This window comes from Seriola dumerili, unplaced genomic scaffold (genome assembly GCF_002260705.1).
Source record: "Seriola dumerili isolate Sdu_G_001 unplaced genomic scaffold, Sdu_1.0 BDQW01000068.1, whole genome shotgun sequence".
NCBI lineage: Eukaryota > Metazoa > Chordata > Actinopteri > Carangiformes > Carangidae > Seriola > Seriola dumerili.
Genome location: NW_019174323.1, coordinates 4,361,363 through 4,433,451, shown reverse-complemented (window position 1 = coordinate 4,433,451; position 72,089 = coordinate 4,361,363). Strand labels below are relative to the sequence as shown.

The window sequence follows — 72,089 nt, the reverse complement described above, 5'->3', positions numbered from 1 at the left end:
CACACGTCTTATTTTCCTTATCTGTCTTCTGAGCCGAAGCCACCGCACCTCCCCAGCCACGCTGCAGTCAGATGCCTGGCTGCCCCGAGTCGCTCCTGCCATTTCTCTCACTAATTTAAGGCTACTGTATGGATTCCCTCAATGTCCCCGGGCAGATTTCCCTCCTCTCACTCTCCCCAATCAATCAATCACGCTTAATTGCTCAATTACTCTAGTGAGAAGCTAAGGAAGGAGAGAAGGAGAGGACATTTTGTCAGCTTGGATTGCTTAGTCTCCTTTGGTAAACAGACACAGGCTGGAATGATAAAGTGTGTCCTCCTAGAGGACGTCAGGGGATGAGATTTCCTAATTAATCCAAACATTAGGCAAGCAGGGGCTTTCCACATGCATCAGCCTCACTCACTGTCACACAGACCTGCTGTGCAAACCACTCACACACAGAGCGCTGCACACTATAGGAGTAGTGCATTTTTAAAGTTATGATGACATCAAAGCAGTAGAAAGACACCTGAATGCAACATGTATTTAGTTACTGTGATTTTAGCGTTTACGTCTCTCAATGCATGAGGCTGGAGCCAAGAGGCAATTAGCTTAGCTTAGGATAAAGGCTGGCTCTCTCCAAAGTTCAGAGATACTCTTTACATCTGACTAAGTGACATGTTGTGTCTTGTTTCATGTAATTTGTATATAAAAAGAAACATAAAAACAACAAATTGGAGTCTTGTTGTGACCGTGGGGACGAGTGGAGACAGCAGGAAGTCACCTCACCTGGAGAAGAAATAGTTGCAGCAACTTGCTCTGTGTAAAATGAAAATCTGGGTGTGTACAGATCAGAAATAATAATAATAAAAAAATGAATTGCTGACCTCTGAGAATGCTGCAACATTTACAGGTTTTAAACAGGATGGTTTTATGATAGAATGACAAACCAAAAGCCCAAAAAGTTGTAATGAATTAGAACGCCCCTTATCCTAGAATTCGATTTTCTCCCAATTAAAAATAGAACCAGGAAAGGACCCCATACCCCATTAAAGAAACATCACTGTGTCCATCTTGTCCTCTCTTTCTCTCTTGAAGTGCTCACTGTTCTCACAGATGTTAGGAGCAGAGCAGAATCTTCTCTCGTTTCCTGGTTGGAACTGATACAAACTGTCTTCAAGGAGACAAATATTTTGAAACTGAATCTTGGTAGTGCTGCGCTTGAAGTTTCATGTTTATTCACTCAAACTGTCATCAAATACAAATGTTGTCGCGGAGGAGACTTGAATGGAGGAACAGCTGCAGAAGCTAAGCAGCTGGGCCTCTGCCTGAGCGCAGACGTTATTGAGGGCGTTAGCCCGGCGTGTCAGGGCTGAGTCCTCCCGCAGTTTGATGACCCTGTTAGCTCTTGTGCACGGCTGCCCTCGCTCCGCCGAGCTGGCACAGGCACTGCTGGTCTAATGAGACACTGGCACTTGGCTTTATTAATGGCCACATCCCCTCGCTCATAAAAGTGGCACTTCCAAGATAAGCATCACCCGTGGCAGCGAGGTCGTTCAACTCATCAGTGAGAACTGTGTGTGGAGCTGTGTGTGTGTGTGTGTGTGTGTGTGGCTGCGTCAGACTGTTTGTCTTTCTCTTCTGTTAAGTGTTATGATGTTCAGTATTGTAATCCATTACGCACTTCTCCGCTTTGCTTATTTAATCCCTAATTTGCATACAACACGTGCTCATTTGTCATATTTCCATTAAAATAAGAAAGCATGAGCTTTTCCCTATAGAACTACCACGACGAGTAAATCTAAGGGAATGCAAATGTCCTTGTCAGTTGCTCTCATCTAGATAGACCCATATTAATCCGCTGGGAGATATGATTTATCTCCCGTCTGTCCTTCACTCAGCAGTAAGACACATGGACTGAGGGTAGGAGTTTAGCTGCCTTTTTCCTCGAACGCCCTTCTCTCTCAGTCCCTCAGTTCAGCGTTTGTTCTCCTGGGTGAAACAAAACAAGGCAAAGGAGGAGCGGACTGGAGAGGAGAGATGATAGAGGAGAGGCTGTATGAGGCATGAAATGTCAAGTGAGAATAGAGCGGATGGGGAAAATGAGCATTGATTAGGTCATCGGGGTGGGAGGGTCAGGAAAACATTTTGGTAGACCCGGAAACCTGTGTCTATTCAAAACATGACACAGGAAAAAAAAAACACACACACACATAATTAACTGGACGACAGGCAGAGTGCAATTCTTGTCCGTTCAGGGACAAATGAAGCAGGGACAGCGTCCAGGAGTCTTCCTGCTCTCTGCGATTGCAGCGCTTGCTAATTGATTTCCAGCCAGGCACGTCAAGAAAACATTACGCAACAGGATTAGGGCCAACGAGAGGCCCGGGGTCCTTGCGGTTTTAGCTGGGGAAACCTCCAATTAAATCTTGGTGGCTGTAATTTTCTTTTCTATTTATTTTTAGTACAGGTAAGACATTGGCTACCCCCAAAAAAACAAAAAAACAACTCCTCTTCCTCACTGAAGCTCGTGACTACTAATTTTGCAAGAGGAAGACCAAGTTGTGTTTGTTCCTTACACTTAAGCAACTTAACGTGTCAGATGTTGGGATGGAGGGAGAAAAAGGGGCAAGAAAAGGAGGAAGAGAGGGGGAAAAGTGAAACTGAGAAGAGGATGAGCTATGAGACGTCTTTAGTCTGGCTGCTATTATCATCATCTGTTCAGTGGTCATTACCGCCTTGGGAGTCTGCTGTCTGGACCAAACCACTGATGGAGGGCGCCAATGAAGCAGCTGCAGCCAGAGCTCACCCCACCTCTGCAAGCTGTCACTTATCAACAGGAGGAGGAGGAGAAGGAAGAGGAGCAGCAGAGAGAGGAAGAATGTGAGGAAAAGAGGAGGGGAAGGTGTAAAAGAGAGCGGCATCCAGAAAAACAGGCTCACTAGATCTTAACCACTCACACCTACATAAGCTGTCGGCAGTAACGTAAGACGGAGGACAAAGAAGAGGAAGGTAAAGTTGAAGAGTCGGCACAGAGCAGCAGGGAAGGAGAGAATATAAGATAGGAGGTGAGAAAGAGAAGGAGGAACTGTGAGGGAGAAAATTACATTAGAGGATGAACTGAACTCATCACACCTACGCAAGCTTTTAGTAATCAGCAAGAGGAAGAGCTAAATGGTTGGAGTGGAGGAGGAGAAGACTAAATGGAAGGAGGAGAAAAGAGGCTGAGGAGGGGGGGGGGCCCTCCTGGGTGTTTTCATGTTTAGCTTTGAGATCACTATGACTCTCTCCTCGCTCGCTGATAACACCGTGAGTGCAAGATGAAAGAAAGCGAGAGCTTCGACGCACTCTTGTGAAATCCAAATCAAAACACTGCGATTAATATCTTCCAGTATTTGTGACATTAAATTTCCCCGTCTGAGCAGCAGGAAGTGAAAATGGTTCACTTGCCTTCATGGGAATAATGGCAATGTCATAATGCTTTCAGGTTGGACTGTAGGGAGGCGAGGACTAAGAGGAAGTAATTAAGGTGAAAAGGAAAGAGATTTACATGAAATTTCAAGTCAAGGCAAGCACTGAAAGAACAACACTTTGACAATAGAGTCTAAACTGTTAAGCAGAGGGTGAAAAGCCTGTATGTACTGCGAAGGGAAGAGCAGATATCACAGATTTCTAAATCTTCTGGTATCAATTCTTCTTGCTTGGAGGAGTCGTGGCAGAAAACAAGCATGATTTCATTATTCCCTCTGTTTTCTCTTCTCTTATTGGTAAATTTATGGAACGGGCAGAGACAGTGGTTCAAAGAGCAGCGCCTGGAACTCCGCAGGCGCCGCAGCGACTCAACAAGTTCAGCGACTTTTATGTATCTCCAAGACACACAGTTCTGAGTTGTTTCCTCTCCACAAGCTGAAGGAAAATCTAAGAAAAATAGCTCGGATGCTACAATAAAATAGAGTGCTGATGTTGGCAGTCTTCCCTTATGGGGTACTCCGTCTCTCTTTTTCTCCCTCTCTGTCTGCTGCTCCCCTCTCTCCACCAATCTTGTTCAGTGCCTAATATGTTCTCTGTCTTCCAGATTGGGTTTCACTGTAAGAGGATCACTTCGCCTGTTGTTCTTCTGGTCCAGCTGCTCAGTCAGAGGTGAGTAATGCTATTCATTTCCTCACCTTTGTGGCATCTCTTAGGACCGTTCCCCTGTGGTGCTGCATATTTACGTATTACACTTATATTGCTTAATTTTGATTTAAAGATACCCTATGGAATTTTCTTATACATTCTGTGTTATGTTGTTTGTTTTTAAATGCATTGTGGGTATCCTGGAAGCCTAATAATTAGTTGAATGCATTTCTAAGTCTTCTCTTCCTGAACCTTTTGGTTTTGTGTCACATTACCACCAGCAACTGAAAATCAGCGCATAATTACTGCGGCCACTAGAGGTCGCCTAAGAATAAAATGTAACTTTGGGGTGTAATAAGCTCCTAGCACATACGACCTATGGGATCAATGATTTCATGGTAATATTTAGGAAGTCAAAGCACTTGCTAAAGGTTACAGAAATATTGTGGTGTTGTTCAAATATTGAAAAAGTCAAGCGACTTAAAGCAAGGCCCAGATGTGCTTACTTTAATAAAATTTAACCGAAACTGTGATTTTTCCCCAACCTTATCTAACCAATCTTAATCTTTTTTGCTTTTGTGCTTTCTACGCCCAACATCCGCAATAACCATATCCCTGTGCCTTCAATCAAAAACTAGCATTTCCCTCAGTGAAAAAAAATAATCTAAACTGAAGAAACATATTGGGCAAAACAAATTTGTGGTATATGAACTTCATTTCTCAGAGACAGAGTTGCACATGTGCATCTTCTTCCTCTTTTATACCTTGCATTCACTGCACATTTGCATCAGTATAGTCAGTAGGAATAAGCAGGAATGTGCATCAGTGTGTTAACAGAATATAAGATACAAATAAAACCAGGGATTCACCCCCCAAACATTGCTCCCTGGCACAACTTGTGGTCAAAATCTCCACAGGGTATCTCTAATCATAAGTTTTCAAAGAAGCTCAACTATCAAATGTGGCAAATTCTGGTAAATTAACTGCAACCTTCATAAACAAGATGATAACAGACGAGAATTAGAATGGAACTCAGTAGAGTACACCAAGGTCACACAGTCCTACACACATCTTTTGTTCTCAAGTGTAGCTGTATTTATTTATTGTTTTTAATCCCTATGCAACACAGCTGTATGCTTTTATTACCTGTTGCATGAAATGATGACATCAGCATTATATAATTCATACAGCTCTACAGCTGTATGAATTGTGTCATTGCTATGTCGCAACTGCTATTGTTATTGTGTAATTTCATTAGTTGCATGTTGAATGGAATACTAATGTAAGCATTCCCAAATGCTGCTGGTGCCACATAATGTTACTTACATACTATTTATATTATATAAAATGTATTAATAATACATAAAAGTACAACTGTGTGTAGCTTTTACTTCCACCAGATTTGAATTATTACCTGGATCTGCACCAAATTGTACAAACTCATAGATGTCAACACCATAAATAAGTCGGACTTTTTACATGAAGATCCAAATATTATTTCCTAAAACTGCCAAAAATACCCTACCTCTCAGTGTTAAAGGGGTTATTTATAAGTTGCTGATTAGGTTATTGTCACTTGACAAGAGCTTCAGCCATTGCTGTCCTTATAATACAAGCAGTTATAATATGCCCTCTGCACCCAACGTCTTCAGGGCAGATTGGAGGCTACACTGAGTCACATGGGAAAGTGACAGGACCCGCTTATAAGAGCCGGGGCTAGCTGGTTAGCGTGCTAACTTCAGCAAAAGAAAAGATATGATAGAGACAAGAGTTAACATTGGTGTTGCTTTCCACCGCTTGGGACAGCTCTTGGTAAATAAAGGAATGAAGTTTGTTGCTATTCTTCTAGACTGGTAAGTGAACAGCTGTTAATGCTAACGCTGGCTATGTAGTGAAAGCTAGACTTGCAAATAGCTCCTTTAAGGAAAGTGATTTATAAAAATCCCAGGATCCGACGCTTTAACTGTATCCGCACCAAAATGTAATGGGCTGTTCCCTGGCCCATGCCCCATCCTTCCACCAAGTTTGATGCAAATCATCCCGATGACAACCAGTAGCAATCACACTGCCTCATGAGGAAAACTAACCAGCCGCAATCACAAAAAACACTGTACTTCTCAGTGTGACAAACTGCTCATACGTATATTCTCCAGTCTTCCTCCTGTTGCCGGGCAGAGTGTCAGGGACAGAATAACACAGTACTTGATGGGAAAACCTTGAAATAACAAAACCATTCTGACACATTCAGCTGAACTGTTGTGCACTCCAGCAGCCTGGAGTTGCTTTAAAACACCACCAGTGACAATTCCAAGTCGATTTCCTGTGAGTAATGCATGATTGCATGGGGTTGTGTGGAACATCCACCATTTTATTTTCACTTTCACCGTAGATTTTATTTTTTCCCCTGGTAAATTAAAACATTGTGAGGCAGTGATGCAAGGTGTTGCTGTTTCTCAGTCAACAGCTGACAAAGCATTCAGGCTGAAATGTACTTTGTACTTTGTGTGCTGGGCTATACTGCATGTCTTTACAAACGGCAAAGAATATTTTCTGTATGAATCATCACAGAGGTCGACGTTCATGCCGAGATGAGTTGTTAGTGACAGAAAAGCATTGACTTTCTAAACTTTTTGTGAGTCATCATAGTTTCCAGTGCGGAAACCACTTATCTGGTACTACAAGCTGTTCTAAACAAACGCTAAAAATACAGTTTGATCCGAGTTTAGCGTCCATATGGTTTTCCTCCTGCACTTCCTCCTATTTCTCACCATATCAGTGCATCCCTGTCTATCTCCTCTCACTAGATGGCATCAGCTGGTGTGTTGCATAAAGCCGATGGACATGAACACAATGTTGGTACAACGCCGCGGTCCTCAGGCACAACAGCGTGGCATTGAGCCTAATAGAGACATCACAGAGGCCTATTAGCACAGATGGTTGTCATATGTATGCAAATAAGGAGCAAAGTGAATCATGTAGCACCATCAGCACCACCTGTCTGCCTCACACAGCTACACCAGAATCTCCCTTCAACATCCACACACACACACACACACACACACACGTAGAGACCACCTTCCCTCCAAATCCCTTCAGAGGGACAAGTCTGTTCTTTCCATTCTACAGCTGTATATTAATTAGAGTGAAGACATTAATCATCATTTTGTTCTTTTTCAAGAGCTGACATGAGAAGGAGGGACTGGCAGAGCAGGATGATAGACAGATACAAGCACAATGGTGAGGAAAAGGGCAGATCAGTTGTTTTTTGTCTTTGTTGAGGATGTGCTGAGGGTGCTGAGGGTGTGCTTAGTGGGGTGAGGTGTTAAGTGAGGGTTTTTGTGGTCAAGGAGCATCACACCCGAGGGAGTTGGCATATTGCCCGTTTCATCTGTGTGTACGTGTATTATACCTTCCCATTGGTTTGCATGTGTGAGGCAACAACTGAAGGAGTCCCTAAATGTCGCTAAAGGCACTCATGCTCCCTTTCTGCCAACACTGTCTATATGATACATGACAATTAAGGCAAAAGAGTCCCATAAAGACATGATAACTGAAACAAGATTCATCATTTGGTGAATATATGTGGCTGTTGTTGGAATTAAACATCTAAACCGGCGATGGTAAAGAATCCGAGCCACGTTAGCAGCTTTCTGAGGTGCCACTTTGAGCTAAATGCTAATACCAGCATGCAAACATCCTCATAACAACAATGCTAACATAATGTTTAGCAGGTAATGTTTCCCCCGATCAGCATCTTAGTTCAGTGTGTCAGCATTTGCATTAGCATAAAACTTAGCTAATTGGAACTAAACACAAAGCACAGCCGAAGCTGGTGGGAATAATGTTATTTTTGTAGGTATCTGCTAAGAAATTAAAGAATTTGGACAAAGTGAAATTTGTGAAATGCCTTGATAAAGAGTTCAGCTGAGTAAGTAAAATCCTTTTCTTCTTTCCCTTCTGTCTGTGGAGGATTAGTAATGACTGGCAATAATCCCTCGGGACCACTGTTTTGATAACAGCATTTTACTGCTCTCCTGACCAAATGCCAACGCGGCATTGCCAGCTGATGTCTTAGCATAACATTTAGACTGTGGTTTCCCATATTCCACTTTAGTAAGTAGTATTTCAGTTGACATTTTGCAGCATTTCTTTTTTTTATTTTGGAACAGCCTGTGTTATTCATTTTTCTATTCTTTGTGATGCTGTTGTACAAGTGACTGTGCTGTGAGACTTTGAACAGAGAGAAGTCCTAGTGGAGAACAATTACAGGCAGCTTCAGTATTTTCTGCTTTCTGTAGTTTCAAAAAAAGACTCCCAGTTGCCGTCCACCATGACAGTTTAAAATTGATATCACAGGAATATATCTTATGAGAATAAGTTGTAGAAAGATCAAAAGACAGCTCCTTCCTTGAAACTAACCTTGGCTGTGTCAGCATTTTGACAAGAAACTATCTGGACAAAAATAGAAAGAAGTATATCAAAAAAGAACTATATCTTATTCCCTTTGCTATGTGTATCTTTGGATCTTAGACTCAGTTAAAAAAAGAAAAGACAGAAGCAATGTCCAGTGTTGCTTATCACTGTGATTTAAGGCATAAGTAAACTTTGTAATCCCATGGGTTTAGTAGCTTCACACTCACGTTAATCCCATGTTATACTAACAAAGAACTTGTTCTCCTAAACCTCCACAGGCACAAACTAAGCGAGGATTAAAGCAGAAAAAGAGGGGGATTTAAATGCTGCTAATACAGGGCTTAGAATTTTTTAAGTTGTGTACTCAGTACTAAACCCCCCCCCCCTCCCTCCAATTTAGGTTCTAAGTGTAATATCCAGTAAATACCTAATGGCACAGTCAATTGCAAACCATCTTTGTTGATGTTCTGCTACTGAAATGCCCTTCATCATCCATCGTTCAGTTCGCCCTCTTCTCACACGTGCCCAAAACATCTCCCGTGGGTCCTCTTCACTTCCTTTTATAAAACACACTTCAACACTGAATTCCCTTTGCACAGAATCATTGAGCACATGGCCCTGAGGAGATTAGGTTAGCCAGATTAGTATCTACTTTTAAATCTCTCCTTAAAACACACTTTTTTTTTTGGAATTGCTTATTTCTAAGCCCATTTCTGCTCTCTTTCTCTCTCGCTCGCTCTCTGAACACACACATATTAAAACATTGAGTGGGGGAGTGGTGAAGAAAGTGTGCGTCTGTGAGTGGTTTTGAAATGTAGTGACAGGGGTATGTGTGTGATGAGCCCTGGGAAGTCCCTTTATGTCCCTTTCTTCACCACATCAAGCCCCTCACAGACCCCATACAATAAGTTCTTTTTATTTCTTTACAGCCTCTGTGGACCCACTTCCCTGCCATTAAACCCTGCTTCCCCCAGAGATTTAATTCCACACAGTCATCAGAAGCAGATTTTAATGCCACCGATGGCTCAAACCACTTAGTTACTACACATAACAATGAGGGAGAAGCACCACCCATCAATAAGTCACCACCTCTATATGCTACATGGAGAACTCCCATCACCACCACTTTGCAGGTACAGCTGGAGAGGGCATCAAGTTGCCATATGTTTTTATTATAACCCAATTGCACAGTGCTTTGACTTATTTATTGCTGTTCATTCTCTCTTTCTCACATGTCATTCTGGTTTTGAGGTTTGTTACTAAAAAGTCACTAAATCATAATTGTACTTTGGATTGGCTGACCATGTCTGCCCATGCATTAATGTTTTTTATGAAGTCAATCTGGGCCAACTTGTGTCCTGTATCTTTGCTCACGTATATGAGTTCATTTTGCAATCATTGCTTCTGATCACAAGGCGTGTATTTACTGTCTGTCCCTGTTGCTCAGACAGAGACAGACTTCATATTTTCTGCTCCAGCCACCACCTTTAGGCTACTTTGCAAAAGGCAGTAAATCAAACAAACTGATAACTCTGGCCAATCTGAAGACTGTTGTAACTTCTGTGATAAAGGACTCCATCTGTAAATTGGCTTTTTTCTTTTTAGTAGTTTTTGTCTGTCTCACTGATTTTGTGTAATTTTGTTTGCAACTTTTTACCTTGTCATCTTGGCCAGGTCAAGTCTCTGTTGCAACAGAGGTCTCTGGTCTCAAAGGAACTTAAATAAAGGTTGTACCTGTACAAAAAAAAATAAAATAAAATTTTTAGTTAGGGTCTACAGCCGTGCTAGAGGCTCTGTAAGTCTGCAGGATCTAGCCCCATGCTAACATGCATGACAATGTTAACATGCTTAGCATGCAATGTTTACCATATTTCTCATCTTAGTTTAGCATGTTAGGATGCTAACACTTGCTAATAAGCACTAAACACAAAGTACAACTGAAGCTGATGAGAATGTCATTACTTTTTCGGGTATTTTGGTCATAAATCAAAGTACTGGACAAATTCCAAAATTTTCCTCAGGGGACCATAAATGTCTGCAGAAGATTTCATGGCAAACCTTCTTATAGTTGTTGAGGTGTTTCAGTCTGGATCAAAACGGTTGGACAAGCGACCGACCAATATTGTCATCCATAAAGTTACATCAGTGTGGCTACAAATCAAATTCTTCCTCCATTGATAAATTGTATGCACAGTACTTGAGATTATGTATAAATGCTCATCAATCAAAGGGTATGGGTCCATGTTTGATTTATGCACGTGAGCAAACTTACTTTTTCCTCTACAGGCTAATCTCCTTTGGTTGTGATGACACATTCCAGTGCTTACATGGCCTCAATAAGCTGATCTTTGCATTTATTTTATCCAATTTCAGAAATGTCAAGCTCCTATCTGACAAAAGCCTTCCAGTAGATTGGTAAGTTATTCATCAAAGGCAGCAGGAAAGGGAACTCTGTCGATAAAAAGCAGCTCAATACAATATTAACAACAGCAACAGTTATCCCAATCCTTAACAATGATGCAACCTTCAGAAATCTGCGCAAATCAAAAGTTTCTGGTCATCTCCTGAAAAGTGATCGTTGTTGCTCACGTCTCTGCAGCTGCAACGGAGCTTAAAACTTTTAAAAGTCAACTCTTCATTGTTAATGGTAACACTCTCACTCTCACAGGTGGGATTCCTCTCCACCTACAGTTTACTTAGTGGAAATATTCTGGAAGCCACAGCTGCAAAAACATATCAAGCACATGATAAATTGAGTGTGTTACGGGTGTTTGACAGCACTGGATTTGCAAAGCACACAAAATATCCTTTGAATGGGTTATCATAAGTATTCAACAGAGTAGATTTTAGTCCCTGACAGTTTTGGGATCAGCGCGCCCTTTGACGAACATTCGTCATTTAATTCATGGCATAAAAAAAGTGACCTTATTTTGACTTCACGTTCATATCAGCCTCCTTCACAGGAGACAAAGCGGCACATTGTTGAGATACCTGTGTAATCTTGAGAGTCTCTGGCGCCTCTTGCCTTTTGACCCCGGTTGTATTATCCACTCCACTCCTTCTCTGTCTTATCCAAAGTGTGTCCTGAGGAGGACTGTCAGCCCGGGCTAATGCTAAAGGCGCTGCAGCGAACCGAGAAGCATGACATAATGACCATGTAAAACTGACCTTGGCAGGGGATTCCTTTCTTAACACGCAACACCTACACTATGTAGCGAGACACATCATTTAGTATTTGAGGTAATTTTCAGCAGGAGTACCAAAACCGTGATGCATGACAGACCATATGTGCTCATTCTATTTTGCTAATTGCCATTTTGTAATTTTTCCTCCTGCTGTTCGGCCCAAACAAAGCAAAAACATAGATACAGCACAAAATCCTGCCTGTGGACTTTTTCAAGGCTGCGTCCTGTATTTGTCAAAGAGCTGTGGCAGTTGTTTGGCACTGGGAGTTGAGCTGGAGTCCTATTAGCCTCATACCTCTCTCTGTAACGCCTCCAACTTTACAGCAGGAGTTCCACAGAGTTAATAAAGGAGCTGGGAGCCTTCATGTAAAGCAGCTCTGTGGATGAACGACGTCTCACCGCAGTATAATGGTGCCTTTGTGAGGCAGCGGCAGTAATATGGAACTTCATCGGCCTGACGTGTCCGCCGGGGCCAAATTAACTTTGTCATCCAGTCTTTGTAAGGAGCTCACTACATTTATCACTTAGCAGCATCAAGCATATGCGCCAAAGATACTGTTTGCATATGTGTGTTTCAGTACGAGTATATTAATGGGTTTGATTGTGTGTGCGTGTGTGAAAGAGAGCTACTGATGCAGTGAGCAGAATCACGTTCGTTTACTCAACTCATCTAAAACCACACTGAGAATTCCCCTGATGGGTTTCCCTGTCTGCTGAGCTTTCCAATCAGATCTCAGTGCAAACAGTTTACAAATGGATTCAGCAAGTGTCTCACTTTGCCAGAAGATTTTCAACTGTGAGTCAGAAGATCAGTTAATCAGTAGAAAGACAGTCTGGTTTTCTAGCTACTTCCTTGTAACTGTTCTGTTTTAAATCCCTTTTAACGAAAGGTAAATAGTTCTAGAATTGTAATTCGTGGATTCACTTTTTCATTCACATCATCTCCCTTTCAATTCACTGCTTGTCACAGCAGCCGCAGCCAGTTATTGATAAGTCATTAACACACATTTCTCCAGTAAAGTTGACAGCCTGTCGTAACCTGTTGTCTTTGTAATGAAAAATGACAATTGCGCACATCCCCTTTGATTGATTAGCGCATGCAATTACTGTCTGGGCCATAGAGCTGCATAAAAAACAGCTCTGCCTCGGCTCCCGTCCGCAGCTACTCGGTGTGACATTTTAATCTACCGGCAGATTAATGGGACACTGGTAGAGTGGAGAATATTCCACTATTGATTCTTTTCTGATGAATCAAATGCCTCTGTTTTAGTGACAGCTTTACCATATATCTAGCCAGGTCTGCCAGTTTTTTTTTGTGTGTGTGTGTGAGTTTTTTGAGTGAGTGTGCATCCCTGTGCATGTGCGTGTCGGCATTCCTCAAAAAAGATAGGACACCCACAGCGGCGTCACTGCTCTGTAAACAGGCTCATCAGACGTCTCCTGCTCCCTGCCTTATTTCCATTAAAACGGGCTGGGTCCTGGTCACAGATTTGTTTGTGGCTCAAGAGAGTCCTAAATTTTGTCGGAGGTGCCCACTGAGAAAAAGAAAGAAAAAAAGAAAAGAAAAAAAGAAAAAGAATAAAGAAGTGTTCCCTGGCCCTGCTGATTTACTACTCGACTTTAATTGGGTTGTAAAATCAAATCCAGAGTTGTTTCAGGAATGCCAAAATGTGATTCCTTGGCTTGTTTACAGGAGGAGCCCAGCAGTCAAGGACACAGACAGATAGTGAGTGAGAGAAAGTAAGATAGTAAGGGGGGAGGCAAAGTGATAGTGGGGGAGCGAGGAAGATAAAGGGCTTGTTAAAAGAGAGCGAGCAGGCAGAAGAATGGAGACAGATGGAGAAGAAGGGATAGGAAGGGAGGAAGTTGAACTAAGTTTGGCCCATCATTTATAGGCCTGGCCTGCGCTGCTTCACTCTGATTAAAACCGCCTGTGATTTATTTCAGCCAATATGCCTTACCATGAAACAACCAACGGCTCTGATGTGTGAGACAGAGAAAGGGGAGGCCCACACAGAAACCAGCCTGGCAGCGTGCAGCCACTGTACAAACTCAGCTGCAGGATACATACACATGTAGCAAAACAGACGCGCAGCCGGCTATACATGGGCCAATGTTGAAGTTGGAATTAACAGCCTAGAGAAGAGGGTTTACAACCCAAACGTTGTGGGCCTTTAACACATCCACAAACACAAACAGTGCATATTTTCCTCGCGCGTAGTGAAAATAAATGACGATGGTGAGGCAGAGTTTTCCAGCGGCACTCAACCAAGCCCTGTTAGCGGCTGGACGGGGCGGTGGAAGCCGAAAGGATTTGAGGATTTTATCGGCGACGAGGGGCTAATTTGCACATGATTAAGAAAACACACAGTGTAAAGTCTCTCAGCGACACGAGAGATTCAGAGGGGAGTGCAGGCATTGGAGAGGTTGACACTGAAAATGAATAGGAGAAAGAGAAAGAGGGGGTGGGGGGGGGTGAGAGGGGGGCGGACATGGAGACAAACAAACCTGCACTAAAAGACTTAAACTGAAGTACCTTAAAGCAGCTATTACTTACATTCATTACGGGTGATTAGCGTGATGGAGACAGTCACATAGGCCCCACAGTTCTTTGGAATTTGTGTCTGATTTCTGTTAACATGGAGAAACAGATTAAGGCAAATATTTATCTCCCTCTAATCCTAGAATCATTAAAATGTCATTAGACAAGAATAAAATATTGAAAATCAATGGGTAAGCCATTGTTCATCTGGACTGGTAGTTGCAGTATAAGCACGGAGACATTTTTATTTTCTAATGCTCTCGCTGAACTCCTGAACCCTCATTATCCATTTCCACTCAGTCCAAAATATCATCCCTCACCATGATCATTTACATATGCATCAGACTGGTATTATTTCTATTGTGATTATGAGACCCCTGCCTCACATCCGTTCCAAAGAGCACTTAGGGGTAATTAGGTGTAAAGCTTTGCAGGGGAAAAAAATGCCTTATATGGGGTGATATAAGGCAGTATTACACATGATTGCATATTAGTGTGGTTTTCTCTCCGCCCTTCCCCATCACTTTCTGTATCCGTCTCCATTTCTCTGTCGCGTCTCACCCTTCCTCAGTCGTTGAGAAAGAACAATGCATTTCACTGCGTATGCTGATTCAACCTGCCTCCAGTGACCCTCCAATCAGCGAGCAAGACAAAGAAAGAAAGAAAAAGTGGAGTAGCAACAGTCAGAAAAAGGAAAATGGTTCCTACAAGTTTGAAGACCAAACATTTTTCCCTGCGTGCTGAGAAAGACTTAAAATCTACTTAATGCCCATCTCTGCTGTCTCTTAATCACCCTTTGCAGCTAGATAGAGAGTAAAATTGCCTAATCTACTGTACACCACTAATCTTTCTACCATTCAGCACTCTAGGAGAATAGCACTACACAAGCCAAATAAAGCCATAAAGGACAACAACCTCCCATTGCTGCAAAAGTAAAAGTAGGCCAGCCACAAGGGGTAATGTCTCTACAGTTATAGCAAGAGAGAAAAAAACAAACACCAGAGGCAAGCTGAGCTGACACTGAGGCTCGGTGATGTGCTACAAAATAGTTTACATTAGAAACATGGTGTTTCATTTAGCCAGATAAGCTCGGTTCAGAGGTCTTTGCGTGGGGCTCAGCCTCCCTTTGCTGTCAGTACAAAGCCAAGCTCAGAGGAGGAGGAGAGGAGGGGAGGAGGGGAGGAGGGGAGGGGGAAAAAAAATGGCAAGACAGCCTCTAATTAGCTATGCAAATCCCATGCACTGTCGGATTGAGTTTTGAAATGAAATTGGTCCTTTGAATCTTCTCAGCTTTTTTTTTTTTTTTTTTAATCTCTGCCAATGTGACCAGTTAAGCAGGGGTGGCTTGAAATGGTGAGCAGAGAGGATGGAGAGGTTTCTTATTAGAATCAGTACTTCCAAGTCTGACTATAAGACCCTAGTGAGCAGTTATCCATACACTTGCTGCAGACACACACACACACACACAGACCCCCACGCACTAACCCACCGCCCCTTTACACAACATGCACCTAAACACTGGGCTGTCAGGGAATGGAGGTTTCATCAGTTTTCTGTCCATTACAGCTCAGTGTTCCCACGGGGCTCCTAACTAGAGGCCTGAAACTGTTGCTGCTTGCTTCTGCAGAAAAACACAAAGACATGGAGGTGTGCGTGGCACTGATCTGTACGATCTGCTGAAAAAAGACCTAAGCATATTGGACTGTATATTTAGCATTTGATAGTCCAGATTCTTTGTGTGTGCTATTGCTAATAAGATTTTAAAAATGCTCGACTGCTCACATCGCCAAAAAATTGCTAAACCTCAAACCCTCAAAATGATTTTCGAGCTGACCGAGGAGTAATTTCAGTTATTCTGCAACACAATGCGTAACCCCACTATGCAGGCTATACCTAACAACTTAATTTCACAGTCAAAACTGTTCTCTTTTGCCAAGAAATCATTAACCTCAAACAGCATGGTTGAAATCCTAGCAGTGGCTGTGGTGAGTTTTTAGTGTCCTCAAGGGCCAGGGGTTAGAATTAAACCATGTAACAAGCCAAAATGTGGCTGTACATTAATAAAAACTGGCCACCTCAATTTTCCCCCCTTACGACTAATCCTTAATACTTTAGGGTGCTGTCTGAGAAACAAGCCTCACATTGTAATAAAAAAAAGCTTAAATCCCAGTGGTTTTGAAAGAGCACGTTGTTGCCCTCTCATAAAAGCTTGAATGTAATTGAACCAGTGCGTGTCCTAACCCCAATAGATCAAGGGTTAGCAAAGCAGGTACTCATTTGGCATGTCAGGGATTAATTGGCTCAGTACACTGGTCTGGAAGGGAATATGTGTCTGGATCAAAGTTGTGTCCTAATACGTGACTTGTAATTAGGTTCTCGAGAGGAAAAGAGAGGAGAGGAGAGGAGAGAAGAAGCATTTCGGCTTGACATTGATGAGTTAGAGCTGTGCATGACACAAGGCAGCCCCAGTGGAAAGCCTTCAGGTTTGTTTAGGGAGAACTGACATCTCTAGAAGTTGCCATATTGCAGCATTTGGAGACGTTCCATCTGTCTGCATCGCTGCACACTCATACAAGTAATAAAGATTGATTTAAGTGTAATATAAACTGTTATAAGGCGAGGGCACAATGTAAACATATGCTAAAATGAAAATATATCCACAGTGTACACAGCGTATCTCAATCATAACACACAAATGTGCACTAAAACATGTCCTTTGCCCTTGAAGATGTTAATCCCCCGCCATGCTGGTTTTACCATGTTAGAGGAAACATGGTAAAAGGAAACAAAGAGCCTCTACTTCAGTTAAATATAAATATTAAACCCTGTAAAGGCTGGCAGTTTGTGCCCCTTTTATCATGATTTGGTTTGACACTTTCCATTAATCACATCAGGGTTTATTACATTAAATCAACCAAACTGGGCAGGAGAATGTTATATGTGTTAGTTAATTTTTGTAGTTTTGGCCATTATTTATATTGGTAATAATGAGACCACATTCACCAAAGGCACTGGAGAGAAGTCAGATGGGACTAAGGGGATAAGACACATGCAAGTCTACTTTCACTCAAATGCTATCATGCTAACATTTTTATAGCGACAATGCTAACATGCTGATGTTTACCAAGTATAAGGTTTATCATGTTCAATATCTTAGTTTAGCATGTAAGCATTTGCTAATTAGCATCAAACACAAAGTACAGCAGAAGCTAAAGGGGTTCTAATTAGCTTTTGGGGTATTTGGTCATAAACCTTAATATACAAATTGAAATTTTAACCTGATGATGGCGTTAGAGGAAAAGACAGGGATCACCAAAGTCAGTAGAATTCATCCTCTGGGGACCATGAAGGGTTTCACTAAATTTCATAGCAATCCATCCAATAGTTGTTGAGATATTTCAGTCTAGACCAAAGTGGTGAACAGACTGAAAGAACGACACAGAACCACATCACTAGTGTGTCCAAAAAAGACTAATTTAAGCTTTGGGCAGCTTTGGAGCTGAGAGGCCATTTAGCCGAACAAAACAACCCCACAACCACTCTATGTGTGGCAGAATATCGTGTCTCTGTTGCTACAGTGCTTGAAGAACTGAGTTGTAAAAACGAGTTATAATCAAAGTTAAAAGCACAGAGTGCTGCAATTTCAAACTGGAAAATGTAGTCAGAATGGCTTCATATGTCAGAATAATACGTGCTTCACCATCTCCAACAGCAGTGTAGTAAACAAAACAAATATCAGCCCTCACAGGAGAATACGGCATTGAGTAATTAGATGTTCTAGTGCATCACCAGTGCAGTTATTTTTACAATCAGAGGTGATACACGACCATCTTAAAATAAAAGCCTTACCCTTCTTTTGCCCTGCTCAGTAAGTATATGGCTGCCCACAATTTCAAAGGCAAGATGGTAAATCAGCTATAAAGACTGTGACAGCTGAGGATGTTGTGTGTGTGTGTGTGTGTGTGTGTGTGTGTTTCTCTGTGTATGTACGCTCATGTGCAAAGGTTCATATTTGCTTGTGAGTGTTTGTGCATGTGTCTATCCAGGGCCTGGGCTGGGTGTGGTGTCTGTGGACTGCAGACGAGACAGGGATTCATCCTGTCTGACTGCGGCTTATCACTGGACTGGCTGTCACCTAACGAGATATCAGCAACCCTGCATTTGAAAGGTGGAGGACAAAAAAAAAAAAACATGCATGTGTGCATACACAGCAGAATGACTGTTGACTAACCAATGATTTGTCTAGACGAGCTTGAAGTTTTTCCATAACAATTTTTTAGTTATAACTGTCTCACACTGTTTCCTTGTTGATTAGTAGTTGCACTGAGTAAAAACACACAGGCATATTATCATTGTTTCTGCACATCACAGGTTGCTTTAGATCTAACACAGTGTATTGTCACTACTTGGTGCTGGATGCATCAAGAAGCAGCTGAGACCCATCATGTTGACATTACTCTGAGCTCACTCTGACTTCAGTCGTTTCAAAGGGAGGAAGCAAGACTACAAACGTTTGGAGCCCAATGAGCCATGTCCTCACACTAATCTTTCTAATGCCAAGAATGCCCAAACCACAGTGACAATGAGCGACAGTCCACATTCAGAGGATCATCCCCATTAGCCCTCACTCTGCCCGTATCCATCTCCACATTCCTTTGTAGGCGCTGTGTCAGGGGGGCTATGCTAAATGTGATACATTAGGTGCCAGCGGGTAAACAGAGGCTACCAAAAATGTTATTAGTGCCCTCTACAACGGGATCCAACGGGGATGGGAGTACAGTCTACAGCATGTGTGTTGCAGTCTTTGGATTACTACATGACGTTGAGGGGCATTCTTTCCAAAGACGAGAGGACTAAAAGAGGGATACCGCCAACTGCAGCGAGATCCCAGTTGATACAAAAGGCCCAACAGAGTGAAGGCACCTAATCGGTGATGCTTAAAGAACGGAAAAATGCACGAGTCTGTGTGTGTGTGTTTGTGAAGCTGATGTTTTTCCAGTCCATCTGGAGCCGTCACGGTCGTGTCTGTTGACCTCGGTCCGTGAAGTGGGTGGCTGTCCGCGACTGTGACGCAATGACAGCAGACATTACCTTTGATTGACAAGGTGGAGTGGAGGCCGTGGCATGAAATAACAACGTCCCAGACTTTGGATCACACTATCTGGGTCTTTATGAGATGAATACATAAATAGTTCAGTAATTTGTTGTATATTACGCAGAAGAGTCAAACAGTTGTGAATAGGAGACTAATGTCAGTTTTGCTGTGACATAATCAGTTTATGCAAAATGCAGAAATTATTTTAGCCCCACCGTTGTTGTTATTAGCGAACGCTGCTGACAAATCAGACAGCCTTTTCTCCTGCTAAAATCCCTGTGCCCACCCATCGCCGCCATTAATCATGGCTAACAAACACTAAGTCGTCCCAAACGCACCAGGCATGCGAGACGCCTATGAAAAGCCTCATCCAAACAGACTCTGACATAAACTCCAGGATTTCCCAGGTGTTTGGGAGGCATGACATCACATTGCCTTCGTTTGAACACAATGAGGACTTTGAGAGGTGCCGGTGAGAACAGTCAGCAAAACAAGCTCCGAGCCATACATCAACAAAAAGGCCCCTTCTAAATAATATGGAAAGTGGAGATGAGAGCCAAAGCAGTTTGCAAGCAGCTGAATCCAGTTAACGCCTGGAAAAAATTATAGAAACATTTTGACGGGGAGGGAGGGGGGCAGAGGGGAAACACCAATGTCTGACAATTTGGAGGGGTGTGTGTGTGTGATGACAGCTGAGGGGGGGTATACATATTCAAAGAAACAATATTCTTTCTCACAGCGAGACTCTGTGTAGACATGGACTCCTAGCTTGTCTATTTTTTTTATTTCTTATTCCAGGACTCTGGAAACAACTGGGTGTTTGTGTGCAAGCCGTAAGCTGTCAGTTTTACCTTATTAAAATGTCATTGACTCTTAAACTGCATATTTATGCGGTGTTAACCAGCGCCTGATGGCAGAGCTTGCATATAGTTTTCGTTCTGGCTGGCAGGCTGAGTCAGACAGCCTGTGTCACCCAGAGATAAGCTTTATTACACAATGTATGCACAGGGTCTGTTTGATTGATGCTTCTCCATTATTATTATGTTCTGGCTAGGTAATGTATTCCAGGCTTGCATAAAAGACCAGTTCTAAATTAGTTGTGTCAAATTGTGGCGGCAGAGGTGTTGGCCCTATCTCTCCTATCTGTACATCGAAATGAGGTTGCGCTGACATTGTGGTTGGGAGGGAGCGGAGGGGAGGGGGCAGAGGGGATGTTCAGTGCAGTTGCAGCAGCAGGACAGTCGACAGAACCTGGATTTCTTTCCTAGTAAATGAAAGCTTTTACAGTCTATGTGAGGCAGACTTTCACTCCGCACAGTTCTGGGGTATCAATTAAAAAAGTGCAGGTTGGGTTCCTCCTGAGTGCAAGCTGATGTGATAATGCTAATTTATTTAACTCTTTGTTTCTAGGTGCCTCGAGCATCTCAACCATACACATAATTACTATTTTCAAAGCGATGGCACTGATTCCCCTCATGCATCTGCATTCCCCATCCTCATTACATATGAAGGGGAGATGACGGAACCTTGGCCAGACTTTCATTTTATCACTCTCTGTCATCCTACGAGCGGTAAAAGTGATATGATAGGTTGTGTTACGACACCATGTTTTATTCTCATTTCCCCTGGTTTGGCAGCCCATCAGGTGGGGGGTGAGGGGGGATCTCTTCTTTTCGGTCAGACGCACAACTTTGCGGTGAGGTGTGTGAATGGAATGCAACATTTTGACCATTTTGACAATTGAGAGAAAATTGAGAAAGTATGGCACCTACACACATACGCACTGGTGCTGCATCTTTAGCCTCGGTGGGTGGAGACAGCAATAGGTTTGGGGTATAGAGGGGAACACTCCTGGGAAACATCCACATACCTAACCGTTAGCCCAGATGTGGCTCTGTACAGATTGTCAGAGCAGTCACATCTGTCTCGGCTCTGCGATCAGTGCGCGTGGGTGTCTCCGTGTGTATAAATATGTCTGTGTGTGTCAGTTTCCCAGCATATGTGACTGTGTACATGAGTCTGTCTGTGTGTACACTATTTGTCTGCATACTCTCTGGTGCTGACGGATCTCAGTTAATGTTCTGCAGCACAGGGACTCTCATCCCTTAATAGCTTTAGCAGTTTCACCCAGCGAAGAGTCCACCTGACTTTCAGCAAGGCCCAGGGTGGTTACAAGTCTAACAGTTGAGCAACGTTTATGGCTTTGATGGCTTCACTTACTCTGCAGTGATTAACTTTAAGTGGCTTTGTAGTAAAGATAGACATTTAAGACCCAGTCTCACAGTTGAAGGCTGAGCTAGCTCAACCCAAAACAGAGAAAAAGGGTTCAAATACGGACTGAATATACGGCTCTGATTGATCAATGCATCTGAAGTTTGCATTGGCCACAGACAACCTCCACCATTACCTTAGCATTAGCAACTTAAATATGACAGCATCTGCCCATTCACCCCTCACTGAAATGGAATAAGTTGTTTTCAAAACCTGTTTACTGTGATGGATGACACATCTCTTCATTTAGCTCCACTTACGCATCAAAACCAGAACTAGTGACATCCGTACTTTTCAGCCAGTGACAAGCTACGTCAAGACTGAGAAAAATAACCCAGGTAATGTCACCAGGGTTATCTCAGCGTGGGTGTGAAAGCTGCAAATTAAGAATGGATAACCTTAAAACCTGAAAAATGTAGGTGATTACCAAGCAGGAAGGGATGAACAAAAAGATGTCACTGAGTTGCATCCTGGGAAAAGTTCTATTGCTTTTGGAGCCATACTAAAAAAGGCACATCCTTCCTCATAAAACACTCGCAAAGCGGATTTTTCTTAACAATTTGAAACCTGCATTATTTACATTCACGTTTGCTAGCAAGCAGTCTTCTTCTCCCCTCCCTTTGTTCGCACATTGCTGCGTTTTCAGGCGTGTTACCACCACCTGTATGTCAGTGGAACATGTGCATATGTGCATTCTCATATGGAACCATGCATGGGACAAACTAAATGGGGACCTACTAACAGGACAGCTGCTCCAAAAACCTCCCAGGTTACCTTTAAGACAGTCAAACAATACAGCAACTTCAGAGACTGTGATCAGTTCTCCGCCAAAGGACACTGCCAAAGGTGATGTAAGATTTCCCTAAGGGCTTCAAATCATCCTCTTCAACCTTTGCTTACAACGTTTAATGTGCAAGGGTGAAAATGAAATGTGGGAGATGATATTTTAACGTAGTTGTCAAGCAACAGATAAGATCCTTTAGTTTTACATACTGTACAGTGGCCAGATTGAACATCATCCATTTCAGGCTCCAGCAGTGTCCCTGTGCATTAATTCAACTGAATGACTGATTGTCTTCAGTAGCTCTATTTGAAGATTTTTGGGGTCTGTGATTATATGTGCAACTACAGTATGCAAATGTGTAATTTCTAGGGAATTTTGAAAACTACAAGTCAACATGTATTGAAAAGACAATGCTGCGTTAAGTAGCTTCCTGAGTCTCTTGTTCTAACATGCAACTGAAGTCTGAGGAAGCTAATTCATACAACACTTAAAATACTACATCTAACCGTTACCTCAAACCTGTTTTTAGGTCAATAAGTAGTTGTGATGCATGGGGAAATTACGTCTGCTTTAAAAGGGAGCAGTGAAAGAGTTTTCATATCCAGCATAACTGAAGGTCTGATCTGTTAGAAGTACTGTGAGCAGCAACGCTTTAATAGTATTCTGACAGACACACAATTGCTATGTTTTTCAAGGCAAAACAATCATTTTGAAGCAGTGCCGGCACAGAGGTTAGAAAAAGACACACAGTGGCAGCCACATGCAAACACAACCTTGTCGCTGCTTTTTGATTATGTGCCGCAGCTAACAAGGTATCATTCACGCTTCAGCTGTTATTATTGAGTCATCCGGGGCTAGAAATTTAATTACACTTCTGAGGCGTCGGCAAAAAAAACAAAACAAAAAGAAGTCAACAAATGGCCGAGGGCTCGGATTATTTCAAGAGGCACCACCAGGCCAGACACTGACATTAACAAATAGTCTTCATTAGATATTTTCCGTCTGACCAGGCGAGATCTTCCCTGATGTAAATATTGCCAGTGTGGGATGAGAGGTTAGCTCCTCACCTACGAATGAAGGATGAAAAAAAACGGTCTTATCTGCACCGAGAGACGGCAAGTTTATTGTCCAATTGACAAAGAAAAATCACCTCAGAATATCATTTCCTTCTCATCTGCCCTGTTCAGTAATGCAATTTAAAATGAGAGTTTGTGGTTATATGAAATATAACTACAAACTTTAGACACTTACCTCCCTAAACTTATTAATTTAATCTGATATAATGTAACAAAGTGATCCAACAGTTGCCTTTGAGTTATTATTTTAATCATTACCATGAAACTTTCTAATAGTTTTTAGACCCAGGGAATCACTTTGTTGCCTGTTGCTTCCAGTTATCAGCACTGCACTACAAATTGCTTGGTGTATTAGTCTGCCTCATGCCCCTCAGAGTGTCTGGTGGCGACATCAGATGAAACACAATCCCTTTAGACGTCATCCCAAACATACTCACAGACACGTTCTCGCTGCCAGTCATCCCAGTTCTCATGACCTCTTTGATGGGGGAGGACAGGACTATGTTTTTTCTTTTCAGAGTTTGCGGTTTCCAAACCTGCGTGCACCTGAGAACAAAAAAAAAAAAAAAAAACGTCTTAAATCTGGCAGCCATAAAAGGTTTGAATTAATATCACAGCACACCTCATAGATGGACTGGGAAGAGATGGAATGTCTGAGGGGTAAAATGTAAGGAGATCAATCTTTTTTCCAGTCACTTCAACCATCCATTTGTCATAAGCAATGGAGCCCTCTCCAGAGGTAAGGCAATATCCGCCATATCTAGCACCGCAGTCTTATATATCGCTGCATCTCTGCTCATATACCCTTTAGGGAGGTCATTAATGGGAAGGAGGGTGGGCTAGGATCTCCAAAAACAGTCTCTCTCCATACATCATGCTGCACACCGTCAGGTTTCCTGACTCTGACGGCAGCTACACCCGTCATCCTCGGCTTTGCTTTGACTGAGAATTATTCTAACTATGCACAATAATCACACAAACTGAGGGTCTTGTTTGTCTTGGAGAACGTTCCGGCTCTCACATGTCCATCACTGCAGAAGTCAGGGTTGACTTGCACCTCGCTGTACGCTGAAGACCGCACAGAGCCAGGCTCATTTACAGACGGAGGCTTGAGGTGTCATGTCTGGGGTTTATATCACTTTCAAGGGAAATAGGTGAGAGGGAACGAAAGCAGGCACAATGTGGTATTTCTGGTGCTTGATGTGTACTAACTGTGCAATGTCACACTCTGAAAAGTTGCTTTAAATGAGTCTGATTGCTATGATATCATCAAAGAAGTGATTTAGGTCCCAGTTGTGGTTGTGCAACATGCCTTAAAACCACAACATCACATATTCAGTGCTAAAGTTAATATAATTTCCATATGGTCCGTGATACTCTAGTTTGTCAGCGATGTGACATGAAACACGGTCATATGCCAAAATAAAGATTGTTGCCTCTGTGAATGTACTGTACGACATCAGGCCGTGACTATTCAGCAGAACACAAGCAGCGCAGAAACGTCATTCTATTATTGCAGCCAGGCAGAAAAACACCTGATTCAACAAATGATTGCTTTAATCGATTCTGCTTGGTCTCCATCATCGCATTACGACAGCAAACAGCGTGAAGATATCCTGGCCAGATTGCAGGCCCTAACCCTCAATCCCACACAATTTCAGGCTCAGTTAGCAACATAATTAATTCAAACTCACAGTTAGAAGATGTGTGTTTTGTGATTATGCTGCCCTGTGGTGGCTAAAAAAAAAAAAAAAGAAAAACCCACAGCCTAGCTGTCTTCTTTGGATGTATGAGCAGATACTTATCTGCAGGAAATGGCAGATCAGACTTCCACATATTGCTTTTTAATGAACACAGCACGTCGCTGTCCAATGGGGCTCTAATGGGCTCACATGTGACGTATCATCTGCGCTGGTCATTTTGGATGCCAATATCAATCCCATATCACCCAACACCATCTCCACATTTTTGGCCTTGTACCAGGCACGAAGCAGGGTCAAAAGGTCAATGTGCATTTGTTCCTGGACTTTTGTCTCTTTGTGTAATGATGCTATCATCTCTTCCCACAGCCTAGTTATATATAGAGAACACTGGGGGCCAAGTGTCTGAAAAAGACAAAAAGCAATTTACTTTAAAACTTACAAAAAAAAAACATGGAGTTTGGTGATGGTGTGAAGTAGTGTGGGATCATGGGAGTTGTTGTCTTCACCACCATTTAAAACTGGATAAAAAGTCAATTTTGAGGCTTCTGGCAGACAACCACAACGCTGACGCATGCGCAAAAGGCATATGACACCATGGACAGGTGACCAAATGAAACGGACCGTTAAAGGGGCAATTTGTATGTTTTCTCTGCCACAGAACGTGCTTTTTTGCCGGGAGCGGGTGGTGATGATTGTAACTTGATAAGAGCTTTGGGCATTGTTGCATTTACAACAAGAAGTTATAATACGCCCTCTGAGCAGCGCTGTTAATGCTAACGCTATCTATGTAGCAATAACAAAACAGTTCTTAAGGTTTCAGAATTGCTTGTAATATTTGAGAAAATGTAAGTCCACAACTCAACAAAATATATAACACAGTTCTTATCACTTTTAGACATTTTAATGCAGAATAGTTACATATTATATCTTTAAAGCATATTTACTGAATCAGTTTCTTTCCTTCATTAACACAATTTACTACCATTGTTAGACCATTTTTTATATTTGTATTTTTGTCCATGCTCTTTTCACTGGTTTAAAGTGGACATTGCTCAGTTGGAAAAATATTGTCAGATTTATCTATATTTGATTTAAAATCTGATGACACTTGTTGGGATCGGTTGCTTGGCTGTGAGGCCACACCCACACCCACACCCACACAGCCCTGATGAAGCAAATTTGTTGTTATTTTTCTCTGAACTTCAACTTATTTAGTCATGAATATTTAATGTTACAGAGAAATACTTAAGATTTGAAAGCAAGTGTCCAGGGGCTTTAAGTAAATATTTATTTCATGTTAAAATAATCCAGATTTTTAGCTCTCTCGTAAAATATCCCATGTGGAGCATTAAAAGGTTGAATTTCATACCTTGGCTTCACTCAGAGTCACCATAACAGTATTTTCCTGTAGTGCCGACTGCATTAGGAAATTAATCTGGACAATTGTTGTTCTGTTTGCGATACATCATAGCCAGCCATATACGCCATTAACCTTTTTGTGCCCGCACCATCTTGTGCGTAAACCTGATTACTAGCCTACAGTGATGGACATGCAGCCACACAACCTTCCAACATGAACAGTGCCTTCCTCCCCACCCCTCCTGCCTGGCTCATAATCAGCTGCATCCTGCTGCCTCTTGGAGGAAGGAATGTGACACAAAGTGTAACACACCACACACAAGCCTCTGTGTAAATCATTTCAGAGACAACGACACATGCTTTGGCATCACACATGCAAAAGACGATTGTTTAATCTTCAGTGAATTCATGTGCTTTCATGTACCATCCATAAATTAATTCTGCTTCTATCTTTCCTTTGAAAATATTGTTACATGTATATAATCAGATTTTTGATAAATCTTCTGTAGATTTGTATTTGTAGCTATTAAAACAAATTGAATCACAACACAATCCCATTTAAAAAAAAAAGCCAGAAAACCTCTTATCATGCCCTGTGCCCTCCTTCTCAAACAAAACTCTGATGATAAAGCATTGATGAATGGAGTATAATCGCTTGTGTGCTTCATTCAAACTGGTTGCATGTAGACATTTTGAGACTATTTAGAGAAACAGCCCACTTCAGATGAGCATTAATCTGATTAAGAGCACAATTTATTTGGGTTTCCGTGCTCAATAGAAACCCTTCCTGTTGAGCGCACGGCCTGCCAATGAAGCTGAAGAACCCAACCTCGATGAATGGCCAACAGCTGTGTATATAGAACGAGTACATTTCCTCTCGCAGTGAAAAAAAACACCCTGTTTCAGTAAAACACTGAGTCACCGCTCACACACCATATACATATGTGCAAGTACAGTGTTCAAGAAGGAGATTTTACCTTTTCTATCTAATTGTAGCATTGTATGAAAATATATTTTTAATTAAATAGGTTCAAAGCCATCTGGGTGGTACTGAAGTATATTTTTGGGTTTCTCATATTCTTACTAACGTACCTAATTTAGCTTTTAAGTGGGCAGTGCCATTTCAATTTTACTCAAAATGAGATGGCTTTAAGAGACGAACCTCTGGAGCCAAGGAGCTCAGCTTGTGTGGAAATTTGTGACGCTGATCACAGTTCAAGCATGGAACATGCCATAAATTATAAACATACAATTTCCATGTGTAAATCTTTTTTTTTTTTACTAGCTGCATCTGTTTCTAACCATGTTTGCCCCATGGAGAATTGTACGTATTTGACAACATTTTAATATATATGTTCAGTAAAGTTTTTAGCAACTTATTAAATTTATACACCATTAAAAAAGGCTGGTTGTCCAAAGTTGAAGATGAATATTGTCCTGAAAATAAAAAAAAGGCAGGATTTTATCGCCATAGATTTCAGGTTGAGAAACGTAAAGCCATAATATTGGCAGTAAAGATGTCTCCTCCAAACTGACAGCTCCCAAACCTCAGTTCATAAACCTGTCTAGAGATTATGTGCATGGCTGAGACACACAGTCTAACTACTTGGCCAGCTCAGCAGTGGAAACAGTTTCTGCTTGACTATATTCTCACTGTTGATGGTGCATTTGAGAGAGCTAATGCACAAGCCTAGGTATGGTTCATACATTCCTATGAAAAAAACAATCAGACTCAGATAATTCAGACATTCTTTATTTGGCTTCGCCTTGGCACACGCTTTCTTTCCCATGGCATGCCCTGAGAATTTATTCAATATGCAAAGTAAATGCAACATTATATTCAAACGATAATAAACAGTTTATGTTTGTTCTCCCTTTAAACTTAAAACCTCGACTCTGTATTCCAAGATTCCAAAACGGCTGCGTCAGTGTAACCATAGTGCTGCAATTTGGATAAATGGTGAAGATGAAAGCCGAATTACGTTTTTACATGCCTTCTAGACTGCTTGCACATTTTTCTAAAAGCACCAATGTCTGGGTGTGTAATTACACACTAAATGCTGTTTTTTTTTTTTTTTTTTTTTTTTAAAGGAAGTATGTGTCGCTGCACAAACATTAAGCCTGACTGAAAATGGGTACATTGTACAAGGCACACCCCAGATTTAGAGTCCCTGCTCAGACGCCACTGAGCACAACAGTGCTATTAAACTAATCAATGGTCTTTATCAGCGGTGTCCAATTTTTCTGGCTGAAACTATGTCCCCTTAAAATGAAGCAATGTCTGACCCCTTGACTTAGATTTAATATATCTATGAGTTGTGAGCTGTTGAGCCAAAGTGATTTTTCTTTCTCACTTTACTTCATTTAAATCATTCTGAGTGGCCTTAAAGGGTCAAATTAGGAGTGGAAAGTAACTTAATACTGTTACTCAAGTAGGCTCACTTTTGAGCTACTTATACTTCACTCAGGCGTTTTTATTTTATGCTTTTTATACATCTAATCCACTACATTTCAGAGGTCAATGGACTCAGTGTAAACAATTTAAATTACTTTTACAGATCAAAGTTTGCCATTCAAAGCAGGTGATCTTTTTATGAAATATGATACAAGATTAAAGTACCCAACTGCATATAAAGTAGGCCAACTACAAGATTAAAATGCTTCTTACACATTAATGCATCAAGGTTAATAATCTGATAATATAATACGGGGCAATTTTCTGCATTATGAGTACTTTTAACAATTATGCTCTTTTTATATTTTGCTGATAATATCAAACTTGTGTAATTTTAGTTAAGCATCGTGTAAGTAAAGGATCTGCGTACTACCTCCACCACTGCTTACATAACAAGTTCAATGCAGGGCTTTTTCTTGTAACTGTGTGTTTTTATACTGTGACATTACAACTTTTACTACAGTAAATGATCCAAGTATGTCTTCCACCTCTCTGTAAAAATATCCACTACTTCACATCAAACGTAAACCTAGAGAAGTGGAAGAAATGTTTTTTGCATTCTCTTGCTTCACGTTAATCATGTCTGACCACTCAGATTTTTCTTGTGACCTCTTTTTATGAGGTCCAGCCGACAGGTTGGGAACCACTATGCTGTTATGCTGCCCCTCTCATAACTGTGTAAAAAAATAATAAATAAATAAATAAATAAAGTGTGCTAACAGTAATTCTGGAAAATTTCAACATTTATTTTGTCATGAAAAGAAAGAGAACATGACTTTTTATTTATTAGTATGATAAGAAGGAGTGTGAAGCCATTTGACCTCTGTGAGGGAATGGTGGGTGTCATCACAGTTGTTTGAGGGGGTTGAGCATCTCTCCAGTGTCAGGGAGACAGAGAAAAGACACGGGGTGTGATTTGTTAAATGCGGGACACCCCCTTGTATTGTCTCGACAACACGGGGGGACATCTGGCACTGGCAATACAGCCCAGTGTTAAGGTCTCCATCCTCTTTCTCGAGCAGTGAGCTGTGCAGCATTGAAGCACTGCCTGCATATTCTCATGCTAATACCCAAAAAGGCAGGAGCAGATGTGAAACATTTGGTTCTGTTCTTGTTCACTTGTAAAGAAATAATGTGCCCCGTTATCATTATTTCACTTTTTTTGTCCCTCTATGTGTCATAAAAAAGGAGTTCATGGCGGAGGCCATCTTCTTTGGTGGCCTGACTTTAGCTGCATATGGCCGCTCTCAGTGGCAGAAAATGGTCTCGCGAGGGTTGTGAAGATCTGAGGAATGATTCTGGCGTCTCTAAACATGCTGCGACAGTGGAAAATTTTGGGGATGGTGCACTAAACAAACATATCTCTAAAATTACCCCTGCAAGCATGACGGCAGCTTCTATTTGTCTGTGTAGTGTGTGTGTGTGTGAGTTCTAGCCTTTAGGAGCATACTTTTGTATAATAATGTTTGTTGTTGTGAATTTCAGTGTGTTTGTTTGTGCTTGTAATGAATATGTTCATTCCTGTGTACAGGTCTTGGTTGAAAATCTCAAGGAAAATATGCTACTGTTTAAATAAAGGATTAAATAAACAAATAAAATGCATAGAAATTTGTGTTTGTCTGTATTTTTGCAAATTTGCAATTGTATCTGTCATGTTTCTTTCTACATTATTTAATTACAACCTTATTGTGTACATGAAGATTCCCTCTAATTTGGCTGAGATGGGCTGTGTCAGCGTCCCCGCCTACCTGGAAAATCATTGGCTCCTGTCTGCTTCTCTCTTCATCTCATTGGCCAGAAAGGTGCCTGTCAAGCAACCTGACATGCGAGACAAGTTTACAACTCTATACACGTGCGGTTGGTACATCAGGGCTAGTGGTGGCATCCTACACAGAGCAAGGGAAGAAAAGACTTCATTACCTGAGTGCATATCACTGTTGAACACTGTTGACAAGCACCCGTACGCATATTACTCTGGCAGTTTTCAGTTTGGGGCTTAGCTCTTTCTCACCTGTATGCAGCAGGTATCATTTGGCTTTTTTTTCTTGGTGGAGACTGAGGTGTTTTCCACAGCATATTGTGGATGAAGATTCACTCTTTGGTTTCTTCATGGCAAGAGGACTCAACAATGTGTGCCTAGCATGGCTGTGGCTCCTGCACCGACCACCCAGGGACCGGTATGGCTTTTAGCCGCATCAGTAAACTGGACCCCCCATCCCGAGGCATCTTTAGGAAAGCGGCGGTCATGCTTTGCTCCCTCCTCACCTCTCTGTTCCTCCTGCACTGCCTCGCCGACCGCAGCAGCACCACCTCGCCCTCACCGGTCAAAGCCGCCTCCGGCCGGGCTGCTGGGCTTTTCGAGGACTTGAGGTCGTTGCGGACCAAGAGACTGGTGTACGAATGGACCGCCGGCTCTGAGCTGATGGGCTACGGGGCCGTCCGGCGCTCCTCGCTGGTCCTCGCGGATGAGCGCGCGAGCCAGGTTTTGGAGCTGCCCGAGGAGTCTTACATCTTGCCGCCTCCGGATTTAGTTGCTTCCAGGAAAGTATCGCCGAGGTTCGCAGGTAAACTCAGTCCGCTCGGGGAGGGGAGCAAGAAGCTGCCCCAGGCTCTCATCATCGGGGTGAAGAAAGGAGGGACCCGGGCTCTGCTGGAGTTTCTCCGGGTTCATCCAGATATCAGAGCAGTGGGAGCGGAGCCGCACTTCTTCGACCGCAACTATGAGAACGGACTGGAGTGGTACAGGTGAACAGTTAATATTACATTGATAATGTTAACTTAGAGTTAACCAACATCATTTTTTTGCATTAATTCAAATTCATATTATCAAACTGACATTACTGTAGAAATTGGTATTAAATATACATTAATTAATGTCCTTCTTAAAATCTAGGCTGAACTTCAGTTTATTGTTATTAGTCATTAAATTGCCACGATGATAGATTGTGTTTTTCCAACTTTTTACTTTGCCAGCTACTACATCACTGATAAAGACTGGTCTGCATAAGCCAGGAATCTTTATTTAACATCTCAACTTTTATAGAAGTAGCCTAATTGCTGCTGGAAGAAGCACCGTGGACAGCCTGTTGATTTATTACGCTACATTAGGCCTGCTTTCATTAGATGTTATCAGGCTGCTCATTTTGATGCACATTTCAGGGTTGACTGCCTTTAAGTTGCTGTGGTCAGAGCCATGGTGGAATCTCGATTTACAACTTGATTAGTCTGAAAAATAAGACAAGGATGAATCAGAGTATTTAATATTTTAAACAAGTTGCAATTTGCATTTTCTCTATGGAAGAATTAATGCCTCATATAACTGTATCTGCTTGTGAAACTTCAGACAAGTTTCAGTTCAGTTTTTTCTAAACATTTTAATGTAACTTTATCTCAAGTATAGGACTTTGCTGAAAAAACTAATGTCTAAACATAAGTCTTCACTTCCTACATAACTTTTTCAAAAGTTTTTTGTAAGATTTAATGCATTTTATTTAACTCACATGTTTTATCTAACTAAGACCGTAATCACATTTGCTGTTATAATTTAATAATTTAATTATTAACAGAGTTTGTGTATTTTTAACCTGCTGCAAATCTGCACTTTTTTTCTGGCAAGTTTCAGAAAAATATACGGGAGCTTAACTTAATGCTTAGATAGAGATTGAGAAATTACAAAGTACAAAGAGAAGAAAGTACAAAACACTTCATAAACAGGAATTTAAATGGTAATATTTTACTGCAGATAAATTAAAACAATATAGATTTCCAACAGTGTTTATGGCATTAAGAATAAATTGTACTGACATTGTAATTTAGTACATCAAATCTTTTATTGCTTCAAAAGGTGTGTTTTTTAATTAACTTTTAGGGGGGAAATAAGTTTGCAGCCTTGTAAACTGTTTATTCTCAAGAGGCAGTTCAGTCTGAATTTGCTTTTATAGAATCAGTTTCTGTTTTGCTAACAAAAGTGAAACTTCAGACAAACTCTGTTCCCACATAAACACACATTTACTCTCCTTCAAATTCCCAGTGTCCTCATGGAGGAGTGCGCTGCATTTTCCTCGCTCAAGTCGAATTTGTGATTGATTTCATCTGTCACCGCGAGTGTGTGAGTGAGTGTTGTGTGTTCACATTTCCACAGGCCTGTGGGGAATAATGGCTCTCCCTTTCAGTGGTTCTCTGTCTAATGGGGCATTGCCGACATTGCAGCTCTGTTATTAAGAAGGATTAGGGCCATAATGAAAGGTTACCTGAGTGTCTCAGGAGGTATAATTCACCTTTTGATTGAGTTAACACTACACACAGCACCCACCAAAAGCCTGGAGACAAAACTTTTACTCTCGCTCACCGACAACTCCCTTCATACCCTTCTGACTCACCCCCTCTCTTCCCCCAAGCACCCTGGCTTTCGCCCATCTCCCACTCACACACCTCCCTCTTTGTGTCTCTCTGAGAGTGAACATTCTCTTTTCGCCATCACTCTTTCACACCCTTCTGTTTACCTATTCATCCATTGTGGGGTTTTATATCCATGAGGGTCCCATCTATCCCGAGGAATTGCCAAGATTCTCTGGAATTTGGACCGTGCCTCCAAGGACAGACCTCAGTGCCGGTTCCCCTTAATGCTGTCCATTTAAAACAGAAGGACCTTTGAATTGAAAAGAGGAATAAATAACTGTTAAAGCAGCGCGGCCCACTCTGCAGGAGTTCATCTTGTCAGTTCTCCTCGACAACGTCTGAGAGTCTTCCTGTTGATAGCTTTTGTGTTTTCGTGGAAGCTGTTGATTGAGTCACGTTCATTTGAAGTTGTTGGCTCGAGGTCATGTAGAGGTGTTGTTGTGCACTTCAAAAGTGCTTGTGAAAACCAGGAAATCAGTCTGATTGCGTTGCTAAACGTGAGCAGCCCTTCGTCAAAATTGGAGCCACAGCTACAGTACTGATAGTTTCAAACTCATCTGACACATGACAGTTTAAAAGCTGATGTGTGGAGGTTGAGGAACAAACTCCAAAATACTAAGAAGCAGCTCCACACATGTCCCGTACATGTTGAATACTCTATAATTCTGGCCCATAAAATTAAATAAAAAAAAAAAAATAAAAAAAAAAGAGATCTGTTGGTGTTTGTACAAAACAAAGCCAGATTTTCTGTGACTAATCACTGTGTCCAATTTGCTTGAATTATGCAATTCCTTTCATTAGCATTAGTGAATACTTCAAACACAGAAGCTTCCGTCTCAGGAGACCCTTTGTTCATTGTCGAGGCTGATATGTGTCCTCAGCATGAATCACTCGTCTCTGTCCCTATGGGAATGTGTGGAACATATTTTAGCACCTCTAAGCTCTTAATGTGACGTGGCAACATCTCCGGCCTCCTTTTCCAGCCTTTCCCAGAATTATACTTGTCTGGCTTGTTATGGGAATTTCCATCAACTGCCCTAAAAAGTCAGTCGCACACCCGAAGCTATGATGCAAAAATCTGTAATTTATGGAGAAGGATAAAAGTTGCCGGTTTTGACAGCATGGCTGTCAGAGCATGAAACATTGGTAGCTTTGAACTTTTAACTTCACTTTTATGTTTCCAAAAAATCTGAATAGTGTAAAATTCTGTCTCAACATCTGCATTTATTTAGATCTTGGTAAAACCTTCATCTATTTATTTTTTTTTTTACATTTCAATGAGTTTCTTTTTTTGGGTGTTCCCAGATAGCATATCCAAGATGTTGACCGTACCTCGGCTAAAGTGAAATGCAGCAATGTCAGTTCTGCAAATTTACTTAAACGGAAAACATATTTTAAGCTATTTGAATAAAACATATTTCTATCTTTTAATGCATTTTTTGTGCAGAGGCATATTCCACAAGTCCCAGTTGTGTACTCTTGGTAAATTCAGGCCTTTTGTTAAACAGGAAACCCACACCCGGCCCAATTGCCCAGTCGGTCAGTGTTACATTTCACTACACATTTCTCAGCGGTGTATCTGTATAATCACACACAACCTGGTAGGCTTTTGTTGTGGAAATGGACACTCAGAGTGAACAAGGAGGTCAAGCACAAACACTGTAAACTAAAGCAGAGGTCCATGCCATAGAGTAGTCACTATTATGTTTTTGGCCTTCTTAGGTTACTGAACGCCCAGCTTTCACCTGTCTAGACCCAGCCGCCGCAGTTCCTGTTTGATGTCTGCAGACCGGGTGGATCAGGCTTCACCAGATCCCATAATGGGTTAATTACCCTTCAAAAAAAACACGCGTGACCTGTTAAACATAAGGACAAGGTGCTGCCAACTCCGCCACACACATATTTATCTAGATAAAAACAAACACAACCGTATTCAGTGCAGGAATACACACATTCTTAGTTTTTCTTTCATCTGCTCAGACAGGCCTAAAACAGACAAGAACATTGAAAAATAAATAAATATCCAGGAAATAAACAAGTGTATGTCAATAAATCCTTTGTGTAAAGTTGATATTCACTTCACATTCTCCTCTTAAGTTTTCCCTCACGTATGCAATATTTGAAACCATGAGAAAGCATTATGAAAAGAGTGTGCTCAGCTAGGAAAACTGAAGAATCACATTAAATTAGGGGTTTCCCTGTTCATAAAACTGGCTTCATTTGAAAGGACGTTCTGTAATGGTAATAAAAAACGGTCTTAATCATAAAAGCAGTGACCCAGCGAGGACTTGTGTCAGAAAGCGGCAGTGTTGTGTAGCCTGAGCTGTATTTCTGTGCCGAACAGTGGTCTGTGTGGCAAGACGGCTTCACATGTGGATATACACAGACCAAATCAAAGGTTTTCTGTCTGTGTTTCTGATACAATTCGAGAACCAGATGTAAATGTGAGGAATAATAATATGTGCCCTGTCTGTGTTTAAATTCCATGAATGCCACTTTTATTTTTTTTCCATTTGCGATTAGCATTTCCCGACATTAGTCTACACAGTTGGGTTTGTTGACACAACTCAAAAAGAAAAAAAAAAAATCTAAAATTAAAACAAAATTACTTTTATCAAGTGCTGACTGTGAGAAGCTGACGAATTCCTAGCATTTGAAATGAGGCTGATTTCCAAGTTTTTCAGATGTTGGCTGTGTTAAATTGGGTGGCAGAGTTGAAACTCTGGCCGTGTTTGCTGCTGCCTGACGTTTAACGTGACACTGTGTGTGTGGAGAGGGAAGCGGCGGAAAGCATGACACAACTCTAAATGGAAGAGGCAGGATGTTTAATAGTGAAAAAAATACTGAAAACCTCTTTAGTTCTGTGTCTTGCAGGGTGATAAAGTTGTAGTCGCAGTCCCTCTAAACCAGACAGTCCTATATACCCCTAAACCCTGAGTTCCTATGATTTAACCAGTTCACAAATATATTGGAAACTGTATAACACACATAACTGACATGTGTGTACATGTTTATTGTGTATCTGCACCAGGTGGTCATGACAAAACCAGACACCAACTGGAACATGAGGCCAAATTTAACAGTGTGTGTGTGTATGTGTGTGTGTGTGTGTATGTATGTATACTATAAGTTCGTATTTATGTCAGCATACGAACTTTAAGCACCTCCAGTGTACTTCTGGCACTCGTTGCTGCCCTTGCATGTAACCCAGCCAGGAATACAGGAATGACATGTTCTTCAGAGTTTTAAATAGAGCCAGAGAGTTGAAAATAGTTTTGGTCTTCACCACCCGCTCCCTTTGCACTACTCTATACCGACTCTAAAATGCTTGCTTATCTGGATTTATGTAACCATGTAACCATATTAGCCAAAAGCATGAGGAACATCCTGGAATGCAGTTAATTATCTGTCTGTGCAAACCCTTAAAAATGTATCTCCATTGTCTCTTTATAGAGGCTTGAAAGGAGCTATTTGTTTTAGCATTTCTCCACAACACAGAGGAGAATTTAAAAACAGATTTAATCCATTTCCCCTGATTGATCCCCTGTTTGATTTATCCTGTTTTACATTGGTGAACTATATTTAAAGGTCCCTTAAAATAACTTGAGATGCTAATTTTCTAATGTAGTTGGACCCGTTTTGTCATGGTGGATGTTGCAATGGGACTTATTTTTGAGGAATTTTATGTTTTATGTATTGTTTTTGAGTTTTTTTTATACAGGGAGGAGCATCCCAGTGTGTAAAACCCTCAAGTTTAAGTCCATTCCACAATAAATAATTTTCATCTTGTTAGCCCCCAAATCTCTGTACTCATAAAAGTGTGCTAAAATGCAAAAAAAACATTTTAACAGAGCTGTTACAGAATTAGGTGGCTCAGGAGAACAGCTACATCCGCTAACGGAGGGGCAGGTTTGCGGAAGGCAGGTGGAGTGGAGAGAGCTGGCAGAGGTGGAGGGGTCAGGGGTGGGGTTGTAGAGGGCGAACAAACAGCGGACGTAATGTGATCACCAGAGACCTCCTGAGCATGAGCTCTGAGCTGCCTCAGGATTGTGAAAGTGATTATCGTGGGGTATAATTGTAAAACCGGGACGCTCACCTCCTGCTGAAGGCATGCAACCCACCAACGACTGTAGTCCCCCCCCCACCTCGCCAACTCCTTGACCTCCGCCACCCCCACCAACATCTTTGCATGCCCTTAGCAGCTGACCCTAGGAGGCCCCATGCAGGGGAGATAGATAGAAGAGAGGGAACTATCCAAAGTAGTGCCTGTCAGCAGCTGCCCTCTGGCATCCTGGGAATCTGCCCCCCCGATGGGTGGGTGAGGACAGGCAGCAGGTGCAGGGAGCTCTGTAGACACCACCTGGATCTCCACCAGATGCTCACACCTGACACATTCACCTGACACACCTAAAATAAGAGCTGTTTGTTGTCTCCTTGCAACCTAGCAAGATGAAGGAAGCTCGGTGGTTACTTTGGTGCAAATATTTCAGGTGTCAGGGATCAGGAACTCCAGCAGCTCTGATGAACATGTGCAGAAAGGGAGTGTGATTGATCACGGTCAGGAGGGTCACCTAGGGGGCTGCCACAGAATGTGCCACCCTCAGAGTTCACAATGCCAACAGATGGTACTGTAACATTAAGATCGGGTTACATTGTTTCTAGGATTCAGTTGTTTATTCACTTTTGGGTTTCTGTGTACACTAGTCAGCAACCTGTTTGACCCCGTCGTATCTCAGGCCCATTCAGCTCAGCAGCTGTTGGTCCTTTTATGAGGTATTAGCCTTTACATTATGAAGCATTTATTCTGGGATTCATATTTCAAAAGGAGCACTTGAGGTCACTTTTTTATTGTCATGACTGTACAGAAATACACCGCTCTGTAAAGCTACAAGGCGCTGTAATCATTTCTATCATATTATCATTTCTGAACTTGAGATGTTTGACCTTTTCAAGACATCGAGTTTCACCTTTACCAGCTTTACCATTTTAGTGGTTTTCAAGCAGTGCCCATGAACATCAGTGACTTATTTTCCTTGAACTTTCTGGAAACCTGCCAGGTAATGTTTTCTAATATCACAGCAGTTGTTGCCTTCAGGCACTTTACAAGCAGAATGACTGAAACGAAAAAAAAAGAAGGAAGAATCATGTTTGCAATTCTCTTCCTGTACTATATTTCGGTTCCTCTATTTTTCTTTTCTTTTTTTTTTTTCTTCTTGGCAGTCCAAGGTTGATGGAAGTTAAGTGTTATCCTTCCACAAACAAAGAGAGACTGTAACCCTATCATTTGGCACTGGAGAGTCAAGGGGCTTTAGACCAGACTGTTTCAGCGCTCTTCGAGAAGCGAACTAAACAAACCGCAAAACAACCTCCAGAATTCATGCATATCAAGACTTTCAGAGGATTTGCCAGAGTGCTTTAGGATTTCAGAAACATCCAGCCAAACCCATGTTATTTGGGCACAGAAGGGCTTGGTAAATGATGCATGGATGGAGCATGTACGTGTTACAGCCCTCAGTGGTGTGGATTGGCAGGGTAAACCAACGCCTCAGCGTGATGGATCTCTCTTTCCCATCTCACAGGCAACAGCTTTATCACAGGACAGGGAGTCCTCCATATTTTCCACCGGCGAGAAAAAGACAGAGACAGACAGAAAGAGAGGGAGAACCGGAGCTATGGAAAGCCTGGGAACCAATAAAAAGAAGGAAGCCCTCTCCTCTTGGGTACTCCGTTTTCCGTTCCAACTGTAGTGTTTTCTTTAAAATACTTTAACCACATATTTATTTTTTTTCTGGCATACATCTTCGTCCTGTATTTCAAGTCCCTGTAAAATTAAAAAACATTTAAGTGTTTACTACTTAAGGAAGTTGGAGGTTTGTCTTTCCAGCCTTTTACTTTCATTCACTTAGCAGGAAAGTATTTTACTCTTTTCAAGGGTCTTTTTTAGGTTTACTGGCCAAACACGGAATTGTTTTCCTTTCTGCCTGTGTGCTTAAAGGCATGGACTCTGACACACTTGCCATGTGTGCTATCTGCAGCTGCCTGTGTGGTGATAGGATGGCACCAAACATCCTTTTTCTGTTGCTCCACTGGGGCATGGCCAGTGCCAGTTGCCCTGGCAGGGTCCGCCCTGCAGACATGGGCATAGGCTATGCCAGACGGCACCTCAGGCACAACCTCTATTTGACTGCCCAACCTCTGTCTCCATGCAAAACACAGAATTATATTGTAGCTAAGCTTCAGGCGCGAGTGTGTGTGTGTGTGTGGCCCTTGGAGTCCATCTGAAATGAGGGATTGGCATTTTTCTGGCATGGCTGACAAAGAGGCCAACACATTATTTCCTTCAGATGTTGTTTTGGAGCTTTCAGCACCTCTACATCCAGTGTATTCTGTATATTCCTACTAGATGATGAACAAAGAGTTGCATGGTGGTGACGAGTGAAATAAAACATGCTGAAGATTAGGATTTGGCAGCACTATAGTCCGTGACCAAAAATCCTGCACAATTTTTAAAACAGCTAATAATGGAGTCGGTGAATGGAGAGAGAATGACAGAGTGGCATTTAATCTGCCTTGAGAGCTATTTTATTCAAACAGAAGCACTGCAGATCCACTGCATGTGCGGTTTTCAAAAGCTACCTGGTTCCTCAAGTAGAAATCCAGCTGTTCAAACAAACGCTTTACACAAAGTCGATTGTATTTCTAATAAGAAAGGTTGCATAGCACAAAAGAGCCATTGACAGTGTTATATACTAGGATTTCTCTTCACAAAAGTATAAGTTCAAATGTATCACAAATATTCTATGAGCTCATACATATCGCAGATTTACTCTCTATTTCTCTTTCATAACGTCAAAAAAGAGTCATTACAACCTCAGCTGCTCTATTTTTAATTTCCACTATCATTTTATTCATTTGGAGAAAAGATGGCGCACAGCTTTTACTAACTACCCCCCAAATGTCAGGCTGCTTGATTAAAGAGAGGAATGTGTTAGAAAATGAGTTTGCCACCCCAGACCAGTTTATTGATAGATGGAGTGCAACAGCGCAGTCTGCGTCTTTTTACATAAAGATGGAAGAGGGTGATAAAGGGTCTGTGTTGCGCAGAGGCCGTGATTGATATGCCCACAGAGGAGTGCAGGGAAGCCACCCAGTAATTCAATTAATCTTAACCTGAATACTAGTAATTGCTACTGTAACTAGGTCTGACTGTACATTAGACAGGAGGGAGATTGCTGTCAGAGGAACATGTCTAGCTAATAGAAGTAGGAAGGAACATCCTCACTGCTCTGGAGTTGCGCAAAAGGGCTTCTCCTTTTTCACTATTATCCTTTCTCCTAAAGATGAGGATTTGCATGTTAATAAGAGGAGCAGAGAACAGATTTCCTCCGTTTGGGACCAGCATGAGAGAAGTGGGAGATGAACTATGGCAGGGAAATTATGGATGCAAAATCTAGGAGAAGCTTTTCACTGGCTTTCAGTAGACACATTCACGCAATAAAGTTATGCAATCAACTGTGAAGAAAATATCCATTTATCAGAAGAGTCCTACATTTTTTGAAATATGCTTATTTTTACTCTCTTGCAGGGGATCCATACCAATATATATACAGACATATCTGTCTGTTAAATATGAGGTGACAGCTAGCTGCTGGCTATCTTGCTTAGCTTAGCCTAAGGACTGAAAACTGGGGAAAAACAGCTTCCCTCGCTCCGTCTAAAAGGTAACAATATCTGCCAACCACAGTTTCTAAAGCTCACTAATTAACACGTTATACCTCATTTGGTTAATCTGCACAAATAAAAAATAATAAAAATTTTTGTGGTTTTAAACTTCCTGCTGTGAAGGTGCATGTCTTGTGTTTGGGTGGCCAACAGCCGTATTTCCAAATTTTCAGCTTCACATTGTGCCTTCCTGCATTGCTCTTTGTCAAACAAACACTTCAATGATCGGACAGGGTGATTGTTTTTCTGTTCTTTTGTGTCCAGCTCCTATTGAACTCTAGAACAAATGCTTTTGGATTGTCAGACATCCTTTGAACACACCCTGACATATTGATCCTATTGTTTTCTGTAAGAGCACAACAGTAGCTTGAAGGTGTTGACCTGTAGTGACAGGAAGACAGGACTTTTTTATGAGCTGGTTTCATGCATTCTTTGGCAACTGGACACCCCGAGAACAGCAGATAAATCAAGTTTACAGTAAAATCTATTTTTCTTACGCCCCATTCTTTTGTCACACCCATTTCTTTCTCATCATCTTGTGAAAAACATTAGTTCCTGTCACTGATTTCGAGCTGGACCACTGAGCTCCAGACCTGATGCCAAGCATTTGTAAAAAACTGACCCTGTTATATCAGTACCTTATGTTTCATTCCTGCATTATTTCAGTCTTTTATTTATGCAGCTGGCTTGTTCTGGGTCAGCCTCGGTCAGTTTGGAGGGCGTAGGGTGTATCAACATTGCGGAGCCTGTGGGACTTGACATGAGCCCAAGTCGTTTTAACCGTCAAACATGTGGCGGGGCTGGGGCTCATTATATCATTATGTTGTCAGGGCGATTGTTTATTCTGACATCTTCGATTCACACACACAGTCACATCCTCCCCTTGCAGTCACATCATCAATAGGGGGGGAGGAAGCTGGTTATTTAGAGCCAACCACCGGCGTGGACAGATGTACAAGATATAATATTCAAAGTCTTCTCCAACAAGACGATTGTACAGTATGTGCTTTATCCAGCGCAGCTCCCTCCGCCACCTCCTCGAACACACCCACATCAATTATTAATCCAGTCAATTAGCAGGGCTGCATTATTCACCAGGAAGCTGTGATCACATCCATTAACAGCGCTGCCTTGCCTCATTGTGGCTCTCCCATGCGGCACTCGCACAGCCCACCGTCCCTTTCACCCAGTGTACATATTTGACGACCAGATTGTGTTTCCAACACATTCATGTAGTGCTTCGTAATTATTTTCTTTTGTCTTTACTTTTTCAGTTGCTGCCTGACACAGTAATACTTTAATTATGTCGACCCATTCAAATGAGGAAACCCAGGTTCTTATTTGTAGTATTGTTACAGTGTTAATTTCATCAACAAACATAAATGTTGAAAAATCTGACCTGACAAATAAAAGTAACATTTGAAAAGAAGAGGAAGTAATGTTTTTGCTGTCCTCCCACTGTTTTCTAGAGCTCTATGAACACAGCAGCCATCCCGATTGCTTGTCACCGGGATTTATGGACCCTCAAATCGCTGAATAGAATCACTTCCTGTTTTTCCTGTGTTTACCGGACACACAGGCGGGCGGCCGCGCATTTGATAAAAAGTGATTTATTTTCATTTGCTTATCTGCTTAATTGATGTCCCCCAGGCCTCCCTGACAGCCATAATTTCATTATACAAACAATTTAGAGAAGTTTGATTAACACAAATGAGAGTTCAGGGCCTCCACCAGTTTACATGTTGTTCCTACACATTTGGAGTCACGCTTTTCTTCACATTGACTCTGTCTGGCTCAGCCCTTGTACCACGGTCATTACTAACCACTCTCTATCACAATAGACAGTAGCAAGAAAAAAAAATTATTAGTCTGTTAATCATAATGAAATGCTGTTGTGCTATTTTACTTTGTACAAAACGGCCTCATGTGAGAACGCCTACTTTGTTTTAATCATCATACTGTAATTTAACATGTGTTTCACACCTTACTGAGCCTTAGCTCACTGGAATGAGCCAATATGTGGCTGATTTAAAATCCTTACCTTCAACCAGATTCTCATTATGGCCATTGAGACGCAACTGTATTGATTTTGTTGTTTAGGATTCACCACAAGCATTGATTTATGGCCCTTCTGAGACAACTGAGTGTAATTAGGCTCATATTGTCAAGGGTTCACCCCACCATCACCTCAGCTGTAGTGGTTCTCATTGATGATTGTGTGCTTTGTTTTGGCCTGCCAAATGTTATGCGAGCGCTAATGGAGAGGCCTATAACACACACATACGCATGCACTGGAAAGTATGTACGCATGCACACACAGACGCGGCTGTCGTGGGCAGGTCTGTTTCTGACATACCATTTATTACATCATATTATTTTCCACTCAGCCCAGCAACAGCAGCAGCAGCAGCAGCAGCAGCAGCAGCACTAGCAGTGAATATTCTCTTTCACCGCCCTGTTTTTGCTCTTATGTTTCATTTCTCTTTCTTGTATCCAACTGGCTTTTAAACGGGGTCGGTTCTGGCAAGGCGTAAATCCAGCAGGAGGGATTTCCCCCTCACCCACAAAGCTTTTACTTCTGGCAAATGAGTGCCACCATGTGCATTTCTAGCTCTCCCTTATGAACTCTTGGATGCACATTACAACAAAAATGGCGCCTTTAGAAGAGCTCCTTTGAGCAAACACGCACATGCGGACACATTAACGAGGACGCGCCATCACAAATATGTTTGTACTCGACATATAACACGCTTTTGCAGAGAAACATGCGCGCACTGTGTGATACATTATACACATAAACAGGTATTCAATGGAGCAAACACTCTCATAAAAAGGACTGTATTAAACACAGAAGTTGTTCGCAACACTTTTACTTTTGCTTCACCACCATTTATTCTGTAGGTTTACTACTGCATTAGAGGCCCATAATGTAAATGCAAATGTGATTGAAAGTGGGTCATAATAGCCTCCATTCGACTGTCATGAATACGAATTGCATTAATATGCATTTCGTTTTGGTTTGCTTCTTTTCTCCGTAAATGTGTTCCCTTGAATGATCGTGCACACCCGGCCCCTCCTCATCATTGTCTTTACACTCTATTTATTTGTTTTCTAATTGTGATTTGGATGGACCGTATTTATTCATGCCACAGACTCTCTCTGTATGTAAGGCACATCCGTCATTCAAGCCTGGCAGAGTTTGACTCAATGACGGCGCAAATATCCAGCCATTATCTCTCCATGGAGTACTCCCTCAATGTTAATGTGTTTTTGGGACGATTACATCAATGTGAAATATTGAAAAATAACCCTTCTGATTGATAACATGAATCATCAAGCATGTGTCCCCTCCCCCTTGAACACCTCATTTACTATATCCATGACAATGTGCTGGGGAACAGCCTACATGCAATCACCTGCTCACATGAGATCGGGTTATGGCGCTGGCTTAGTAATCAGACAAGCCGTTGGTGAGAATTAGAACATTAGTTACTGGAACGATACGGGAAAACAGCTACATAGGCCTTGCCTCTGTAATGCCGTACATAAATACACCGTAGACCTGCTCGTAAAAGAATGAAGTGCAACATCCCTCACAGAGATAACTGTTAATCTATTGCTGTTCAAGTGTAAGAGCCTTTTTAGTCAGTCTTCTAGCTCAGCTCCGAGGCTTAACCATTTCAGCACTGGAGGTAAAGTATTAAAATGAAGCATAAGTTCTGCAGAATCACCAGTTCATTTGGATGCCATGGCAGCAGGCTTAGAGCCGTTACTATGTATCATGGCTTCTCTCTCTATTTCCCTGTCACTCACGATTAGGGCTGAGCGATATGGTTGAAATCCTAGTCCTGGTATTAGTAAGGATATTTTTGATATCAATATGTGTGAAACAAAAACTTGAATTATGTGTGGGGCATCTTGGTGGTTGAGTAGTTAAAGCCTAAATGCATACCATGTAACCGTGACACCAGTTTGATTCTGGTTGAGAACCTTTGTCACATGTCACAACCCCCCTCTCTCCCTGTCAGAGTTTCCTGTCTCTCTCTATACTGTCACACTATCAAAATAAAGGCAGTTATACCAGTTTATCGAAAAAGAAAAATTGACTAAACAGAAACATGGTAAGATCATATAATCTTGCCATGATATGAAAATTGCAATTAATTGATCAGAAAATTAATCAGAAATAATTCTGAAACTTTTTCAAGCAAGAATGCCAAATACTGCCTAGTTACAGCTTCTCAGTTGTGAGAATTAGTTATATTTCTTTGTTCTATGTGATAGTAAATAAATAGGAATTTGTTTCTGATTGAGTCTTTAAATATAGCTTGTTCAAACAGTCTATTATTTGAAAATATAATCATTGGGCAAATTAGTAATTATATTAATTGGGTAATAATTGAATGATAACACATTTTAACACACCATTATATCAAAATAAAGATGATTGTGGCAGGAATTCATGGGTGGGAAGCCAGTGAGGGCTCATTGCCTTTTCTTCTTACTTGTCGGTGTGGGTGCCTGCACATAGGTTGGGTGGCATCAGGAGGACTGGGTTAACTCCCTTTTGACAAGTGAAAAGGTGTTGACTCCATGTGTTGAACTGGCCTTACCAAACTGGGAAACAGAACAACAGAAAACTGCAGCAAAAATAAAAGAGGTCTCTTGGATGTGACAAATGAACCAAATCTGGTCTGATTTAAAAAAGGGAGCATCATTTGCCTTGGTGGTTTTGTGCCAGTTTTGCTTCTCTGCTCACTATCCAGCTTCAACAGAGCGCCCTTTTTAGCAGGGAGAAAAAAGAAACCTCCACTACACTATACGCATGGTCCTAACCCCGACAATGAGGTTTTGCCCTGTAATTACCTTCTATTTCTAAAACCATCCGTCTTTGCTCACAAGAGCTGACAGGCTAAAACATTAGCACGTTGTCAGCGGCTCGTCAGACGCGGCAGTTCTCCGTTACACTTCATATTATCTTGCACCCTGAATCCAGCTTCCCAGATGGAGTTACCTCTCTGCAGTCTGGGGAGGAAGAGGAGGTGTTTTCCTGTTGTGCGGCCAGTTTAGCTCAACTGTGATGGGGCCTCCTGGTTTCTCACTGGGGGTCTATTGAATTCTGGGTCACAGCCCAGCCCCAGGCAACCGCTGGCCCCCGCGTTAGCCATTCGGTGTCGTTTTAGCCCCTGTGACATTCCACAGTGGGTGATTTTTCACCTTTTCTTTCAACGACAACCTGTTCTTCATCATGCCCCACCTCGCTGGCGCTGCTTACAATCACTGAGAGCTTGTGCAACTGGTGCTGATGGCAACGCAACCCCACACACCTCACCGTCACCTGTTCGTTATGCATGGCCCTCCTGCCTCAACAGAAATGAGCAGCACGGAGTTCCATTTTCCCAGGGCTATTTATTTAATGGATAATGCAAGGGACGCAAAATGGAAATCATGCATTCGACCATGTCTTTAACCCTGACTCCTCCCTGCCTGCCTTCCCGAACTGCATTCATTCTCATCTCCGGTGAGCATAAATCATTTTGGTAACTTGTTATTACCAAACTCATTATTTATTCTCCAGGATGTTTAAGAAGAGGAGAAGCAAAAAAAAAAAAAAAAAAAACCTATCAAATATTTAAAGCTCCTAGATGTGAGTAAGCGAATAATCTTTTAATAGTAATCTTCATCTGCCTCTGGCTGTGTCTCTGTGGCACTACAAGCTAGGAGAAAAAAAAAAATCCAGGGAGATTGTGTGAGCCCGTTTGTAGTGAGTTTATGTCAAAAAGAAGCGATAAGAGGGAGCATTCATACATGCTAATCTCTGCCCCTCTCTGCTTCTTCTGCGGTGGCAGGACGGCGCAGAGGGTGCGAGCGCGCTCTCTCTCTCGCTGTGGCTTGGCACAAAGATGAGGAAAGCGATGTGATGGTGCCAGGCGCTTTGTATTCTGAGCCTGCGAGTAGAAGGATGGAGGGAGGGAAGCAGGAGGAGGGAGAAAATGAAATAGGGAAAGGCAGTAGACAGAGAGGAAGAGGGCTTGGAGACAGTGTAATCACTTTTACACTCCCTGATACTGCTGTCCGCCTGATGCTTGACTCTTATCCCCATCGTTCTCTGCACTCTCCTCTCCAAGTATCCCACAGTGTCTATCTGCCTTTCCTTTTTTTTTTTCTTCCCCCTCTTACTCAGTCTAAACAGAAACTTGAGCTCACAGGTTTCGTATGTGTTGCATATGTGCAGCACTGTTTTGCTATCTTGTTAACTTTTTGTTCAGCTAGGTAAGCTTAGACTCTTGACTCCATGTGCACCTAAAACTGTTTTAAGTTAACTGTCAAATATTTGGCTTTCATTATGTTACAGCTCTCGAATTTCATGTGGAAATTATGTTTTACTGCCTCTTGCCCTCTGCTGCCTATAGGTCCTGAGACACAGTACTGTAAGAGAGTAGGAACTGTAATGCAATTCAGCGGGATGGCAGCTGAAACTGACACCAGCTCTCTGCTGTGAGGTAGTCCACGGTGTCTGAGAGTAAAACAGAATGATGTTCTGAGTTCACAGTGAAACGATCTGCCAGCCCGTCTCCTCCAGCTCTGTTGGCTTAGATACTACCTGACTAATTTTGGCATCTCTATATGCTTGCATTTGAGCAGAACAATGACTCCTTTTCAGAAGTTGTTCTATTTTAGAAAATCCCAGGCGGTTTACAGTCAGAGCTCTCAGAAGTATGCCAACAAGACTCAGACTTGGGCTTTCAACCTGTCAAGTTCTTATTTTAATTGTGTGTGTGTGTGAGAGTGTGCGGTACAGTACAGTATGATTTGGAAAGCAGCTGTGTTATCAGTTGCATTGATGTGCTTACCTGTTTTGCGTATGAGAAATATTGTGGAAGATTAAAGCAGACACTCTGGATAAGATTTTGGTTTTTAGGATGCACATGACATCTTCTCTGCAACCGTTTCATCTTGTGGAAATTAGCATTGTGACAAACACATTCTAATTTATAATGTAGTGAACAATGACACATACACTTACATTACAGTCACCGCCACACCCAGCTCTCCCTCGTTCTTCCTCCCTTCAGCCTGAGCTGAATTCCCAAATCTCTCTTTTTGTTTTGCACAGATTAACCTCTGTCTTCACATTTTATTTAAAAAATAAGGATTGTAATATTTTATATTTTTCTTATTGTCAACAAAATCCATGAAAAGAGCAAAACCATGAATGAATTGATCCGACTAACAAGTGTTGTGTGTGTAGCCAAAGCCTGAGAGAGCTCATTCCTCTGTTATAGAACTCCATTGCTGTTCCTAATCTATTAAGAACACCTCTGTGAGCCACACAATTACACTGGGTGACATGTTCCTTCATTACCATGAACATGGGGAATGTAGTTTATCTTTAATCAATCTCCCTATACTCCATCCTCCTGCCATAAACACTCAGTAGTGCACCAGATATGTGTTAATCTGCAGCAGAAAATAGTCCCAGAGAAATGCGCTATTTTCACATATATTTCCATCTTCTAGGAACCAATCAATGACTGAGGCTAGGGATCTTGGACAGTACTATTGGCTAATGCGTTGCTAGTTTTGGCCTTTTCATGGGATTTTATAGCAATAGAAATTACACTGTCTTTACTGTAAATGCTACACAACGGTCGAACCTCCTTAAATGCTCCTCCCTATGGGTAATCAGGTCACTAAGTCACTCATTTTTACAGGAGCTCCCTACTGGATGTTAATCAACTGTTCTGGTGAAACAGAAACCATTGCAAGTCTTACTGCTCTGTCTCTTACAGCATAATGGAAAACAGATGCAGATTTCAGAGTTTGAAATAAGCTACAGTTCATCATTGTCCCCACTGTCTCAGAGTGTTTACAGCAGGGTAGGTTAAGGGAGCAACACTTGATGAGGATATACTTTACGCTGCACTGACAAAAAGAATGACACTGGGTTCAACATAACATGATAACAGACACACACGTATTACAATAGATGCATGAACACTACCATTTAAGCACATCCCTAAGAGTTTGAAAACCAAAATGCTCTTTGTGCCGTGTATGAAAACACCCTCTTGAGTCCACTCACGTTTCCTTGCACTGATAACTATAATGAAAGCATCGTCTGTGGTTTTACAAGACTGTGTTTAATAGGCTGCATTTTGGAATACTTCTTAGATCATAGAGGAAGAGCTGAGGACTGAAGCAGAGCATAAATGTTTCCGTCCTCAGAACAACAGAGAGGAATAGAAGAGAATATCTGAAATCTGTTTCAGGACTGAAGAGCCCAAAAAATCTTTTAACTGGAAAAATGAAAGTGCAGTACACAACCGTGCACAAAAGACTGAACAGTTTTCACCCTAATATAAAATATGTCAGATGGTTTAAGTGTTTGTTGGTGAAATCACACTGGAAAGGAGAAATGCTCAGGAATGCTAGTGCCAGTGTGTCTCAGTCTGCAAAGAGAGAGGGGGGGGGGTGGATTGTCTTTTTGCCAGCCCATCATTTTACAGCTGTGTTCATGGAATGAGCTAAAACTGGGCTTAAGTTATCAGGCTTTAGCCTTTATATTTTTTTTTAAATCACAAGCTTTAATATCTTTTTTTCTGAGCTCTAATATTTGAGTTGCCTCTTCTCATAACAAGCAGCAGGGGAGGAACACACACGGGAACATGTGCCAGCAGAGATGTGGCTCATAACGGATATCTTTTTGGTGACAGTCTATATGGCATATTCAGCAGCCTGAAATGTTTATATTGAATGTTTCAGCAGCTTGAAAATCACCATGGTAATGGTCCCAAAGACAAAAGCCCTAGCCTTTTGTCATGGGTAATTATCGCAGAGCAGTCCCCTCAAAGCCTTCCATTTGGCTCTGAACAAATTCACATTTAATTTTACTCTCAAGCATTTGACACAGGGCTTTTTTTTTTTTTTTTTTTAATTTTTTTGTATTCAAATCAGGCTTAAATGTAGAATTTAAATACCCATTGAAATGGTTTCCGTTTGAGGCAAGTGGTTCTCTGTGATTTTTTTTCCCCCCTCAGATTATTTCAATACAAGAAACTATAGAGAAAGGATAAGGAGCGCTATAGAAAGACCACTTGAAATTACTTAATGAAGCCACCTTCACTGTATAAGCGAACATTCAAGAAACACAATACCTTGAAAATGAGCTTTGGTATTAAGCCCGAGTTTAGGTGTCTTATCTCCCACAAGCTGTTGAGACCTTAAAAACTGACTTGGCAGAAAGAAAAATAGCAGTGAGCTGTTGCCAAAGCTGATCCCACTGAAGTTGCCATCTCCACATGCTCTGTCTCACACACCATGTAACTCTGAACAAGTGGGTCAGAGAAATATGAAAAAGTAATGCGAGCACTGTGTCTGAGAATCCACTCATAGAGTAGACACATACGGTACACCCCACGTGATGACATCAGATACAATACAGAGACCCTCTTTGGGTTATATTTAGTGGTTAGGTCTTATAGTAATTTGGTTTAATGGAACATGAATCACTAAATGCAAAAATATAGCCTGGCCTCTGCTGGCTGCTTTCAGCTTGTGTGGGTTTTTTTTTCAGACTCTCCAGGCAGTAATCACAATCGGTTCCACATTTCGGCTAATTCGGACGCAGGCTTTCACTTGGCTTACTCTCACCACGTTTTACACCCGCCGCTGAAACGCATCCAAGTGATCACGTGTCGTTGTAACTGCACCTATCCACATGAAAACCCCAGGTATAAAAGCACCAAGGCACCATTGTGGACAGATTAAAATTCAATTGCTCAAACCACCAGGGGACGTGTAAAATAGAGCTATTTCGAGCCTTGTATGTATTTCTATACTTCGCCCAAATCACTATATCACCAACAATGTTACAGATGTCTAGCTTTGGGCTAGAGGAGAAAAGCCATATAGACTGAGTACAGACGTGTATGTTCTCCAGAGGATGAAGCCTACTGTATTTTTCCTAGCGCCACCATGAAGTCAACATTTGTGGTTTTTGAGTGAAATGGCTCAACAACTATTGGATGGATTGTCATGAAATTTTACACACATTCATGTCCCCCTCAGGATGAATAGTAATAACTTTGGTGAGTGGCTATCTCAGACAGACTTGACCACCTTTTTCCACCATGTTTTTGGGCCATCATTCATATGGGTTATGTTGACACTGTTCTCACCAAAGTAATTTCTGAGATCTGGGAACACAGCAACATCTTTACTGCTAAAGTCAGACAGCGCAAGAAACAAGTTGTAAACAAGCCAGATTATCCGAACCACTTTATTCACGAATAAAACTTGAAATGCATATTGCACAGGAAAACTGTGTGTTCGGTAGGTCAAAGTTAAACCAGGAACTCGTCTGTAAACTGTGATTGATGTTTACAGCAGACAATTTGTGGAATATTTTTCAAATTTGACTTCATTTCCACCTCCAGATACTGTATGTTTGGATAAGTTGGGGGTTTTGTTAAACACCTGTATGACTTGCCAGAATTATCCTACTATTATATAATCGTATAAAATGACAGTTGTACATGGGATATTTCTGACTGTTTTCTTTCTATTTTTGCTCTCTCACTCTCTCCGTCCATCATCACTCTCACCCATCTCACTCACTCCACTCCTCACCTCAATCCCTCTCCTCTGCGCTGATATGCAGTCTGGATACTTGATGTCTAAAAGGCTTCATATGGCTTGGATGTGTCCTGCATCCTTTTTTTTTACTACCCACAGTAACCCCACTCTTCCACCACAGTTAGAGAGGGTGAATAATTCACAAGCAAGTTGCCATAAAGATAAAGCTTATTTTTCCCCCCTTATGCAATAAACCGGGGACTTACACTGAGCACCGAGGAAAAAAAAAAGAAAAAAGAAAAGGATTCTGTTAAAAACACTGCTGATAAATTTATAAGAACATCCTGCAAAGCTAACTCTATAAATTTTTTACTAAATCACATAGCAGTTGTTGTATAGAAAAAGAAACAGAGAGGTTCAGTGGTGAGGCGAGTGTCCAGCAGGGAGATTTATTTATACAAGATTTTATGTAAAAAATGTTTTAACTACAGTGTTTGATACAATATTATTCTTGTGCTCCATTTATAATCAAGTTCACCCAGTAACAAATCGCATAGGTCTGATTAATTTTTCTATCCAGGCGTTATTTATGAGGTCTCTAATATTTGAGTGCGTATAAAGAAATAGAAATTTTCCAAGTCAAGCCAGACTTTCAACAGAGATGAATTGCAATGGCAAAAGGCCAGCACTGTTTTTTCAAACCTTGTGTTTGAGGCTAGAACCGTGTGTTTGAATGGTTTCACCAGCTAGTAGCCTGACTGACTCGTACTACAAATGAGGATAGACAACACAACTTTGTGAGGCTATGTACAATTTCCCTCGCTGCCTTTCTCCAGTCTGCTCTTATGTTGTTGATTAACTTTCCATTGTTTTTCTCTCCATCCCAGCCTGAGGGAGGACGCGAGGCTTTATCCTCCACAAAAGTTTCCCACTTGTCTTTTCCTCTTAATACCACTAGGAAGTTGTTGTTTTTTTTTCAACAAAGTTGCTTGATTAATGACTGAGACTTCATTTTCCATTTTTTTTTCCATTTTCAATACTCCCACACACAACCACCACAAACATTTAAAACTCCTCCACATCCTTGTCTTCTAATGTGAAACATACCTAATCATCAATCTGACTATGAATTTTCCATCATTTGAGAGCTGACATTTTTAAAGTTTCTCATCCACAGTGACATTGTTATCTTATGTCCCCGGTGTCACGCAGGGTTTCCTACTTACTCTTTATCAAAAGCTTGTCATTTCCCAGAGGGAAACAGTAGACCCTGTCCTCCCATGTTGTTTTTCCAAGAATAGACGACTCTCTTATCTAGTAATTGTACGTCTCTCAAAATTGCTTCCGACCCCCTACAGTTCCCATGTACCACTCCAGTTTCACTCTGTATTTCCAAGAGCCCACCCTGGATAATTTCTTCTTAATTACAAATTGCTTGAGAATTCGCTTTGGATTCACGAATAAAAGAACTACTGTGAGCTGTGTACAGAAAGCACTTTAGCTGTTTTTTAGCTTACGCCCTCATCTTCATCATGGCAAATAACGGCTGAATGAAATGTGGAAAAAAAAAGAAAAAAAAATCATATTGCAATTATGTTGGCAGATATTGCGATTGTGATGAGTCATGATTTCAGTTAGAATGACCATTTTTGCAATTGATGTTGTGATTTTTATCGGCGCCAAACAAGCATGTTCCTTTACATGTGGAGAATATGATTTGTAGGCCAGAGCATCACTGAATGTTATGTTGTAACACAGTTTACCTTTATTAAAAAATAAATTGCAATTGGCCACATTGTGATTTCGATAATATTTCTATTTTTGTTCTGCCCTATACTAAATGATTGAAATTTTTTTTTTTTTTTAAATAAATAAAAAAAAAAAATTCATTTCAAGCTCTCCACTCATGTACAAAGGGAAGCTGAGAGCATCCAAATTTCATTTGAGTCAGAGACAACAACATTTGATTTCAGTGATTCATACACCTTCACCCAGGGAGCAGAAACAGACCCTTTCACAGCGGACATTTTGGCATGTCACAGCAGGGAAAGCACACTGGCACTGGCACACACTGATTGTCCTTGGTTTGATCTGATGTCCTAACAACAGACAACACAAGATAGTCAGTTTTGTTATGTGGAAGCTGTGTGATTCAGACATCAGTAATCCTGTGTCACCATGTTGGAGGGATAGTTAACGGTCCAGGAGGAGGGAGGATTTAGAGCTGTAAAGTGCAGGTGTGCAGACAAAGGTGACACAGTGCAGTGGATTATAAATCCAGTGGAGGAAAAAAAAAAAAAAAAAAGGTCAGGGGGGCCCATCCTGGAGGACTGAGACTGTCAGGGTCATAAAATAGACGATTGTCCTGATCGGGACTATGTGCTGCTGGGAAGCTCACATCTGTTATCCCTGAATTATAAATAGCTGGATCTCTCACCATCCAGCTTCAGCTGAAGAAGCCGGCAGCATTGCACTACTCTCTGCCCACCCCTAAAAAACGTGATCATTACTAAGGGAGGTGAATTAGAGTTTATAGCAAACATGTCGTTTTGTCATTCATTAGTGTTTCCATGGCAATCCCAGAGTAATTTGCAGAGGCTGTTACACACAAAGATCCCCCCTCATATGTTTCCTCTTGCGTACACTTATGTGTGGCAGTGCTGCTGGCGATTACAGCCCGCAGGGCAGGTAAAGGCCTGTGTTGTTGCACAAGGTTGACAGAGCAGTAAAGCTCCGGGTTCAGAGGAGTGGGCTTTCCCCTCACCGCACAGCAGCCATTACTCTAAATCACCCACCCCTTCCTCCTCCTCCTCCTGTCTCTCTGACCTCCGCCAGCATCCACTGACCTGGAAAATATCTGGTGAGTCCAAGCCGCTGAGAACGGTGCTGGCCCTTGCTTTGCCTGCAAACAGCAGAAATATTGAGCCAATTACAAGATTATTATCTGGTGGTAAGGGCAGGGGAACACTGTGGGAGTGTATTTACGCCTGCCAGGGCTCCCTGCTGGAAGAGGAAAAATGAATCAAAGGCTTGTGGGGGAGAAGTGGACAGAACTCATGCCCACTTGCCTCTATGTCTTTACAACTCCTGTCAATTGACAGACATTGGCCCGGATCCAAGGCCCTTTCTAAAAAGGTCCAGGATAACACCAGGAAACGGCCCATTCGGAGCTGATCGCTTGTTAGTTTTTTTTTTACTCCTCCCTGATTCATATGTCATGCTGTCATATTATGTGTGCACCCGATTTACAGTAAATAAGACCTTATGGCGCATTCATACTTTTTTGGCATTTATAAAAATGGGCAGACATGAGTCACAGCCTGTATATGAGGGCAGAGTTGAGTTGGTTTGCGAGTGAAATTCGTTCAGCAGGGAAACGAAAGCAGCGATGCATCAGGCCCTTTATTCCGATGTGGTTACTTTATAGACGAGCCTACAAAGGACGCATTGAGTGATGTACTGCACGTTACTGTGTACATTGGAGTTGGTTTTTTAATAGGGAATAGAGTTGCCTAAATGAGTCCTGGCATCTTTTTCCAGCTAGTTAGTTCCATATGAGACGGATGACGTACAATTACAACATGTGTTATGTTGTGTCATGTATACAAGCTGTTTGTTTGTGATGGTCTAAACTTCTTAGTCATCTTAAATGTTCTTAATTGTTTCGCTCGAGTACTTAACTGCATGTCAAAGCAGGGAATTTGATTTAAAGGAAGGCCAGGGTTCATGTGCTGTGTTTCTTATTTCGGTTTGGGTCTGTGTCTTGTTTCATGAGTGGATCCCGCTGCCTGTGTTTCATGCATCAGTGTGCTTAGGGAGTCGTATTTTAGCAGCGTGATGAAGACATCAAAGCAGAATGGAACTGCAGTAAATCTCAAGCACTTGGACAGTTTGTCATCTGTTACATCACCTACCCTGCCAATAAAGTTTCATTAGGAAGCGCAGCATGCGTTAGCTGTAGAATGGAAAGAAATACCCCAGTGTAGTTCACTCACTTTCAAACCAAGTGTTTCTTGTGTCTTTGCCCAACTAAAACTTAAAAGCTGAGAACTGAAGTTCACTGCTTGTATAACATTGGTGTTCATTAGTCACTTAAATGTTTCTTGATTGACAGGAAATGAATCAACATTAGTACTGCAAGTAAAACGTTTTCATTAACGATTCATCTGCTGTTTTTTTTTTTAATTAATCGTTTAGTCTGTAAAATGTCAAAAACTAGTTAAAAAAAAAAAAAAAGTGACATCTTCAAAATTGTTGTACAGTCCAAAATCACTTTGGGCTCTGGGAACTTGTAATTTTTCACATTTTCTTTTTACATTCTGTATATTAAAGGGAAATTGCACCGCTTATACAGATGAAAGTCTGTTTACAGGCCTTGGGGAGCACTACTCCATATGTGAAAAAGTAGTATGAAGCCTTTTGTGGCTCCAGAGGGAGCTGCACAAAGTCAGATAAGTGATGAGACTCGAGTCTGCGTCGGTTGGATCTGAAGACTACAGATTTCAAAATGAAAAAAGAAAAAAAGTGGGTGCGGAGTTAGAAGGACATTACCTTAATAGACCTCCATAGCCCACTTCTCATCTTTGCTTGAGGATAGCAGTTTAAAGGTACATTAGCCACTACTAGCATAAGACACCTGAATCTCTGACTGAATTGTTGGTAATTTCGAGTTGCATTGTGGGTAATATAGTCAACAGGTTTTGACAAGAAAGAAGAATGTGTGGAATAAAAAAGAGAATATTTCTTTTTATTAAACTTTAATGACTCCAACATTGTTATAGGAGTGCTAAATGCAATGCTAAATCAGTGGAATACTTAAGAATTTAGAATAATTAGTTGAAGGCCTGGCATGCATGTTTACATTATTTATTTTTTTCATAATTTATTTCATTTAACAGAACATGCATGGGGGTGCAACCAGTATCTTTTTCATACAACTACATTCTACAGATTTGCTTGAAACCATTCTCCCAATAACTACAGAATTTACATCTACCCGATAAGAGTGCTTTATGACTTCTATACCTGGACTGCCAAACATGTCTGTCTTCATGTTGCACATGATATGACATACTTCACTGACCCTTAACCCCTCCCCACCCACGTGCCACCTGCCCTCGCGCCACCACACCACTGCGCCAACCACAGAACAACCTCGACACATGCCATCAAATATGGATGCTTCCTTTAGTACAGGCTCATTTCTTTTTCATAACACAATAATGTTCTCTTTTGCATCATAAAGTTGTGGTTCTGTAAGGACAGTTTCAGAAGTCTAGGGGTTCCCAAATCAGCATGTTGCCAATATAGGCGGGAAGACTTCCTGCACGCCAGGGTCAGACATCCCCCTTTTATCAATAATTACTGTCCATGTTCTCTACTATTGACTTGTCGGCTTCGTAGACACTGCCTTCCCCAATGACACTGGGTTTGTTTTAAAGCACCATTATATAGCCTCACTCTTGACTCTTGGGGTAGTGGTGCAGAGCTAATGTGAGAGGAAAGGAGCCTTGTCCATGTTCCTACACAGCTGTAGGAGAGGTCATGGATACTGAGAGGACCTGGGGGGCTCAGGTTATGGTCAATGTTGCCAGCGGATGTCGACACATCAGTGCACCTGTGTTGCTGCTCTTGCTCTTATCGACCACTTCCTGCATGTCCCCCTTGTGCTGACCCTGTGTGATCCGTTCCTCACAGAGAAAATCCACTCAGGATACTCAACCACATAAATTGCATGTGTTTTGACATTGGCCAGAAGGTATTGACTTATGGCTTTTAGATCTGTTTCACTTCGTATGCTGAGCTCAACCAGCAGCTGCTTTAAAGCCTGAAACAACCGTACAGAAAAGAGGCAAAGACAGACACGTGCCGTTTTCCACAATCCTGACTCTGACTTGGTTTTAATCTAATAAGCAAAGGATGAAAGTCGTGTGATGTCATTGGATGGGTCAAGAAAATGTTGGACTTTGGCTCAAGAGATCAGTGTCTGTTGCCTGTTGGTTTCTTTTAATGTGACCATGATCATTCCATAATCTATGAACAAGTGGTTTTTGTGTCTAAACCTAACCCAACCTTAATCATAGCAGTGTCAGATCAAAGAATCCTCTAATATTTGCAACAGTAATTTGTCCAATGTTGTCCTGTCGATGAGGAAAGCTTATAATGTAATTTTGTTGTTTAGTTGTTTAGGGTCCTCAGTGAAACCAGCCATCGCATTCATCATGACAGCTGCTGTCTCTGAGAAGCGCTGTCTGTTTGTGTAAAGCTTGGCCTCGGCAAGCATCTCGGTGCCCTCTGTCTCATTTCAGTCTGTGTATGTTAAACGGAGCATGATTGTTTACCAGCCGTTTTGCAAGGCAGAAAAACGGTGCCCATCACATCAGAAAAAGACACACGCTGGTAAGCAGAAGCTGCACTTTGATCGTACTGTATATGCCGGTGCTTGGCACTGTGCGATAACATAAACAGATTGGAGTCGTGAGCGCTCTCGAGTCTTCAGAAATTTCTGAGGGCCTCCCTCCTTTGGGGTCTCAGCAGTTCTGTCACGAGCGGAAAACTGCGTCTACCCTGGGAGCAGCTTGGGCCACTTTGTCAGCGCCAGTCCTCGCTTTAAGCAGCACCAGCCGAGCAGATGAATAATTGACGCCTGCATTCTGTACTTTGGTGAATTTTAAAGCTGTATTCTGCAGAGGCTCTAAATGGCAGGGGGAGGGCGCGTTAATCATTCATGAGCTGCTTTTACCCGTTTTGCTTAGAGTCACTGTCCTGAAGGCAGGTGGGCAGAAGGAAAGTGAAGAAAGAGGAGTGGGAGTGGAGGGGGTGGTATGGCCAAATGGAGTAGCTTATTTCCCATCCCTTTTGTGAATTTGGGGTGAAAAAGGACTCAGCCAGATGAGGAAATTTTGCCAAATAAAATCTACCATCAAATGTTATAACCTCAGGGTTCACCTAGCTGAACTTTTTTTGATCTAAATATACTTTCATTACTAAGATTTAATTTCATGGAGTTGAACACATTTAGAATAGAGTCTATGCCTCTAGTGTGTTCAGATTGCTCAAGTAGAACTACAGAAGTACACCTACAAACAGCACATGTCCCCAATTCATTAGTTAAATAAACACAATTTTAAACCACATGTACAGCAAATGGAAAACTGCAGCATCAAAACACTTTCTTGTTGTTCTTCCATCATTTGTTCCAAAAGGCGAAAGGACAGGAAGGTGATCAGTTATGCTGAGAGGGCCTTTCTGTTCGAGTATCAATATTTTATAGCCAGTACTACCATAGTATGGGAATAGAGATTGACGTTCTTCTTTTCGCACCATATCAGAGTGAAGAATACCCCCTTTCAAATGCACCCAGGGGAGCCTCTTGATTTCATAAACCCTCAGGCTACATTAAGGAACACTTGAAGTAGCATCTGCATGCCATCACCGCGAGTATGTCTTTACATCCAGAGACCAGTCTGAGCACGGTGCTGCGCCAAAACTGCAAATCAACATTTGGTCACACCTGATAGAGATCAAATAAATAAACTTGTGCAAACAGGCCGTCACCAGTGTTATTCTTGATTGATTGGATTTAGAGTTTTTGATGACTTAGCCTGAGTTCATCCAGTTGTAATGTTTATTGTAATAAGAGAGGTTGTACAACTGTGTCAGTTGCTCAGTGTGCTTCAGTCAGAGGTTCAGGTCAAACAAATATCTCACTTCCTTCTTTGCATCCCTCTTCTACTTATTTCTTATTAGGGAGCTGATGCCCAAGACCCTGGAGGGCCAGATCACCATGGAGAAAACGCCCAGCTACTTTGTGACCAGAGAGGCTCCAGCCCGGATCTCCGCCATGTCCCGGGACACCAAGCTGATCGTGGTAGTGAGGGACCCCGTCACCAGGGCTATCTCAGACTACACACAGACTCTGTCTAAGAAGCCTGACATTCCCTCTTTCGAGAGCCTCACCTTCAAAAACAGGACTACGGGGCTCATCGACACCTCGTGGAGCGCCATCCAGATCGGTATCTACGCCAAGCACCTGGACAACTGGCTGCAGTACTTCCCCATGGAGCAGATCCTGTTTGTGAGCGGCGAGCGCCTGATCAGCGACCCGGCCGGAGAGCTGGGCCGCGTGCAGGACTTCCTGGGGCTCAAGAGGATCATCACAGACAAACACTTTTACTTCAACCAGACCAAGGGTTTCCCGTGCCTCAAGAAGGCGGAGGGCAGCAGCAAGCCCCACTGCCTGGGCAAAACCAAAGGGAGGACCCATCCGAACATTGACCCTGAGGTGGTGCAGAGGCTACGGGACTTCTACAGGCCCTTCAACATGAAGTTCTACCAGATGACAGGACGGTTTTTTGGCTGGGATGACTGAATGTGTTACCTGTGACACTGAGGACTGTGGGAAATACTACGATGGACTATTAGAGCCACTCTAGGAGGAAAAAAGATTTTGAGAGTAAAGTAGAAATATTTCAAGAAAAAAGTAATAATGTTACAAGAAATAAGGCTAAGATTAAAAAAAAAATTGAATTTTAGTTGAAAACTATTTTGTGAATATCCTAGTACAGTGCAGTTAAAACAATATATGTGTATAACAGTCAGGCAAAACTAAAACATGCAAATTTAATCTAATGTAGTTTAATCAAATTATAACATTTTGGTTGTTATTGTCTCAAAAGCTTTTTTGTAAGAAATATTATAACTGTTGTTTTCTCATAGATTCATAATTCTATTATTTTAATATTTTGTAACATTGTGTCTTTATTCTGGTAAAACTATGCCTTTAATTTAATGCAATATAGTTATCTCAATAATATATATACTGTATATTTAAAAGTTATGATTTTACACTCAAAAACTGAGAATGAAGTAATAATTTTACAAGAAAACAAGTTGCTATATTTTGAGAATATTTTTCTCATAAAACTATTACTTTATTTTTATATTGTTACTTTTACTTTAACTTTTTATTGCAGACTGATATGTTTGTGACTTTTTCAGAGATATGACAATTTTATTCTCAAAATCTTGTTTGTCCTCCCAAACAGTGTCCATATTAATCTGTCGTAGAAATATGGCCTCAGCACTAACCGTAAGCAATATGTGGCTGTTCCAGGAGAGACAGAGGCCTAGTCTCTCCTCAGTGGCATCCCAGATATGCAATCTTTCACTGTTCCATTTTTCATCATCAGAGCTGCCTCTAATCCACAATCATGGAGGTGTTTTCCTGTGAGAAAATGCGATTGAGTTGTTGAAGGATTTGCGTCATGTCTCCCTGCACTATCTGAAGAAACTGTTTCTTTTTTTTTTTTTTGTTTGAGGTCCTTGGCTGTGAGACAGTACTATTGTATGCAGTGCTTCTTCAAGAAGATGGGTGAAATCACATTGTGTTCAGGGGCTTTTGATAAAAGCTCTTACTGAATGATTTAATGCCATATTTTAAACATACATAGCTGCTTTCAAATTTTCTAGCAAAAAGAATATGAAAAGATAAAAATATATGTATTTTTGAAATGTATTTATTCAAGAGGTACACAAGCAGTATGTATGTATTTTGAATAACTCCTCAGTGATTATTTCCTCTTTTATTATTATGCTCCCCCATGCCTTTTAGAGTTTTGTTTGTTTTATTCTGAACACTAAAACATGTTATCCTCAATTTAATTTCAGGTCATGCATTCTAATACGTATTTACTATACATGGACAAGTGTGGGAACACTCGTCTCCACTTAGCTTTCAGCTCCAGAGCTGTGACTTTGTTATTTCAAGGGTTGTTTCCCCACCCTCAGTTAATGAAGTTACAGGCAAAGATAGCACTCGCTATTATTCAAGCAACAGCGACTCCGGTGGAGGGAAGAGACCTCCAAAAGGGCCTTCCCAAGCTGTGACTCAAATTTCCTCAACATGCCTCCTTGTGAATTGAATACACTTGATGTCACTGGCCTTCCTTGCCTCGAGGCGATGTGTGTGTGGAAGTCTTTTTAAACCCAGGGAGCATGAGAACAATGGCTGAGTTGTGTTCCTAATTTCTGTCTACTTGTATTGTGAGCCACTTTCTAAAAGCAGATGTTCCTCAAAAGACACAAAATACAAAAGTGTTTTTTCTTGGGTTTTTTTTGTTTTTTTTGGTGTGAGCATCAGAAAAGAACCTAATATAGATTTTTTTTTTTTGAGGGGGTGGTGGTTTATGTTACCAATCTAACTGTGCTGTTCTGACTGTTGTTTACTTCAAGTTGTTGGGATTTTTAAGGCACTCATTGAATAAAAGATGTTATATGTATTGGCCTTTATACATTTTTTTCTGTTCATAGCAATGATCCAACCTCAAAATGTATGTATGTATGAGAGTATGCATAAGTGTAAAAGTATACCATATCCACAAGGCTACAGAGAGAACATTAAAGTCATTACAGTGCTGCTCACGCATCTAACAAGCTCAGCTTCCTACAGAATCATAACAGCACTCCCTCACTGCTCTCCTATCTCCACTCTTACACCTTCACATATTGTCTCTGCTTATCTCCATCCAGCCTCCAGGGCAGAGAGTCAAAAGGAGGCACTGAGGAATTTAAAAGATACTTGCAATCTGAAAGTCTTACTTTGGCGCTCCTGGCAGCTTCTTGGCAGCTGGAGGACTCAGACTAGAGGTGCAGACTTTTTGGGGGACAGTGTGAAGGAAGTTGGGGTAGAATTCCTGTGTCTTCAAAATTGCTTCAAATTGCAGTCCTAGCTAATATGTATGATTTAACATTAAAAGGATCATTTATTCACAACATACAAAAATACTGAAACAATCAAATCAAATATTCAGACATTTTACTACTTAGGCTATACAGATACTTTTATTAAATCAAACTACACCTTTTAATCAGCTTATCTGCATGGACAAAACATAGGACTTTACTATGCTCACACTGTATAGTCTGATCAACCAGTCACAACTTGGGGAAACAGAATTCCCAGTAAGTTTTGTACATTGACAATTCCATTAAAGTTTTACTCAAACAAAATGATGTCATCCCTAAAACTGCAGCGTTACTTTGTGCAATTCTTCTCTGAACAGAAAGCGAGACGGAAAAAAAGATGTACCTGCAGAGAGCTGATGTGGACAGATAGTTGGTTTTTATGTCTGTAGCAGTGCGGTCTCAGTCAAGACTGTAAAATAACTTCATTTTATAAAAGGACGGCAGCCATAAGGGAAAGGATCAGCTCAAGCTGACCAAACTTTCTGAGAAATCTCCAAACATCAGATCATTGATCATTCAGGCACCTCAAACTGAATGTGGAATAACCGTCTATCTAGTGGAAATTTGGCCCGACTCTATAATTAGCTGGCATTAAAATCAAGATTAATCTGCTCAGTGTCTGCTCAGCTTTAAGGAAGCAATTTGCCAGGAATACATATAGATGCAAACCCCTCTTGAATAGCAGTCTAAAAGCCTCTAAAGAAATTAAGTTAATGTAGTTGCATAATGTATGTATTTGGTGATGTTCAATCTCACAAACCACCACTTTTTTTAGGCCTGTGAAATTAATTGCCTAATTAATGCTACTGTGTAATCTACTGGCAGGCTACTTCTACAATAATATGTTTGCGTTTTAAAATGCATTACTTTTGCTACGCGTAAGCCTGGCATCCACTCTGGAGTTTTCGAGCCCCTGACTAGGAAAATTTAAGAAACACTGCTGGGCTGGTTTTAGAGAAAACAATTTCAGAAACAATGACGCAGACACCCACATTCATTTCCTGATTAGGTCTCATCAGTCACAATGTATCCTTCCCTGATTCGTTGGGTAATGCTCCTGGTACCGCTCTACTATGTCATTATATTTGTTTTGTAAGAACTTCCAATCTGTGTTTTCCGCCACCGAGACCATCTTATACGCATATTAATTTCAGGAACGGCTCGACCTTGACGTTGGTCCAAGCAAAGAAGTCTGATCTACTTTTTGCCATTGCTGTTCCTTGTTGTTATATTTTCTGTAACTAAGCAACCAACTGCAGGGAAGACAATCTGCCCCCTGTTTACACTGGCACGTGTATGTCCGGTGTACATGAATGGTGATGTGATATGGGTTGTCAGGCTTGTTGGTATGGATGGAGATTAATTCTGATACGGAGCTAAAATGCTTGTCTGGACCATTTTAAAATGAAAACATATTTGTGTGGACATAGCCTTATATATATATATATTCTTGTCATTACCTCTACCTCCCCCTCCCCCTGATGATGGTTTTAAAATAAAAAATCCAAAGCTTAAAACAGCAAACATGCCTCTGTCACTGCAGTCTTAATGTAACAGTGTATATAACAATCAATCACACCTTGTGTGACAAGCTGTTAGTTTGTCTTCATATCTTTTTCTCTAAAGATGTCTCTGTTCCTCTTTTCACCTCATCTCCATCTTTTCCTTCACTGCACCTGTGTGTTTTTCTTTGCTAAAGGAGTCCCTTGGCCTTTTCCTCCTGCAGTCTGCTGACTGCTTTGACAGGCACTAGATGAACCACGATGAGAGGAGGAAACCTGTTGAAAGTCTACAGATTTTTGAAGCTTGTTCATGCTAGTCGTCACAATGCTAAAATAATGTGATGTTAACAACCTGCACGGTGTCGTGGGAGCAGAGGGAAGCGACGGCCGATGTCCATTTGTTGACTTGTTCAATTTGCTTGTTATTCCTTCCTTCCTGAGCCAGCAGGGCCTCTTCAGCGACACTTACTCACAGTAATAAATAGAGACAGTTTTCATCCTCCTGCTAAATTCTCTGAAGGGCAGCTAACTATGAAAGAGAAAATGGAATGGCAACATCTGCTGTGGGACAGCGTACAGACCACCCCTGTCAGAGAGAATTCAGCTCAGTATCGATGGCACGGACCTGTGGAGAACTTCAAGTCTATCTATTGAAAAACAGCTTACCGCATGTGGTAGGTTTTTCTTTTTAAGGGTGGGGCTAGCCGCTGCAGAAAGACAGGCATTTCTGGTAGCCTTGCAAATCTCTTTGATCTGCTTTTTCTTTCTTCTTAAATTCCCCTTTTTGCTCATTCCATCAGTACGGCATCACTCGCCCTCGCAAACAAGCACCTATATATATGCTCCTTGCGTCTATATATATATATATAGACGCAAGGAGCACCTGTGTGAAGTCACATGTGCACAATTAGCTTGCACCCACCGCCTAAGCTACCAAAACTTCCACTCATCCAAACACCCCTCTCCATACACGCAACTCTGAGCCTGTTTTTGCACACAGACGTTACAGAAGTGCGGTGAAAGATGGGTGGGCTGTACGATAACAACCAGCAGCGCTTTAGAAAAACATGGTTCTGAGAATGTGTGTGTGTGTGTGTGTGTGTGTGTGTGTGTGTGTTTGCATGTGAGGTGCCCTGGGCATCATGAAGGCCATGTAAAATGATGAAGTAAAGGGATCAGGGAGATTGCTTTGAAGAGGGAGGCAGCAGTGTTAGCATTTGCGCACACCCAGGATCGCTTGTGTGCATCTCTCCGTGTGCACGCAATCACACGGAGGAAATATGCATATGTGGCTTCACACTGTCATATAAATACAGAATCGCTCAAACGCACACTTGCTGACCCAACTGGTTTCCACACACGAACACAGTCGCCACCCACTTCTGCCCCGCGGAGGGACATGGAGGGGATCAGACTTCTGTTTTCTCTGGGTCCCAGCAGAGAAGCCCTTAATCCCCGGCCTAGTCTGAGCAAATATCTCCGCCAGGCACGCTCCACACACAGCCTTAATCAAAACAGCCAAGGGGGTGACTGAGTCGCACTTTCAATTTCAAGTTTGCTTCATCTATCATGTACTCTGTATCTTAAGGAGAGATCTTCAAACTTCAAAGCAGCATTTCAAGTCTTATCTGGCGCACTACAGCCAGATGTAACCAAGATACCTGTGTTTTATACAGTCTCCAGGCAGGTAAACATATGCATTCGCATTAAACACACAGCATAACAAGCATTAGCCGTCCGCACATTCAGTTTTATTCATTATACAGATTCAACTTGTTATTCTCTGTGGAGGATTCGTATTCTGAGAGTTTTCATTTCTATATTTCATTTTGAACCACAAAGCTGATTTTCCTCACTGTGACAGAACAGAGAGACTGTGGCCTGCAAAAAGACGTACAGACAGAAATGTTCAGCTACGCTGCGGCAATTGTTGGGTTTTAAGTTTAAAGACGTTCACATGAAAATGACCAATTGTTTGTTCGTGATGAAAAGGCATTTCACCAATGGATTGCATGCTAGTAATAAAACGAGGGACTGCTCTTTGAACTGTCAGTTCTGTGCCCAGAGTACAGCAGACAACACACAAAATTAGCAATTAAGATTGTCTGGGAGCAGGACTCTTTCCAGACATGTGTGTTTTGACTTCGAAGTTTTCACGCATCTCTCCTTAAAGAGAACCTTCTTCAAAAGAGCTGCTGCTTTTCAAAGGGTGATAATTGATCCTGACACATGATTAAAGACGTGTTCATGTTAAGCTCAAATTTTCCTTCTCCTGGATGAAAAGCAGGGTGACAGAGCTCTAAACAAGACGGCCAGATCGTCTGAGGGGCAGAGTCCAAGCGTCCTCGAGGGAGGAGAGGTTTGCCCTGTAAGTGGAAGGCTCTGTAAGGCCCTGCCACTCAGAACTGGAACCTTTTAGTCACACAATCACAGAGTGCATTTGCATGGATGCTAGAGCTGGGTGTGTGGAGGTTTCGGAGAACTGTATAAATGTGTTTGTGCATGTAAACATAACAGCCTTTACTGTGGTTTTTATGAGTTATAACCCAAATAAGTTAGGAAGGATACCTCTATATGAACTCAGATACTATGGCATGTAAGTAACATGATTATTTGATCAGTCGACTCCGACAGACAGTTGTAGCTTCTCAAATTCAAGGATTTCCAACTGTACTATGTAATATCATGATAAATTCAAAGGAGTAGTCCAACTTTATCAAAAGAATTATCTTTCTTGCCCAGATTAAGATGAGAAGATTGATACCACTCTCTTATCAGTACATTCAACACAAAGCTAGAGCCAGGAGGTGATTAGCGTAGTTTAGCTTAGGTTAGCATTAAGAGTGGAGGTAGTGAGAAACTGCTAACCTGGCTCTGTCTAAAGTTTAAAAAAAAATCCACCTACCAAAGGTCTAAAGCTCACGGATTTAAAGTATGGTCGTGCATTTTGGGAAATTTGCTTATTCACTTTCATAACAATACATAGACAAAAAGATCGATCCCCTTTTCATGTTCATGCTAAATATGAAGCCAAAAACTGGAGGCAATTAGCTTGGCTTCACATTAAGACTGGAAGCAGAGGAAAAAGAGCTATACCATTCAAAATTAAATAAAAAAAAGACACTGACCAACAGCTCTTAAGCTTGTTAGTTTAATCACTGATAATCTATTGTTTGTGAAGAAATACTTTCAGCACATAACTCCCCCTAAAACCACAAACTGTCATTTTAACTGCAGTTTGTGGTTTTAGGGAGAATAAGCATGTAATGTTGCATTTGCCAAGATGTCTATTCTTTTAATATTTTCCTTCTTGGTCTGTGGTGGATTGTGATTTTCAAATTTTTTTCCATGTTTGTAGACTACAATAATAAGAAAACCGCTTTAACTCTTCACATTTTACTTTTGTTGTATTAGTTAATTTCCTGTGTCACTTCTGCAACGGTTATTCTTCATACAGTGTAAATTAACATTATAAAATGGCAGCAGGGTGAGACCGTACAAAATGGTCTGTTTGTTTTTTTATCTCCTTCTGTCTCAGACAGAGTGGAACAGAGTTGGATAAAGTGAACTCGTTGTTTTAGAGAGAAATTAGCCTGTGTGGCCTGAAACAAATAGCTCTAAATAAATCATCACACACTTATTCCCATTCACTGCACAGTCTCTGTTTGCCTTATGAATAAATGAGAACTGGCCCCTGTTTACCTCCCACTCATTACAGACATTGGCCCATCATGCTCAGAGATCCACACACACACACACACACACACACACACACGACAAATTATTGCTGAAAAACTTGCCTCTCCCTCAAACATTCCTGCTGACACACAAAGACAAAAACTCATGCACTTCATACAAATACCAAAACATATTGAAGCAACTTTAACTTTTTTTGTTATGTGGTATTATTCACACAGGAACAATACTAAATTCCAAACACACAGAGCGCACACTGGAGCGAAAAGGAGCTTGTTAATAATTGACAGGGTGCCACAGCGCTGAGCAAAGGGACAGCATGCAAACACCAGCGAAGAAAAGTCAAGGCTCTAACAAGTAATTATTTATCACCCACGGCTATAGCTGTGGACGCAAAGTGTTGCTGGAGAGAGAGCCAACATGACGAACTAGCCTGGAGGAGAGCATGATGAGGTGTTGCAGACGGATTCAATATTACATCTCCGACTGTATGTTTTGGTGGAGCGGGTCACAGCACGCTTGGGATTGATGTAAAGACAGAGAGCAGGCGATGGGAAATCTGAGCTGTTGGTCTCCGCTGCAGTGAATGAGGAGAATTTGTCCCTTTGGTCAAATGAATTAGATTTAGTCAGTCGCTTCTCAACCCGTTTTGGGAATGGTAGAGAGGTTGTTCATACTGAAAACCCTATGACATATAACACTGTGTGTGTTTATCCACCGTCACTCCCCATCCTGTCACTCCACCCAACGTTGGAGGGGGGGGGGGGGGGGGGGGGGTTCTCCACTCCTTCATTTAGCCTTTTAGTCAAGGTTTGTCTTGCTCTGACAAATGTGAGTGCCACAGGGGTCATTGTGTGAAGTATGTATGAGCTATGGCTGCTACTATCAGTGGCCCTTGAACTCATAAATATGGCCGCAATGGCAGCGTGTTTCTCTTTTCCAAAGGAGTGTGTTGCCACAGAGGTTTGGGTATAATCAGGTGATGGATTTGTTTCTGGGGATGCCACGGTAATCAGCGGGGTTGTATGGAGGATCACATGTGCTGTCAAGTATTTCGCCACACACCGACTGTTGTAAGGTATGCTCGAGCGTGATGTATTGCTGCCCATAATGCCGCCAGGCCTTTCAAAAACAGTCATAAACCTTGTGGATGTTTCATGACATGGTGCTCTTTTCTCAGTATGCTTTGTGGTCACGCTGGTGCTTGGTATTTATCTAACAAGGAAAAACTCAATGAGATTAAAATGCTTTTTCAAGCATATCCTGGCCACAACAACAAAGTACAAAACACAAAATACACCTTACAAGACCAAAATTAGTGTCTTCTAAATCATATAAGTTTAAACCTTTTCGTCATCTATTGCAAACTACTGGCCATATTCACTGGTTGGAAGCCACCTTTGACACTGTAAAGATACTTTTAGACAGCAAGCAGCTGCCACTTCCATTTTCTCTTACGTAAACGTGGCTATTTGCTGCTGCCACCTGAGTTGATGATAGTTCAACGTTTTCAGCTTGTTGTCGCTGCTGGCCGTGTGGCCATGGCAACCACAGGACAACAAACTAACTTTACTGGTGTCACAATTCCCTGAATTATACACCTCCTCACTAGCAGAGAGAAAAATTAAATCAATGAAGAGAAATAGCCTGTGAGGAACATCAGGTTCAAAGTTTGATTATGCAGTCAGGGCCAGTAAGCAACGGTTATGATATCAGTTTAACCATTTCCTCTACTTTAAGCTACAACCCACTCATTTTGGCAATGAGATGGTACAGGCCTTTAGTAGGATCAGTGATAGGTGGGAGCCACAGTGAGCGAGTTGTTCTCTGTTGTTGCCCCTTCAAAATACAGAAGATCAGCTTTGCCAGGCAGCTGGGTAGCATGAACCTCCCATGCATTATGACCTCCTGGTGAAGCTCATCACTGGCAGGTGAAAAGAAGCAACTGGCAGCAACACATGTCATAGAGGTAGCACATGGCACATGTAGCTGCCCCCAGGGCCAACAGGAGAGTTAGCTGGGAGAAGTAGTGCACTGAACAGAGCACCGAACATTTCAAATTGGGAGAAATCCCAGACAAAGAAGTTTAGATCCTAAAAACCAACTTTAAGAAACCCTAAAATCCAACAATAAAACTCTATAGCATTGGCAGCCAAATGAGACTGCACTGAGTTTCAACAGCACAGTATTTTACTTAAAGAGAGCAATGTGTGCATGACTGTACTGCACAGTACGACTAAGAAAGGGATATCACTGGCATTTGCATCTGTATCCATGTGTGTATGTTGCATAGTTTATGTGTGTGTGTCAGGTAAGTGATCCAGGTGCATGGCAGCAGAGGGGCTCGGGTGTTCTGTTTCAGGCAGCAGCTGGTGAGCGAAGCCTGGCCGAGGTCACCCTCAGGGACCCTGCCCCCTCGTCACCAACTCCCGAGCTCCGCTCCACACTCGCCCTGTCATCGTCATCTGATCTCAGATCTGCACGCATGGGAACAGCAGCTCTGCTGCACGACAATGGAGCCCTTTTAATTATCCGGGACAGTGTCCTCGCTCAGGTGATGACGGCTAAAATGTATTTGCCCCAGTCATGAGACGAGCACTTCAGGCATTCAGGCATGTAGCCTCAGAGGCATGGTGATAATTGATCACATTGTAGAGGCGTGTAGACAATACAAAGGCCATGTAGGTGAGATTACCAGTGTCAAAGACTCACGCAGTTGACATATTTAAAATAACTACAGATAAAATGCACCAAGAGTAAAAGTCAAAATTAACCCACAGACATTAAATTCATATTGAAGACAAGTGTATTTCCCAAAATGTAGAATTATTCCTTTAACAGTTACAGCTTTTTAAAGTAGATTTTTCCAACAATCTGTGACGGAAAAGAACTGTAACTAAACTAAGAAAGGAAGAAAGATATGCTCAAACATTCAAGTAATAACCCACAATACACAATACACAATACACATCCCCTGGGATCTGCTGTGGTCTTTGTTTGCTTAACTGTCTTCTCCTGTCTGTATTACAGAGCTATTTGTCAGAATGACCAACATGCAGGGTTTTCTTTCAATACCGGCAGGCTTTTTTTTAACCTGTTTCTTTATGTTCCTCTCTCTGCTGCTGCAGATACGACCCAAGACCTCACATCTTTGTTTTCTATAACTAGTCACTTTACTGCCAAGGCTCCTGCCAAGAGAACACAGCCACAACAGAACCCTCTCAACGTGAGCGGGTTCCACATGAGGTTTTAGGGACAAGGCGGCTAAAACCCCCCCTGCTTCTCTTCCCCCATCTCCCCCACATACACGCTCTTTCATCTCACTCTTACATTTTTAATATCTGATACTAGATAGAGTTAGAGCTCAGACAGACCAGACGAACACAGCAATTTTCATGCTCATACACGCAAACCAGGTGGTAGTAATGCAAGCTAGCCAGGAACATGCCAGCCCTGGCCAGCAACAGGAGCCACAGCTAGCTTGATCGCTAACCAGAAAAACCGAAAAAGAGATGTATTAGCATTATTAACTTTTACCTTTTATTGAGCACATTATACTATGATAGAGGGGTTTATATCAAAGTTGACAGTTTAACAGTTTCTGATATTTTGAACTGTCCAGCTCTCCATCTGCTCAACAGGTCAGCATGCTTAATACAGCTTGCTATGAGTCAATTGCACAAATTTGCAGAGAAGTTCAACTCCATGCAAAAGAATCTATGCAGATTTTCTTCATCTGCACAAGCAAATCCATTGGAAAGAATTTATTTTGCTCAGAAATTACATTATAAAAGCTAACAAAACCGGGCCAGTATTCTGTTAGTAAAGTTTGTCCGCTTTTGGCTTCTTTCTTCTGTGTAACCTTATATTACAGATTAGGGAATGTACCATAAAACACTGCATGTAGCAGAAATGTTAACTGCTGTCATACAAGATAACATTCAGGGACATATTGTAGTTGCTAATAATGAGAAACAGGGTTAATTTGTTTGGCCTCATTTCCTTTGCTGACAAATTTTCCACAGTAAGATAACAACAAAAAGAGAGTATGACATGGAGGCATGAAAGATTTCAGAGTCTGTTATTATTAAAGCTACAAAGACATGGAAAATAAATGGTTGGATAGACATTCTTTTACCGCTGGATCCTCAACTCATGCAATCAGGACTTGGTCTGTCCATCCAAGAGCGGGAGGTTCAAGAGGATACTGTATGTGGGACAAATTAAACAGGCTTTATGCTCTGGGTTTTAAAGCATGGCCTCTTCAGCTCACCAAGGAAATTGAGTTTGTGACCGAAAAAATGCACTTTCCTCTTAACCCCCTGACCAGCCGTTACAGACACACAAACTTTCTCTTTGAAGGCTAAACGGGCAGAAACGAGGGAGGATTGGCTGTTCTGGGGAGTTATGGAAGCCCTGATCCTATTACCCGCCCCCCTGAAAAATGTGTCTGCAGGGCCCAGGAGCTT

At 41.6% G+C, this 72,089-nt stretch overlaps 1 protein-coding gene across 1 annotated transcript; it reads left to right on the top strand.

The window, feature by feature from the left end:
- The first annotated feature begins 30,840 nt into the window (after positions 1-30,840).
- LOC111220296 (heparan sulfate glucosamine 3-O-sulfotransferase 3A1-like) lies at positions 30,841-60,451 on the top strand. Its single transcript, XM_022743334.1, has 2 exons — positions 30,841-31,723; positions 59,426-60,451. Exons 1-2 carry the CDS (start codon positions 31,158-31,160, stop codon positions 60,045-60,047), a joined length of 1,188 nt encoding a protein of 395 aa, XP_022599055.1. The 5' UTR covers positions 30,841-31,157; the 3' UTR covers positions 60,048-60,451.
- The last annotated feature ends 11,638 nt before the right edge of the window (positions 60,452-72,089 follow it).

Coding starts and splice junctions, on each gene's coding strand:
- LOC111220296 (XM_022743334.1), top strand. CDS start 31,158: ATGGCTTTTAGCCGCATCAGTAAACTGGACCCCCCATCCCGAGGCATC. Junction 31,724..59,425: donor AACGGACTGGAGTGGTACAG/GTGAACAGTTAA, acceptor ATTTCTTATTAG/GGAGCTGATGCCCAAGACCC.